Genomic DNA, 72,089 nt, shown 5'->3' on the forward strand with positions numbered 1-72,089 from the left:
TCGCGAGCGGAAGTTGTTGTTGTGGAAGCACTTCCCCTCCCCCTTCCCCTCCCGCTTGTCCTGGTGCTTGACCCTCTGGGGGGTTGCGCTCACTTCCCCTCCCACTTACCCTCCCGCTTGTCCTGGTGCTTGACCCTCTGGGGAGTTGCGCTCACTAAACCCCCCTTCCCCTCCCGCTTGTCCTCGGACTCTCACTCTCGTTTGCGATAGCGCCCACTCCGCCCTCCCCTCCCACTTCCCCTTCCACTTGTCCTCTCACTCTCGTTTAAAAGTTATGTATGTATATTTTGTTATCGTGAAACATTGTTGTGTGTATATATATATAATGTTGTTATCGCTTACCACATGTATTTATTTTATTTAAATATACATAAGTATTTATCTCTCTTTCTTTTCAGATTTTTTTTTCGTCTCGAAAACTGGTATAAATATGAGATGTATAGTACTGGAGTAATTCAGAAAGCAGAAGTCAAATTCAGAGCAAGAACTCACTCACACTATTTGAAGAATCCTTCATCATCAGCATTATAAGCAGCAGCAACATGTCTGACTTTGGAGAACAGTTTAACGAGCTTGGGGCCGTCTCTCTACCCCCAATTGAGAGTGTTAAGGCTCTCCCGTTTGACACACCGATTGTGATACAGAACGCTGAAGTGAAGCGGACACGCTTCGGCGATAAAATTATGCTCACATTTGAAGATTTTGTGGTGTTCTTACCAGAACGCTTTAGTACTCTGACATCGAAAGCTGTGGAGCACATGGCGACGGAGGGCTACAAGCTAGTCAAACTTAAATCAGAAGGGGATAATTATATTTTAAATTTTTGTAACGAATAAGAAAAAAAATAAAATAAACTTTTTTAATTAATATTTAAAACAAAACAAAAACAAAAATGGCTGATGCTTTACATAACAATAACAATCCTGGGTCTAGTAACACAAATTCTGACGCTAGTGAAATACGATATTGTGATGTCAGTAATCTAAATGTTGCTAAAATTAGTTGGTCGCATCACTTACGCACCAACTTGCATAAACAATTATCTGGTGCGCAAATAAGTGATAACTTGCGGTGTAAAAGAAGTGCATTTCGGAATCGTATTGAAACTTATATAATCACAAATCCAAATAAAGAATGCTTGGATATCAATTTATTTCAACAATCAAACAAAGAACAAGTGATCACTCTACTCCAAGAAGCTCAAAAAAAACACATCAAAATCAAATTTAATTTTGAACAATTCTGTAATTATGTTTTGATTAAAGAGAGTAAAAATCAGTGTGAAATAAATCTAAAGTCATTTCAAACAAAAATGCAAGCCTTAAATCCAACAACGAGTCAGACTGAAAGTCTAAATGAAATAATCAATAATTTAAATTGTTGTTTAATTGTTGTTGAACGTTGATGCACTAAGAGCAGTACAAACAAGTGGCCCAAACGACACCAAGCACGTGCTTGTTACGCGCGGGCCCATTTTTATTTCGGGCAAATACGGTTCGCGAGGAAGGTACATAGAACAAATAAAGACAGGACAAAACATAGATCATCAAGATTAAAGCAAATGAGCTAAGATTTTAGTTTTTAGTACAGGGATAGAAGTTGAGGAACAAATTAAATGATACAGGTTGTTTTAATTATTAGAAAGAACGCGAAGGGGCTCATGCTGACTAAAATTAGGTGAACATCGTGGCAAGTTAATAGGATGGTAGTTTCGCATTAGTCTAACAGGAACATTGAAACTTAGGCGGCTTACCAAATCTACAGAATCAATATCGCCTCTGATAAGATTATTCATAAAAATAGTACCAAGCTTAATAAGCCGTAGATTACGAGAGTAGGCAAATTAATTAATAGCAATCTACTCGAGTAAGAAGGCAACCTGACATTTTGATCCCAGTTCAAACCACGTAAGGCAAAAATAAGAAATTGTTTCTGTACGGACTCTATACGGTCGATGTGCACTTGATACTGAGGACTCCAAACGGAAGAACAGTATTCTAAATAAGGACGGACAAGGGAGGTAAATAATAATTTTGTAGAGTATGGATCATCAAATTCTATAGAGAAACGCTTTATAAACCCAAGAACACAAATAGCTTTATTTACAGTAGAGGTTATGTGGGAGTCAATTTTAAGTTTATGATCTAGGAGAACACCTAAATCGTTTACTGAGTATATTCGGTCCAGAGACATGTTCTAAAGAGAGTAACTCAAGAACGTTGGCGTACCCCTATAAAAAGTCATAACGTTGCATTTAAGATTGTTTAAATTCAAAAGGTTGTGCTGACACCATTCCTGGAATCTATTAATGTCTGACTGCAAGCAGAAACCAGACTCAATATTATTATATGATAAACAAAGCTAAACATCATCAGAATACATTAGAACACGAGATTGAGTTACGATAGAGGGAAGATCATTTATAAACAGAGTAAACAACAAAGGGCCTAAATGACTGCCCTGAGGGACTCACTCAGACCAAAAAACAGAACTGTAAGTAGATTGGAAGAATTCAGCAAATAAATCTGCAATTTCGGGATCCGTAGATGCCTCAATAGAGTGTAATCGTACTGATGATGACAATGCTGAAGACTTTCACTTAGCATTAATAAACTTATAAAACTGCCTCGGATCCTTTGAAATTTCAAATTTACATCGATTCAAATACATGGTACACTAAAGTACATTAAAATTATTACAACCAATAGTCGGACAGGGAATTCCTTTGGGGCGATACGAATAGACTACAATATTGCCATAGTCGGAAGGGCTTAGAGGAGAATGTGAAAGCGCCATCTAACTCCCATACTAAACGGCCTGTTCTACCTAACAACCATTAGAGGCCCACCTTAAAAGATTATACTAGATTCGTCGGAAAGTATGTAACAGGCATAAGGAAGCGTTTCCGACCCCATAAAGTATATATATTCTTGATCACGATCACTAGCCGAGTCGATCTAGCCATGTCCATCGGTCAGTCTGTCCGTATGAACGCTGAGATCTCGGAAACTATAAAAGCTAGGCTATTGGGACTTGGCATGCAGATTCCTGAGCTTCTTGCGCAGCGCAAGTTTGTTTCAGCAAGGTGCCATGCTCACTGTTAGTCTTGTAAATACCTATCGATTGATCCAAAAAAAGTTTGCCACGCCCACTCTAAAGCCAAAAAACCGCCTAAGCCTGTAGCGCAAAAAAAAATTTTAACTGAAATTTTTTGGTCTCGTCTATATCTATCGATTGACCCAAAAAATGTTTGCCACGCCCACTCTTACGCCCAGATGGGCTATAAAATTGCAAGGGTTTTCGTTTCTTATAGCACATCACAGGGGGACGCAAATCGTTGTTGCAGAGTAAATGGACCCGAAGCTAACGAGTTTGACTCTTTAAGTCCGATAGTAGATTTAACTGCAAAGGAATTTTTACTCTTGCAGTTTACCGATCTTATTGAAAACATGAAGGACAAATTTGTTCACAAGAGAACCGAAAACTCAACAGGAGACTCAAAGCAAGAACAATAATCCTGGAAGCTATGGATTCCCAATGACTTGGTACAACAAATTCTATACCGAGCTCATGACGCACCAGATGTTGCCCATTGCGGCATAGGAAAGTTGGTAGAGAAACTAAGGTGTTACCTATTTTGGCGACGAATGTTTACCGATACTAGGGAATTTGTTAGAAAGTGCTGTGTGTGTCTCGCTACCAAAAGTTCCAACACAGTTATTCGACCTCCAATAGGAAAGCCAATGGAATTCCAGAGACCCTTTCAGAAGCTGTACATGGACTTATTGGGGCCATTTCCTAGATTTAAGCCGGTAAGATAGGCTTATTAATAATTGTAGACCATAATATGAAGTTCAATTTTCTCCATCTCTTAAAAAAGTTCACCCCCAATAAGATTTGCGACTTTTTGCAGAACCAGGTTTTCTTTGCCTTCGGAGTTCCCGAAGTAATCTTAACTGATAATGGTTCGCAGTTTCGTTTTAGCCTATTCCAAGCATTTTTGACTAGATTAGGAGTTTCCCATAAGTGCACCGCAATTTACTCTCCGCAAGCAAACGCAAGCAAAAGATTAAATAGCTTCTAGCGGCGAGTAGAGCGTATATGGGAGTCGATCACACAAGCTGTGATACAAAACTAAACGAATTAAATGGTGCGCTTCGTTCTGCAATACACCGAAGTACAGGCTATTCGCCATATTTTTTAGCTTTTGGTCAAAAAATGTTGCTCAACGGGAAAGATTACGAACTTCTGCGGAAATTAGATCTGTAAATTGACGACGCCTATTGACAATCAAGATGCCTTGAAAATTGCCAGAAACAAAGCTAAAGAATCGGTGGCGCGGTCGTATGACAATAATGCCAAAGTTTATAATTTGAGAAGCTGATTAGTTCAACTTAAAGGTAAAAGGTATTCATCAAAGCAAAAGTCTAACGGAAGCTCGGCTCTTCTTCTCTTGCGGATGAATCACGGAAAGAATTGGGAACATATCATTTAAAGGATGTGAAAATATAAAAACTTAATGAAAATATGAAGAAAAATAAAGAAAAAGGCTGACTTTTCAGTAAATAACATCTCAGATGGGTCATGCGCTGTATTAACAGTGGTGTAGTATCCAGCCTTTCAGCAAGCAGCTTTAAGCAAGCCGTCTTTCTTCTTAAGAGAAATATTTTTTTATCTTCCTCTTCTTGGCCTGTCCTCTTTGTCGTTCAGAAGATTCCGCCGACAAGAGATAGCATGGTTAAGAACATTCGAGAACTTGCTGCTAACACGCACGACGGTTCAAAGCTTGCAAACATACACACAAGCTGCGGTCACCGAATTTCGGCAACGTCCCATTAGGATTCTGCTACGCCGAAACCTCATGGCGACTCGAAAGATATGGTCAGAACCAAATTTTCTATCGAACGTTGCAGACGCGCGTTTATTGAAGTCACATTTTGTTGGTACAGTCCGCTTATTCTCAGCGACATAAGTACACCAAATCAAGAGAATTACTTATTTGTGCATCGAACAAGTTTAAATCATTGTGCCAAGAGGAAAAAAACAAAACATCTATGCCGACGGTTATTGATTACCAAAATTAAGTTCCTGCGAAGCCATGTGCCAGTTTTTGAAAAGTTCCCGGCCAGCCAGCAAGCCAGCTTTGCGCTGCTGATGCGCTGCACTGCCGCTGCTGTCGCCTGGAAATTTCCCTGCGTTCGGTGGTGAATTGTAACGGTTACCATTAGGTGGTGTTGCATAACCTGCGAACCACGAGGTTGGACCACATTGGTTGGTACAAAACTATCCCAAGTAGAGGTAACTCCCCCTGAAGTGATTAGAAGCTAATTAGTAGTTAAAAATCTTTTATAGTACAGGTGGTACCACTCACCAGCACTTATTTTATTGGGAGATATAAATCAAGCGAAATATCGTAGCCAGATAATTCCTGAGGACGGTGGCACTTACAAAACAACCACCTTCTGCCGATCGGTCCGACTTCAGGTTCAGCCTAGCGCGCCCCTCGGTGGCGCTTTCAACCCATCCACGTGCGATTTATAACCTCCCGCGAGTTTCTTTCTACATCGGAAGCTCCAGGAGATTTGCACTTTTGGTCGGACTGGACCCAATGAATGAGGATCAGGATAAGTTCTTAAAACTCATGATTACCACCTAGCTTAGTATTTACATACCATCGCCTTAAGCAATCCGGCCACTAGCCGCGCTTAATTTCCCCTTTTGGTCTAAGCCTAAAACAACAATGGAGACACGGTTCGTATAATTGATCCGCACACATTTGTCACGTAGTTCTCTGGCCGGGGTAAAAACCTTAGTCGGGGCCAAGGAACCTATACAAGAAATTTATATAGAAGGTACTTAGAGGGCCATCGCACCGCTTGGTGGTGAACTTGGATGACTCCGACTGGGAGGTGGCAGCACGAGGTACTGAGAGGGCGATCGCACTGCTTGGTGGGGAACTTGGGAGGTCCCGCTGAGAACGCTCTCTGGTGGCAGAGCGAGGTACTGAGAGGGCGATCGCACCGCTTGGTGGTGAACTTGGATGACTGCGACTGGAGTTGGCTACGGCGATTCCGCCGGGCGTAAACGGCGGGGTTTATCTGCTCCGGGTGAACTTGGAGTCTACGGGGATCTTACACTCTGGATATTCTTGGAATCTACTAGGTTTCTACACTCCGGATATTCTCGGAGTCTACGCGGTTTTCTACACTCCGGATATTCTCGGAATCTACTAGGTTTCTGCCTCCGGATATTCTCGGAGACTACGGGTATTTTGGTGCTTACGTGTATTTTGGTGCGCTGGTCGGTGTTGCGCAGATCGACAAGAGCCTAAAACACTAAACGAAAAAGGTGCGGCGTCGGGAGCGGGTTCGGAGACGCAAGACTAACTTGAGTCCCCGACGGATCAGCGCGTATCTTGTCACGTGTGTGTCGGTTGTGGCGTGCCGGAGAGATGCTGGGACACACGTCCACTCTCGGCGAAAAGTCAAAACGGAAGAGGCCGAGCTTAGCAATTAGAGATCGCACTTCAGTCGAGCGTCGCGCTCGCTGAACCAGTTTCCCGCTATCGGTGGTGCTATCGATTGCGGGCCTCACGAGTGCAATAACGCGTTAGGAGGCTTTGTCTAGGGTGCGTGTCTTGGCTCAAAATTAATACTAGTTTAATTAGTTTCCTTAGTTCCTATTTAATTCATAATGTTGAACTTCATGTCCGATCTTAAAGCTAATAGCGAAACTATGACTATGATTACAACAAACTAAATATGAAATAATAGGACTTGTGAGCCCTTGATATAGGGCGTAACACATTACGCTAATTTAAGTAATATTATTTTATATAATTCATAAGAACTATAAAAATAATGCTTAAGAACCCCCTTAAATCCAGACTGATCAGTGGGCCCAGTGAAAAGTAGCTAGGAAGAAAAATTAAATTTAGAACAGCAACAATGTGCTTCTAGAGGGATTCAACTGAATTTTAATGAATTACCATACTGGGAAGCTTCAGATCGGAAGACCCCATTATAATATGGAAGGTAAATAAAATGTAATCTGTAGAAGGTACAACATACCACAAATGTATTACATATTGTTGAACGTTGATGCACTAAGAGTAGTACAAACAAGTGGCCAAACGACACCAAGCACGTGCTTGTTACGCGCGGGCCCATTTTTATTTCGGGCATATACGGTTCGCGAGGAAGGTACATAGAACAAATAATGACAGGACGAAACATAGATCAACAAGATTGAAGCAAATGAGCTAAGATTTTAGTTTTTAATACAGGGGTAGAAGTTGATGAACAAACTATATTATATAGGTTGTTATAATTATTAGAAAGAACGCGAAAGTGCTTGTGCTGACTAAAATTAGATGAATATCGTGGCATGTTGATAGGATAGTAGTTTCGCATTGGTCTAACAGGAACATTGAATGTTAGGTGGCATACCAAATACAGAATCAATATGGCCTCTGATAAGATTATTCATAAAATAAAGACAGGACAAAACATAGATCAACAAGACTGAAGCAAATGAGCTAAGATTTTAGTTTTTAATACAGGGGTAGAAGTTGATGAACAAACTATATTATATAGGTTATAATTATTAGAAAGAACGCGAAAGGGCTCGTGCTGACTAAAATTAGATGAACATCGTGGCATGTTGATAGGATAGTAGTTTCGCATTAGTCTAACAGGAACATTGAAAGTTAGGCGGCATACCAAATACAGAATCAATATGGCCTTTGATAAGATTATTCATAAAAATAGTACCAAGCATAGTTCTACGGTTTACTAGACTAGGCAAATTAACCAACAGAAATCTACTCGAGTAAGAAGGCAACCTGACGTTTTGATCCCAGTTCAAACCACGTAAGGCAAAAATAAGAAATTGTTTCTGTACGGACTCTATACGGTCGATGTGCACTTGATACTGAGGACTCCAAACGGAAGAACAGTATTCTAAATTAGGTCGGACAAGTGAGGTAAATAATAATTTGGTAGTGTATGGATCATAAAATTCTTTAGACCAACGCTTTATAAACCCAAGAACACTCATAGCTTTATTTACAGTAGAGGTTATGTGGGAGTCAAATTTAAGTTTAGGATCTAGGAGAACACCTAAATCGTTTACTGAGTATATTCGGTCCAAGGACATGTTCTGAAGAGAGTAACTCATGAACGTTGGCGTACCCCTATAAAAAGTCATAACGTTGCATTTAAGATAGTTTAAATTCAAAAGGTTGTACTGACACCATTCCTGGAATCTATTTATGTCTGACTGCAAGCAGAAACCAGATTTAATATTATTATATGAACAACAAAGCTTAACATCATCAGCATACATTAGTACACGAGAGTGATTTACGATAGAAGGAAGATCATTTATAAACAGAGTAAACAGCAAAGGGCCTAAATGACTGCCCTGAGGCACTCCAGATGTCACGTTGATCATCTTGGAAACAGCGTTTTTGAATAAAACCCTCTGAGATCTACCATTCAAATAACTTGAAATCCAAGTTAACAGATTATTCGGAAACCCAAGCAGATCTAATTTGAACAAAAGAAGAGAGTGGTTAACAGAGTCAAAGGCTTTACTAAAATCTGTATATATAACGTCCGTCTGTAATTTATTGTTAAATCCATCTAGTACAAAAGATGTCAATTCGAGCAGGTTAGTAGTGGTCGATCTACGCTTAACAAAACCATGTTGACACGGCGATATTAAAGAGGAGCACAAATGTTGCAACTGAGAGGTAATAATGCGTTCAAATGTTTTAGGAATTGCAGACAATTTGGAGATTCCTCTATAGTTCTGAGCATTAACCTTCGCACCCTTTTTGTGGAGTGGAATAATAAAAAAATCTTTCCAGATAGTAAGAAAAACAGATGATGAGATAGACAAATTAAAAAGTTTCAGAATGGGTTTACAAATAGTTCGGGCACAAAACTTAAGAACACACCCAGGGAGTCCATCTGGCCCCGGAGAATAGGTTGGCGTTATAGTTTCTAAATCCCTTAAGAGAGAACTCTCGGTGATTACAGGAGAAAAAATACAATTTGCCCTGTTTAAGTGATTAGGGTAGCTAGAATTAGACCATGAAACAGAACTATAAGTAGATTGGAAGAATTCAGCAAATAAATCTGCAATTTCGGGATCCGTAGATGCCTCAATAGAGTTTAATCGTACGGATGATGGCAATGCTGAAGACTTTCGCTTAGCATTGACTATATAAAAAATGAGATGAGCGAGTTTCAAGAACGAGACAGTGGTTGGTCCCTAATTGAATTAGTTCATTTAGAAGTTAATATAAATAAATATCAACTCATAAAGGGCTCGAATTTCATTGATTTACCCAGAGAAACAGTAAGCAGAAAAGCCTGCATCAACGTGCAAAATAGAGACGAATATTGTTTTAAATGGGCATTAATATCGGCTTTTGTGAAACTTCCAGTTAATAAGAATCGACCTAATCAATATAAACGTAAAGGCATTTACAATATTAGGTCGGATATAATAAATATAAATAATAAATCGTTAAATTTAAGTGGGTTAATATTTCCCACACCGGTCGACAGCATAAAAATATTTGAAGAAAATAATCCTGAAATTAGTATAACTGTGTTGGGCCCATATTATTTAACTAATAATAAAACTAGCAAAGTCTTACACACTATATATCTACTACTTCTCGAGAAGGATGACAAATATCACTATGCTTGGATTAAAAATATTTCCAAGTAAGTATTAAATTAGAAAATTAAAAAATAAAAAAAATTATATATATTTCTTTGCTTCTCCATTAGATTACTTCGCAAACAAATAACGAAAAGTACGAGGAAGATTCATCTATGCAATGGCTGTTTTCAACATTTCGATGATAGCGACAAACTGGAACGACATATTATGGAGTGTAATAGAATTATAACTGAGATGCCCACAAATGAAACGGCGACTTTAAGATTTAAAAATTAAAAAAAATCAATTATATGTTCCTTTTGTAGCATATGCTGATTTTGAGTGTATTTTAGAAGGGATGAATCTGAAAACTTCGGATAATATAAATTTAATTCAAAAGCACATACCGTATGCATATCGTTATGATATAAAGTGTTCATTTGACAATAGTTTGGATAAACATATATCGAATATATTATGGTGAAGATTGTGAAACACATTTTGTTGAGAGCATATATAATGATTGTTTAGTGTTATATCAAAATCACTTAAATGTAACGATACCCTTTTATCCGCTATCAATGGAGCAACAAAAAATAATTGACTTAAAACAAAATTGTAGTATATGCGGTAATTTATTCACTGATCAATCTAAAAGAGTTCTAGACCATTGTCACTTAACAGGCAAATATAGAGGTGTAGCACATAATAATTGCAATTTAAACTATAAATTAGCAAAATTTTTCCCAATATTTTTCCATAATCTCTCGGCATACGATGCTCATTTATTTGTGAAAGAATTAATTAAAATTCCTGGTGATATTTCTATAATTCCGCTAAACAAAGAGTTTTATATTTCGATCTCAAAGAAAATTTATATAAGTCCCAATGAAACGTTAGAACTTCGATTTTTAGATTTATTTAGATTTATGCCTTCCAGCTTAGACAGCTTAGCCAGTTATTTAAAAGAAGAAAATCTAACCACAATAAAGTCATTTTTCACGGACCCGAACAAATTTCAAATGGCTAAACGTAAAGACATATTTCCGTATAGCTATTTAAATTCAGTTGAACGCTTGTCAGATACATAATTACCGTTGCGCGAAAATTTTTATAACCAATTAACTGATAGACACTGTTCTGAAGAGAGTTATCAGCACGCTCAAAACGTTCGGAATGCCTTCGAGTGCACAAATTTATTAGATTATTTATTATTATATTTGAAGGTAGATGTGCTGTTGCTATGCGATGTTTTTGAGAATTTTAGAACAGTATGTAAAAAAATCTATAATTTAGATCCTTGTCAATATTATACAACTCCTGGTCTATCATGGGATGCTATGTTGAAGACAACTAAAATTGAATTAGAACTACTATAACGAACTGATTTTGTATGTCTGTTCGTCCCACCAAATTTATATTACGTGATTGCCCGTAGATCAGTGAGAAAACAAAGTGTTCAAATGGTAACAGTGGGATTTATTCTCGTGGTATTGGTACAGCGGGTGTGTGGCTATGCTGGTTTCTGTATCTCCTTGTCCTGGTTCCGCCGGCTGCTGGTGCTCCTCCTTCTGGCTTCTCGACGCGTTGACTCGTCCTTCTCTGGATCCTGGGTCTCGGGACGCTCGTAGTGGCCGCTTCTGCTTGCTTGCCGACGCGTTGCCTCGGGGTCGCTTGTAGCGCCTTAGACCCGCAGAGAGTTCGGCCTTGTGGGCTTAGGGAAGCGTCACCGTTCTCAGACTAGGGTGAACAAGCTTTGCTCTCCAGGCTGACGCCTTTCGAGGCAATACCTGTCCCTTGCTCTGTCCCGGACGGTCCCGGAGGCTGTCTAGCGGTTCACTTCGCTTTACGCCTAGCGCAGACGAACGTTCCACCCGGCTTCACCCCAATGCGTGACGTCCGCGACGCTCCTGCGCTCCCCAATGAGCTCCGCGCGGCGATGGTAACGTGGCTGCCGGAAATGTCTGCTGGCGTTGCTGTCGATGTCCTCTGCGCTGTCTTCTGACCAGTATCTCGTCGTTCTGGCGCTCGGGGAGCTGGGCGGTCGCTGCTCGGGAACTTCGCCGGTAATCGCAGGGCTCTCCAGGCTGACGCCTTTCGAAACCACAAATCGATCTACCGCTCGTCCGTCACGCCAGGTCCTGCTTGGTCGGGCAAGGTACGCTGGGTCGCAGACAACTTTCCTCCCCAAGCTCACGGCTCTTCGTCGTAGGACTCTTTTGCTTGTCTCTGACAGACCCGCCGGGCGACTCGCCAGGGTGTGGTCGTGACAAAGTTAGAAAACAAACGCCTTGACTTAGCCGCGTGATGCCTTTCAGAACTCAGCCACCTGTGTCTCAATTCGGAGATTCCTGATGTCCTAATCCCGAACGTCTCGACGTGGCGATCTTGCTCCTTGTATGCTTCCCACGGCGCTGCTTCCGACGACTCGCTTGGTTGTAGCTCCCTCGTAGATTATTTGCTTGACTGACTGTTTATTTGGTACTTTAATTGATCGTGACGGTTTGACTCCTCGTGATCGACTGATCCAGCTGCCAGCGCTCTGCGGCCTTATATAGGGCCTCCAAGCACCGTTATTTCCCTTTTGCGCACGGCCCGCTGGATCTCTCCACCTTGGGTCCAAAGTTCGTGCCTCCTGGATGACCCACTTGTCCTTTATGTACCGCTTCCAATAGATGTTCCGCCCACTGCTGCCGTTCCGCTGATTCCCGTGCCGCTTGTGGCACGCCTGTGTGCCGCTCCACTGCCGAGATGTGGCGCTTCCTCTCCCGGTCCAAAGTTCAAGGGAGAGTCCAAAGTCCAGTGGAGTTCCGTTATACCCTTCCGCATACGGCACTCTTGCTCTGCCCGCGAAGTCTCCATTCTCTCTCGATCTCCATCCTTGGTCTCCAATCTCTCTCGCTCTCCTTCATTGGTCTCCAAACTCTCTCGATCTCCACCCTTGGTCTCCAAACTCTCTCGATCTCCACCCTTGGTCTCCAAACTCTCTCGTTCTCCTCGCCGCGCCGTTACTACGCGAATTTGCCGCGTATCTGGTAAGCGGCCGGCCATCTGCTGCTGCTTCTATTTGTGGGGAGTTATTCAACTCCTCACATTCCCCCCTTACTTCGGGAAACATTTAAGACTGGTTCCTACTCTCCGGCGTTTCCTTGCTTATCCTAGCCTTTGAGTCCTTGTGATTCCCGCGGCGCTCCCTCGTTGCTCCCTCGATGCTCCCTCGACGCTCTTAACTCCCTTGAGTTTCTACAGCGGGGGTCATCCTCCTCGTAGCAACTTTAAATCTCCCGCGCCGATATTTCCTGTGTTCCCACTGGGACATCGATACTCCTGGGCTATCGATCCCCAGCTCGCTGCTCATGGCTGCGTCTCACTCCTTTCCATGTTTCCTCCGCCTGGTCACACCATTCGTGCGTGATCGATATTTATTCGCATATCGATACCGACGGTGCGGCGTTGCCACCTGCTCGTTTGCGATATTTCCACCTTGGCCGATATTTCCATTGTCGTGTGCCCATCGATCGCACTATCGTCCAGTGCCAATCGATCGCCTATCGAGGCGCCCCCTTCCCTGGCTCGTGGTGATTTTGCAATTTTTCATGGGTAAGTTCCTTTTACATTTCCTCTACTCCTTCTCATCTTATCCTTCTCTCTCCTTTCGTCCTCTCTCGCCCTTCACTCGTCCTCTATCGGCTACATCGGACTCCATATTGGCAGCTCTCGAGAGCGGGTGCGGAGAGGACTTCGCATTCACTTTGCAACCGGGACAGCAGGTAAGTAATTGGCGTTCATTTCTTCTTCCTGGACTAAGACCATTCGACTTACAGGTTGCTGGAGTGGCCCATGCATGCCCCGTTCTTCTTCCAGCCACCCCAAACAAACTCTGGGCCCCGTACCCCTTCTCTTGTTGCTTTGGAAAACCCTTGTGTTGTTTTGTGATTTTTTTTTTCATTTATTGTGCGAAAACCCGGATGCCCGCGACTCCGAGCCTCACCCGGTATCTCCTCCCGCCATCGCAGACCAGGACGCACCGCCTGCCGCCCTTCCGCCGTGCCGTCGCGACCGCGGGTGCTTCCTCAATGCCTACCGGCCACTCGCTCCTGGCGACCTCGCGCCAACCGCCTTCCTCCGGCGCCGATACCTGCCGCATGAACTGCGGCCGCGGGCGCGTTGATCCGGGCGTCGAGTTTTGTCGCTGCAGCGGAGGCCTTTGGGTGGCCGGTGGCTCGGGCCACACCCATGGTCCTTTCTCCGGTGACTCCGCCTCCCCCGTCGTTGCCGTCGTCGCCGGTGTTGGCGGGCCCGTGCTTGGTGTCGGCGGGACCCATGCATCCTGTCGGCTCCTCGTCCGGGGGTCTCGAGGGTTCACCTTCGGTGCCCCCTCCTCCCATATCCTGGGCACCTCCTTCGTCGGTCCTGTCGCGGGCCCCTCGGGCCACGTCCACGTCACCGTCTGCTGCCGCCACCGCATACCCTCGGCCTCGAACGCCCGTGTGCTGTGGCTCACGTGCGCGGCCGGCACCTCCGTCCGCACCACCGACGGCTCGTCCGCCCTTGCCTGGTGGACGTCCTCCTCCTCCGGTTGCGGCATCGGCTGCGCGGTCGACTCCTCGCTCGGCGTCTGCTCCTCAGGTCGTCGTGGCTCCGTGTATCGCGGCGTGGGTGGCCGGGCCGGCCTCCAAGGCGTCGTGGCCAACGGTGCTCCATCGTCGCCGTCCGTGAGCCACTCCCCCTCGTAGCGGGGAGTGGGTGGCACCTCGGGTAACCACCGCGGAGAGATGGCGCGCGTGGTTCGTCCTCGTCCTCGTCCCTCGGGCTGCGTTCCTCGGCCGCGTATCTGGGGGTGAGTGGCACCTCCCACGCGTCCTCCACCTGTGCCTCCCACAGCCGTCGCTCTTCTTCTTCTGCCTCTCGCAAGCGGGCATGCCACCGCGCCGCCGCCGCCTCGTGGTCCTGCCGCAGCCGCGCCTGCCTTCTCGCCTCCTCCTCCGTCGACCGTTCCTGCTCCTCGTCCGACGGCTCCCGGTCTCGGAACCGCTTCCGAGACTCCTCGGTGGCCTGACAGACCGCCTCCGAGTGGCTCCTCGGGAGTTCCTCTCCACCGACGTCCGTCGTCCCGCGCGGTATCCGACCGCCCGCCGCCGCCTTCCGGAGTCGCCACTCTCTCTCCTCGACGGCGGGATCGCCGATCACCTCCACGTCGCTGTCGTCGCTCACCGCGGGTTCCGGTGCGGAGTCCTCGCCTCGAGTCCGCTCCAGGGCCCGCCGCGGAGCTCGGGTAGGCCGGGTCTCCGACCATCCTTGCCCCGGGCGAGGTTCCTGGAGGGCCGCCATCCTCCTGCGTGTTTCGGCTCTGGTGACGCGTGTGCTCATGATGATGTTCTGAATTTTAGTGCTCGACCGTCGCCAGGCTCCCCATACATGAAACCTCGGTTGCGCGCCTTCCTTTTGCCCGATACCGTTATGTCCTTTCTTTGGGCGCTCGCTCTCTTACGGTACAGCTCTCTTTGCTGTACCGTCTTCCCCCTTTCTTCGTAAACCACATGTTGTATTCCCTCAGATCACCGTGGCCCTCTGGATGCTGCGGTGCGTTGTACCTCCCGGTTCCGTAATTAACTTGATCACCTTTGGTGAGTATTCTTGGAAGTTGTCCTTGGGCCTACACCTTGCTTCGGGGCGTTCCTGGTTGGTATCCTTGGTGTCCTTGGGTTATTATTGGGGTATCCTTGCGGTGTCTTTCGAGTCCTATTGGGGTATCCTTAGGTATCCTTGGGGATCGTTGGGCTCACTTAGGGTATCCTTCGGGTGTCCTTTGGGTATCCTTTAGAGGTGTTGTTGGGGTGTCCTTCGGGTATATTTCGGTCACACTTAGGGTATCCTTCGGGGTCCTTTGGGTACGTGATGTGCTTTCGCTACTGTTTTGTCGACCTTGTCCGTTTCCTTCCCGCTTGGCCTAAACCCGGATGACTCTGGCAACTGCCCGACGCTGAATCCTGATGCCTTGCGGTTGGATCCCTACATGTTACCCGTGTCTTTGTGTCGTCCTCGTAAGTGTCCCTTCTGCCTGGCGTAAACGCGGATGACTCTGGCCACTGCCCGACGCTGAATCCTGATGCCTTGCGGTTGGATCCCCATCCATCCTTATCCACGTCCTTGTGACCTATCCTTGTAATTATCCTTTCTGCGTGGCGTGTGGATGACTCTCGCTTAGGCCTGACGCTGAATCCTGATGCCTTGCGGTTGGATCCCCATCCATCCTTATCCACGTCCTTGTGACCTATCCTTGTAATTGTCCTTTCTGCGTGGCGTGTGGATGACTCTCGCTTAGGCCTGACGCTGAATCCTGATGCCTTGCGGTTGGATCCCCATCCATCCTTATCCACGTCCTTGTGACCTATCCTTGTAATTGTCCTTTCTGCGTGGCGTGTGGATGACTCTCGCTTAGGCCTGACGCTGAATCCTGATGCCTTGCAGACTGGATCAACGTGAAATCCTTATCCATGTCCTTGCGACCTATCCTTATGGTTGATCTTTCTGCGTGGCTTGTGGATGACTCTCGCTTAGGCCTGACGCATAATCCTGTAGCCTCGCAGTCTGGATCAACGTGAAATCCTTCTCCATGTCCTTGTGCTACGCTGATTGTCCTTTCCGTGTGGCGTATTGATGACTCTCGCTTCGGCCTGACGCCTAATCCTGTCGCCTCGTACCTGACGTTTCTGCTGTCTGCTCGTTTTGTTGTTGCTTGAGCTCGCCAACGTGAACTGTCCTTTCTTTCTTCGACTGTGTGTGGCGAATTTTGCAGATCACTGGAGAGACGAAATCTACCACCTGGTAAGGGCCATCGTACCTCGGGGCTAGTTTTGCAGCGAATCCTTCTGCCGCTTTGGACAGGTGATGTTCCTTGGCCCACACTATATCGCCCACCGCTGGTGACCACTGTCTCCTTCTCAGATTGTAGTGTCTGGCTTGGTCCTGGGACGCCTTTTCCATATTTCGCCGCACGATCTCGAATACCTCTCTTAGTTTGTTGGCATTTTCCTCAGGGGTCTCCGTAGCTCGTCCGGTTCCTAGGGTTTCCTTATCGTATAGGCTGCTGGGTAGACGTGGTTCGCTTCCCTGGGTAAGAAACGCCGGTGTATGGCCGGTGGATTCCGATGTGCTCGTGTTCACTGCTAGCATAATCTCCGGCCACTTCTCGTCCCAGTTTCTCTGGTCCTGCCCTGCGAACTGGGCAATCATGGTCTTGACCGTTCTGTTTGCTCGTTCGGTTGGATTCTCTTGTGGTGTGTATGGCGCGGTGAATTGTTGACTGATACCCATCTCAGCCAGGAAATTTTTAAATATGCGGCTTGCAAACTGTACTCCATTGTCCGTTATGACCACCTTCGGGACCCCGTACCTTGCGATTATGCGCTCCCTAAATGCCTTCTTGAGCGACTCTGCCGTCGCACTGCGTAGGGGCACCAGTTCCGTCCATTTCGAAAACCTATCTATCATGACCAGCAGCAGTTGGTTCCCGTGCTTAGATCTTGGTAGGGGTCCAACGAAGTCTGCACATACCGTGGCCCATGGTTCCTCCGGCACTTGGGTCAACATCTTCCCAGCCGCCTGCATCTGATTGGGCTTAAACCGCATGCAAATCTCGCATTTTCGTACGTGGGCTCGGGCGTCTCTATGCATGCCTGGCCAGTAGTATCGGGCTGCCAACCGTGCAATTGTCCTTCGGCTTCCTACGTGTCCCGCGGACGGTGCGTCGTGGTTTTCCCTCAACACTGTTTCTCGTAGCGACTTCGGGACGCACATCTTCCATGACGCGACGTCTTCACTGCCTGCTCGGTGAGGTATGTTTCTGTACAGTGTCTCACCATCCATAACATAGTCCGGGTACTTCTGCGGTTGGGTCCTTATCTTTTCGCCCATGTCCTTGATCCAGCTGCACCCTCCTGAAGCTGTAGTTGCTGATGCCTCCTTTAAACCTCGTAGTGTTTCCGGTAGTGGTTGTCTTGATAATGCGTCGGCCACCACGTTTAGCTGACCCTTTCTGTACGCTATCTCAAAGTCGTACTGTTGTAGCTCCAGGGCCCATCTGGCGATCCTTCCTGAAGGGCTTTCGATGCTGTTGAGCCACTTCAGGGCCATGTGGTCGGTTACTACCTTAAAGTGGTAACCTTCCAGATATGGCCTGAGCTTCCGGATCGCCCAGACGATCGCCAAGCATTCCTTCTCCGTTGTCGAGTAGTTCTTTTCCGCGCCGTTCAGTGTTCGGCTCGAGTAGGAGATTACTCTTTCGCCCTTTTCGGTGTCCTGGGTCAGTATCGCTCCGATGCCGTAGTCGCTGGCGTCTGTTTGCAGGATGAAAGTTCTACTGAAGTCCGGGCATGCTAGCACTGGATCTGCCACGAGTCTTGCCTTAACCTCCTCAAACGCCATCTGGTGCTCTGGTGTCCACTCCCACTTACTGCCTTTGCGTAGCAGGTCGTTCAGTGGTTTGACGATTCTGGAAAAATCTGGTACAAACCGGCGGTACCACGACGCTACTCCTAGGTATTGCCGGAGCTCTTTGACAGTCGATGGCGGTTCTGGTTCGGCGATGGCGGCTACTTTTTCTGGATCTGTTCCTATTCCCTCGCTAGTCACTCGATGACCCAGGTACAGCAGCTCCTTTTTGAAGAATTGACATTTTTCTGGATTCAGCCTCAGATTTGCCTCCTTTAGACGCCGGAACACTTCCTTCAGGTTTCTTTTGTGTTCTTCCAGCGTGCGACCGATCACTATTATGTCATCCTGGTAAGCGAATGCGTGAGGTGACATCTCGGGGCCGATTACTTGGTCCAAGACTCGCTGAAACGTTGCCGACGCCGAGTGAAGTCCGAACGGCATTACCCTCCACTGAAACAGACCTTTGCCTGGTACCGTAAATGCTGTATATTGCCTGCTACTTTCTTCTAGTGGGATCTGCCAGTATCCATCCTTCAGGTCCAAACTGCTGATGTACCACGCTTCTCTTAGTTGATCTAGGATGTAGTTTATGCGGGGCATTGGGTAGGCATCCTTCACTGACTTCGCGTTGATCTGCCTGAAGTCGACACACAGTATCCACTTGCCTGTCTTCTTTTTCACCATCACGATGGGGGAGCTGTATGGGCTCTTTGAATGCTCTATGAACCCCATTTGGAGAAGCTCGTCCACCTTTGCGTTGATTTCCCCTTGAATTTTTGGGTTCTTTGGGTAGTATCTCTGCTTGATTGGCTTGTCGTCCTTCATTTTGATCTGGTGTTCTGCCATATTCGATGTTCCCGACATTGTGCTGAAGTCTGCCAGCTCTGTTTCAAGGAACGCTGTAGTATCGTCGTTTACTTGTTGAACGACTGCTACTGATAGCTTCTCCTCGAGCCATCCATTGTGTCGGTTCCTGGCTGGTATTATTATTTCGTGTCCAGCACACCTTATCTCGGTTCCGACTTGTTTCAGGAAGTTCCATCCCAACACTAATGGATCCACTACCCCGGGTAAAATCAACAGGCTCATGGTCACTTGTTTGTTGCCGAATTTGACCTCCACCTCGAGCTGCGCATTAATTCCGCCGCACCTTCCATCTGCCAACCTAACTTGCCGTCTCGTCCTGGTAATCTTTCCTAGAGCAGCAATATTGTCCGCCAATTCTTCGCTAACGAAGCTTGCCGTTGCTCCGGTGTCGATTGTGGCTTTGTAGCTTTTCCCACCAATCATCACAGCTGCGGACAACTGCTGCTCCACCTCGATTAGCTCGCCCGTTAGTTTGGAGAGGTGGCATTGTGCGATCCCCGCTCGCCTCTCTGCGGCTGAGATCGCTGGCCATTTCCCGATCGTTGGCAGCAATCGACGCTCCTAACACCCACCTTGCCGCATATCCAGCAAAACAGCAGCCGCTGGTTACGACATCCTCTAGCCCAGTGTCCGTTCCCACCGCATTTCCGACAGGCCTCCTGCGGGTCTGTGATATGGGTGGCATCTTGTGGCCTCTGTGTGTTGCTTGGCGGCCTCCACAAGGTATTGTTTGGCTGTCTCTGTTGCTGTGGGGGTGGTGCCCAATGGCCTCCGCGTGGTGCGTCTGTTGCCTGCTGTCGTCTGGCTTGGTGTGGTGGTGACCATTGGTCGTTTCCTCGTGTGTCCTGGTAATCTTCCTCCTCACATCTCCTGCATGTCACCTGTGTTGGTGACGCCGACTTTGTCTTTGAGAACTTGTTCTCCTGTGCGAAGACTTCCCGTTCCTTTTCAAGTTCTTCGTACTCATCGGCTAGGATCATTAGCGTGTCCAGGTCCGACACTTTGTATGCTCTTAAGAACATTCGTAGGCTTGGGGTGCAGTTCTCTTTAATGACCCTTAACGTCTCTTTCGTAGAATAGTTAAGTGGCCTCACCATCGTCTGCATGTCGATCATGTAGTCCTTGAACGACTCGCTGAAGCCTTGCTTTCCTTCCTGGTCCGCCAGCCTGGTGAAGAAGTCTCTTGGCAGGAAATATGTGTGGAAGCTTTCAATGAATTCTGCCCATGTTCTCCATTGCTTATTGTTGGCGATGAACCATTTCAAGGCCCTTCCTTTTAGCAACTCCGGCATCGCTCGAGGGATCATATCAAGCTCCAAACCGTACGTGTTGGCGGACCATTCTACCTGCTCCAGGAACTCGAATGGTTTTTCCGCCCCGTCGAACCTGAACGACCATTCGCGGACCTGCTTAGCGACCTTTGCATAGTCCGACTGGCTTGGTCTCGGGATCAGCGCTGCTGCTTTCTTTTCTTGGCTTGACTCTCTCCTGTGGGCCTCTTTCTGTATGTTGTCAACGCTCAGGCTTGCCACCAGGTTGTCCCCTTCAGCGTTCGTTAACGTAATGCTTGGGCCAGCTCTGTCGTAGTATGTTGCCTCTAGCTCGGCCCAGATGTCGACGAGTTGTGGATCGTTCTCTGTTTCGGAGTAGTATTCCGATAGTGCCTTCCTCATGTCGTCTAGCCTGCCCTCCAGGGCGACGTTGAGCCTCTGTGCGACATGGGCGAAGTCTTCCTTCTTGAGACGGTAAATCCACTTCTTTCCCATTTTTACTGTGCTGTTCTCACTGTTGGGACAATCACGTTGGGCGCCAGATGTAACGAACTGATTTTGTATGTCTGCTCGCTACGAGATTCGTGCGGCTAGCTCAGAAGATTGTGTGTTCGTCCCACCAAAATTTATATGACGTGATTGCCCGTAGATCAGTGAGAAAACAAAGTGTTCGAATGGTAACAGTGGGATTTATTCTCGTGGTATTGGTACAGCGGGTGTGTGGCTATGCTGGTTTCTGTATCTCCTTGTCCTGTTTCCGCCGGCTGCTGGTGCTCCTCCTTCTGGCTTCTCGACGCGTTGACTCGTCCTTCTCTGGATCCTGGGTCTCGGGACGCTCGTAGTGGCCGCTTCTGCTTGCTTGCCGACGCGTTGCCTCGGGGTCGCTTGTAGCGCCTTAGACCCGCAGAGAGTTCCGCCTTGTGGGCTTAGGGAAGCGTCACCGTTCTCAGACTAGGGTGAACAAGCTTTGCTCTCCAGGCTGACGCCTTTCGAGGCAATACCTGTCCCTTGCTCTGTCCCGGACGGTCCCGCTAGGTTCTTGCTCAGTTCGCGCTGACAGTCACTTCGCTTTACGCCTAGCGCAGACGAACGTTCCACCCGGCTTCACCCTAATGCGTGACGTCCGCGACGCTCCTGCGCTCCCCAATGAGCTCCGCGCGGCGATGGTAACGTGGCTGCCGGAAATGTCTGCTGGCGTTGCTGTCGATGTCCTCTGCGCTGTCTTCTGACCAGTATCTCGTCGTTCTGGCGCTCGGGGAGCTGGGCGGTCGCTGCTCGGGAACTTCGCCGGTAATCGCAGGGCTCTCCAGGCTGACGCCTTTCGAAACCACAAATCGATCTACCGCTCGTCCGTCACGCCAGGTCCTGCTTGGTCGGGCAAGGTACGCTGGGTCGCAGACAACTTTCCTCCCCAAGCTCACGGCTCTTCGTCGTAGGACTCTTTTGCTTGTCTCTGACAGACCCGCCGGGCGACTCGCCAGGGTGTGGTCGTGACAAAGTTAGAAAACAAACGCCTTGACTTAGCCGCGTGATGCCTTTCAGAACTCAACCACCTGTGTCTCAATTCGGAGGTTCCTGATGTCCTAATCCCGAACGTCTCGACGTGGCGATCTTGCTCCTTGTATGCTTCCCACGGCGCTGCTTCCGACGACTCGCTTGGTTGTAGCTCCCTCGTAGATTATTTGCTTGACTGACTGTTTATTTGGTACTTTAATTGATCGTGACGGTTTGACTCCTCGTGATCGACTGATCCAGCTGCCAGCGCTCTGCGGCCTTATATAGGGCCTCCAAGCACCGTTATTTCCCTTTTGCGCACGGCCCGCTGGATCTCTCCACTTTGGGTCCAAAGTTCGTGCCTCCTGGATGACCCACTTGTCCTTTATGTACCGCTTCCAATAGATGTTCCGCCCACTACTGCCGTTCCGCTGATTCCCGTGCCGCTTGTGGCACGCCTGTGTGCCGCTCCACTGCCGAGATGTGGCGCTTCCTCTCCCGGTCCAAAGTTCACGGGAGAGTCCAAAGTCCAGTGGAGTTCCGTTATCCCCTTCCGCATACGGCACTCTTGCTCTGCCCGCGAAGTCTCCATTCTCTCTCGATCTCCATCCTTGGTCTCCAATCTCTCTCGCTCTCCTTCATTGGTCTCCAAACTCTCTCGATCTCCACCCTTGGTCTCCAAACTCTCTCGATCTCCACCCTTGGTCTCCAAACTCTCTCGTTCTCCTCGCCGCGCCGTTACTACGCGAATTCGCCGCGTATCTGGTAAGCGGCCGGCCATCTGCTGCTGCTTCTATTTGTGGGGAGTTATTCAACTCCTCACACTACTCACAGATATTGATATGTATAATTTTATAATGAAAGGTATTAGAGGTGGTCTTGTTCAATGTAGTAAACGTCATTCTATTGCAAATAACAAATATCTAAATAACGATTACGACTGTGAGAAAGAATCAAATTATATTGTATACTTAGATGTTAATAATTTATGTGGGTATGCTATGTCACAAGCTATTCCGTATAAAAATTTTAAATGGCTAGAAGAAACAGAAGAGGGAAATTTTGAAAATTTTGATTTAAACACGTGCGTAGATGATCAACCAATTGGTTATATTTTAGAGGTAGATTTGGAATATACTGAAAACTTACACAGCCAGCACAATGATTTACCATTTTGTTCGCAGAACAAGAAAAATGAAAATATGCAACAATCAAAATTGATTGCAGACTTGACAAACAAATATAATTATATAATTCACTATAGAAATTTGCAGCAATGTCTTCGACATGGACTGATTTTAAAAAAAATTCATCGAATATTACAATTTGATCAATCTGATTGGCTTAAAAAATATATTGATTGGAACAATCATCACAGAACATTGGCTGTTAATGATTTTGAAAAGAATTTTTTCAAACTGCTAAACAATGCAGTCTATGGCAAGACAATGGAGAATGTCGACAAGAGAAAATCAATTAAATTAGTGTCCAGGTGGGAGAGTGATGGTAAAAAATTGGGAGCTAGAGCACTTATCTAAAAATTTAATTTTAAGAATATATTGCAATTAGCCGATGATTTCTTTGCAAATCAAATGAAAAAAGTACTTACTGTCTATGATAAGCCTGTCTACATTGGCTTCACCGTTCTAGAATTATCAAAATTTAAAATGTACAATTTTCACTATGACTATATGAAGCCGATATATTAAGAAAATATAAATTTAATGTATATGGATACTGATTCTTTTATCTATGATATTAAGACTATAGATTTTTATGATGACATTCGTTTTGAAATTGATCAGCATTTCGATACTTCAGAATATGATAAGGATAATGTTTTTAAATTACCATTGATAAACAAAAAAAAACAAGGAAGAACGCTATAGTCGAGTACCTCGACTATCAGATACCCGTTACTCAGCTAAATAGAGATATGCAAGCAGCAAATCGAGATTTAAATACGCCACCTACCGGCGGTAGACAGATTTAAGCGTTATGGGCGTTAGAGTGGGCGTGGCAAAATTTTTTTTGAATCAATCGATAGGTATTGACGAGACCAATACATTTCAGTTAAAATTTTTTATCTAGCATGAAAACTGTGGCCGTCACAGGTTTGGGCGGTTTGTGGGCGTTAGAGTGGGGTCACTCGATAGGTATTGATGAGAGGAATACACTTATGTTAAAATTTTTATTCTAGCATAAAAACTGTAGGAGCCACAGTTTTGGGCGGTTTGTGGGCGTAAGAGTGGGCGTGGCACATTGCTGAAACAAACTTGCGCTGCGTAAGAAGCTCAGGAATCTGCACGCCGAATCTCAATAGCCTAGCTTCCATAGTTTCCGAGATCTCAGCGTTCATCCGGACGGACAGACAGACGGACAGACGGACAGTCGGACAGACGGACATGGCTAGATCGACTCGGCTAGTGATCCTGATCAAGAATATATATACTTTATGGGGTCGGAAACGCTTCCTTCTGCCTTTTACATACTTTCCGACGAATCTAGTATACCCTTTTACTCTACGAGTAACGGGTATAATTAGGTATGATGAAAGATGAGTGCAGGGGGGATATAATAAAAGAATTTATTGGACTCAGAGCTAAAATGTATTCAATACAAGTCTCTAATATAAATAATGCTGAAACAACGGAGATCAAAAAAATTAAAGGAGTAAAGGCGAGTGTGACCTCAAAATTAACTATTAACGATTTTCGAGATTGCTTGTATAAAAAAAATAAGCAAGTTGGAACAATGTACTTATTTAAATTGAAATTACATCAAATTTACACGCAAGAGTATACAAAAGTCACCCTAAACTATTTAGATGATAAGCGCTATATAAAAGAGAATAATATAGACACACTTGCATGGGGTTACAAAGATATAGCCTACTAAGTTAAGCTAAAAATAAAAAAACATTTCCTTTTTTTTATACAAATATATTACATTTTATTTTTTCGAAGTAAAAATTTTAAACATAAATGACCACAGTTATATGTATTGAATTTTTGTTCATTTCTATAGTTATATTCAATGGGTGGTTCTAAATATTTCACAATTTCAATGGGCGGTTGCAAATCACCAAAACTATCATAGTATTCTTTATAATTTCTATTCTTGAAATATGCTACCCAATGCGTGCCACTACCGCTTTCGTTATCTAAATTAATTATCCCACATTCGTTGGTCCATGGTTTCTTGAGGAGACGATCACGCATAAAAACACCACGAAAGTGTCTAAAATGCTGTTTACCAAAATCAATTAAATCAATATCGGTAAGTGCTTGTTTGGGTAGCATATTTATTAGTTTTTTGGTGAATATGGCTTATAAAATAGTCCATATCCTTTCTTATAAGGTTGCAGGAAAAGTCCTTTTCCCATCGCAATTGATTCCATATAGCGGTTATGACGTGTCGCTTCGGCTAATTGTTCTTTACCATTTTTGACAGCGTTTATTGCTTTAGCAACAGTAGATCCACCACTAACAAGACCACCAACTGCACCAAGTACAGTCAATATTGGTATCAACGGTAGGAATCCCCCAATTTTTGGTAATGGTATCACCCTCGGAATATTGGAGATATTATTCGCTAGACCTCGTCTTCGTCCTCGTTGTCCTCGTTGTCTTCGATGAAAACTAGGTGGGATTGATTGTTGAGATATCTGAATTGCTTCATCGATACTCGTAGGATTTCTTCGTTTCAAAATTCGCTTCGTCTGACTCACAATGCTTGCGAATGATTTTTTTCTTGTTTGTCGATGACGTCGACGTTGTTTTTTTTTATTACTAGCTGGTTTCCTCTTACGTTGACGTCGACGAGATTTGTTTTTAGACATACCTAGACCGAATTTAACTTTTGTTTTCATAGCGTTAGTCACAAACCAAGCAGCAGAACGTTCTTTTAGACCGCTATCTTTTGATTTAAAACGTTCCCACGCTCTATAACCTAATATATCATCGGCCTGATGACGATATTTCAGGTCTTTGAATTGTGAATATGCAATATCGTGCTCTCGACACGCTGCATCTAGCGGATTAATCCCTTTGTCTCCACGTTTCAAACGCTCTGCAAGTTTTGTGCAAAATTGATATCCTGGCAAATGAAGTTCAATTGGTAGTTTGTTAATCAAGTTGTTAACGAGTCCACTACCAATTCGATACTGATATGAATTTAATTTATGTTTATAATTTATACGCATTATTGCATTTCCTTTTTTTTTTGTTTTTTTGTTTATGACTATTCTGTTTCAATGACAATCGTATATTAAACAAAAACGAAATATATACTCAAATATTTATAGTATTTTAATTAGTAGTTGTAAAAATTTGTCCAATAAAACAACCACAACAACAACAATAGCAACAACAACAAAATGAGATTTATAAAACAAACCAGACAAATTAAAGTTCGAAATGTCGATCAAATTTGTGGTGAGGGGGAGCGGAAAAATTACACATAGCCCATTGTTACCGAATTCGACACGCGCTCTAATTGTGGGGCCATGTAATTGTGGAAAGACAAACGTAATGATAAGTTTGATCGAAAGTCCCAATGGACTTAAATTTCAAAATATATACATTTATTCAAAATCGTTGTATCAGCCAAAGTATTAATATTTAATGAAATTGATTAAACCAATTAAGGGGATACGCATGTTCACGTTTTCAGACAAGGAAAAGTCGTCAGTCCAGAAAGGGCTAAACCACACTCAATAATGATATTTGATGACGTAATCTGTGATAAGCAAAAAGCAATATGAGATTATTTCTGTATGGGTCGACACAAACACATAGACTCCTTCTATCTATGCCAAACTTATACAAAAATACCAAAATATTTAATACGTGACAACGCTAATTTGATTATAATTTTTAAACAAGATGAAATGAATATTAAACATATTTACAATGATCATGTTATAGGCGATATGACTTTTAAGCAATTTATAAAAATTTGTGAGGAATGCTGGAAGCAAAAATATGAATTTGTTCTCATAAGTAAAGATAATGATATTGATAAAGGACGATATAGAAAAGGACTCGATAGTTTTATACATCTATAATCATCATCATCTCTCGATCAGCTCTGGATCAGCTCGGCATCAGCTTTGGATCAGCTCTGGATCAGCTTCGGATCAGCTTTGGATCAGCTTTGGATCAGCTATATATATATATATATATAATATCATATATTTTACTAGTAAATAATTGGTTTTTAAACAAACAACAACAACAACAGCAGCAATGGTGAAATCAAAAAATAAGACTAAAGTGTTGGATGATCTGATTCAAACCAGATTGTTGTTGACACAGAAATTGAAGAGCATAAAGTCGAATGAAATGGATCGAATTAATATGCTGGAAAATACCTTTAAACCAATTACAAAACCTTTGAAAGTGATTGCGGAAAATTTTCTAAAAAAGAACAAGAAGGCAAATAAATACAACGTTGAGAATCCGACTAACCCGAACAACAACAACAATAATAAGCGTGAACTGATAAAATTTGATGATCATCAGCATCGAGGTCGTCGAGAAGGAGAACAACAGCAGCACCAGCAGCAGCAACAACAACAACAACAACAACATGTTGAAATGCTTAAACACAAAAGACGATACTCTCCAAAGAGGGTTATGCGAATAAGACTAGACAACACCGACAACACAAACAACGATTTGGAGATAAAAGTGAGAAAATTTAAATCCTATAATGCAAACAGAAGGAAAAGAAGACCTTATCAACGAAGAAACATCCAGCATGAGGATGCTGCTGCTGCTGCTAATGATGATGATGATGCTAATGTGTTTGATATGGAATTTAATCGTCCGCAAATATCGAGTTTTCCAATAACCAACAACAACAACAACAACAACAACAACCCACCCGACTTAATAGATACTTCCAACGATATCCTATCAGACTATACTTGATTTTTGGATAGTCAAAGAGCAAAATACTCTAATTTATTAGAAAAAAACAGTCCTGCACACACACAAAAAACGGGGAACGATGACCACAATGCAGTAGTTAGTAGTAGTACATCTGCTGCTCTCCCTCTCCCTCTCCCTCCTGCTCCCCCTGCCCCCCCAGCTCTCCCTGCTGCTGTTGATGTTGATGACGATGATGATGATGATTATGATTTAAAACTAAGTCTTTTTAAAAATCTCAAACGTAATGCTAACATTGAGAATTTATCTTTAGCAGCAGTCCAGCCTAATAACAAGAGATACAAATTACCTTTTAATCTGCTACAAAGAGATTCTATGCTTGAAAAAGTCGTAAGGTCAATGGTCCCAAATTTTATAGATTTAAAAAAATAGCACAGGCTTCGTCATCGAACATTATAAATTTTATGCCGAGATCATACACACACACAAAAAAACGAAGTGCTCACACAGAAAATTTACCTCTGCCTCAGTCTTCTTCTTCTTCTTCTTCCTCTAATAAAAGGTTAAAATTAATCGAAAAAAGAGATTCTATGCTTGAGAAAAGTTTTTTGATAAATGGACCCAGATATCCAAAATATAACAAGACAAAACAACAACCACAACAACAGCAAAAAAACAACAACAATGTGATCAAAAAGGAAAAACAAATTGCAATCAAGAGAAAACTTTCGATCAAGAAATCACCGTTTTTGCATAATATTCAGCTCTTAAAAAGTCAACAACAATTGGACATGTTGTATGGTCTGAATATAAAAGAAAATGGTGAATGGTATTTAGCCAATAGTAAATTGAAATATAATAATAATACAATTATTATTGATAAGGAAAAATGGAAATTGACTCCTGGTCTATTTCAATTGTTATTTCACACGAAGCCCGCGCATTATTCAAATCTGGACTTGAAAAATTATCGAGATATTCTGTTGAGAACAAACGCACACAAACGAAAATATCAGAATAGTTCACAAGTTAAGGGGTCTAAATCATTTAAGTATCAGCATATTATAAAAAATCTATTCAAACCGAAAACACAACTTATTGGTAAAGGCTTGCTTACAACACAAACAGCAGCAGCAGCAACAACAAAATCTTACTCCAAGGAGGATAGAGGATACAAGTATTGGGCTGATCCGAATGAATTAATCGAGAGATTACGATTATTATTAGCACCCGAGAGTGCTGGAAATACCAATCACAAAAAAGAAATTATATCCACTATTGAAGAGCTTAGAGAGGCAAATATAATAAAATGAATCAGATTAATAAATTTGGTAAAAGCTTGTCGTCCGGAGGAGTAGGAGGAGGAGGAGGAGGAGGAGGAGGAGGAGCAAGTCTAAAAAAATATATTTTAAATCGACAAGAGAAAACGGATATTGATTTAAACAGCTTGAGACAGAGCATAAATATTTTAAAAAGCAAAATAATTACATTGGAAACAAACCTTCAATCAGATGTCGCTGAAAGTGCGAATCTTATAAAATTATCCTTAGAGGACTACTCACAAGTTATTTATACTAAGTATATAGAGCGATTAGAAGAAAATATTCAACGGCTTTAGGACGTTCTCTTTAAATTACTCTCTACGCAGCTACCTACGGATGAGGTGAAAAAAATTAAAGTACAGTTCCCCATTGTTGTTAAATATATTGACAATAAAATAAAACAAAATGAGTGACAACAACAACAACAACAACAGCAACTTGAATGCGGATAAAAGGCAACTCACCGAAGAGTTGCATAGACAAGGACGAAAAAATTTTATCAGACGACGTGTGATAATGAAGGGGATAGATGATTTATGGCAAGCCGATTTAGTTGAAATGATACCCTATCAATTATATAATAAGGGATATCGTTATCTTTTAACTGTTATTGATACGTTTTCGAAGTCAGCATGGGCTGTTGCTATTAAAAACAAAACAGGAGACAGCGTCACAAAGAGTATGAAAAGCATTTTCGATGATGCACAAAGAAAACCGAAAAACTTACAAACAGATGATGGTAAAGAATTTTTCAATAAGACATTTCAATATCTGATGAAATTAAATCATATTAATCATTATTCAACGTATAGTATTTTAAAAGCCAGCATTGTTGAACGATTTAATAGAACCATCAAAATTATGATGTGGAAAGAGTTCAGCTATCAAGGTAGCTACAAATAGATTAAATATAATAACACATACAATAAAACAATTCTGATGGCGCCAAACGATGTAAGTTTTCTAAATGAAGAATTACTCCTCCAAACCGTTTACAATCATCTGAAAATCACTCATAAACCAAAATTCAAAGTTGACGATTATGTGCGAATTAGTAAATACAAACATGTGTTCGAAAAAGGTTATACTCCAAACTGGACAACTGAGATATTCCAAATCAAACGGATACAAAATACCAATCCCATTACGTATATATTGAAAGATTATCAGGGAAATGATATTAAGGGAGGATTTTACGAATATGAGCTGATGAAAACTAAATTTCCCGATACATATCTAGTGGAGAAGGTTATTAGACGTCGAAATGGTAGAGCATTCGTTAAATGGTTAGGATTCTCATCAGAGCATAATTCCTGGATTGATTTGAAAGCACACACACACACGCAGCATACTATATATGTGTATGAGTAAAGCCTATAAACATTTCATTTCCTCCCGAACCGTTAAGATGTCGATAACATTAACACTAACAGGCAATACGTCAGTACTTGTTGCAGATTATTTTCCTCCAATTGAACTTGAACAGAACTATCAGTGTGCGTTAATCAGTCTGGACACTTATAATTCGATTCCAAACGTTGACGTAGACAATAATTTATTTCATATTGGTAAGCATTTGATAAAAATCCCCGTAGGTTCCTATGAAATCAGCGATATTAATGATCTATTGACACGAAAATATAGAAAGTTAACACAGAATGAGACCGACGGAAGTCCCAAATTTTATCTAGTTCCAAACTATAACACTTTGCAACCAGAAATTTTCTCTGCAACTGATGAAATATATTTCAATAAATAAAGTCAATCGGCTCTTTATTGGGATTCACTTAGAATATATTAAGCCCTAATATATTACATACTTCTGATAAGGCAATTGATATCATAAAAATTAATACCATTTGTGTACAATGCAATATTATAAATGGTACATATATAAACAACGAAACAATACACACACTACATCAGTTTGCGCTTGTCGTTAGTCCTGGATATAAAATAACTGAGGTACCACAAAATGTTATATATCTACCAGTAAACACAAAAGAAATACATTCGATAACTTTAAAAATCTGTGATCAAGACGGTAATCTGATTAATTTTCGCGGTGAAAGAATTACATTAAGATTACATTTAAAACCAATATAAAGAAAATGATTATATACAACAACAACAACAACGTCTATAAAAAGGCATTATCACTCAATTTTCCCTCACTCGCTTCACCAACGCTGACCAGATTAGCTACTCGACAACAAAAACAACGACGGCGACGACAACAAAAACAAATCCCATTAACGGAGTGCAATAAAAAATTTTTATTGAGTTTAGGATTCAACTTAAAAAAAAAATGTCACATATAATTAACGTGCTCGAGAAACCGACTATTGATAATTCAATAATAAAGAAAGATTATCATAGTTATGCACCCTATTTGCGATCGTATGAGAACAATGACGAAATTCGGATTGCCATACAAAATCAAGATTTGTATGTGTTGCCGTGCGAAAGTTTTCTTCACATTCAAGGGCATATCACAAAAGTTGATGATCAAATCGAAACCACAATAGCTTTATTGAATATTTGTATGGCGTATCTATTTAGTGAAATACGATATGAATTGAATGGTATTGAAATTGATCGAACACGACATTTGGGTGTAACAAGCGATTTAAAAAATTATTTATCAATAAAACGAAATCAAGAACACTTGCTCAAAAATTGTGGATGGTCCATCACAGACAATTTAAAACTTGAAAGAGGAAACTTTAATTTTTGCGTGCCGTTGAATCTGTTACTTGGATTTGCTGAGGACAACAATAAAATACTGCTGAATGGGAAACACGAGCTAGTTCTATTAAGAGGAAAAGATAACGATGATGTTTATAAGAGCACTGCTGTAGCTTTAACAATGAGTCAATTGAAAATGACGATTTCGAGCATTGTTTGGAAAATGCCACATGTCCAATTGTCTGATGCTTATAAATTGTACATGTTTAATGTGATAAACAAACAAACGCCATTATTGATTCCCTTCAAGAGTTGGGATATATACTATAACCCAGTAGTTCCACAGACTACTACATTTATTTGGAGTGTTAAATTAGCTGTTGAAACTGAACGCTCTCGCTATGTTATTATCGCATTTAAAAACAATAAGAAATATGTTCATTGCGATTTAGTCGATGTGAAAGTATATCTTAATTCTGAAGTATATCCGTATGACGGATTAAATCAAAATTTTTCTTATAATAGATATGCACTATTATACGATATGTATATCAATTTTCAAAAAAGTTACTACGGCTGTGAGTCACAACCGTTATTATCGCTAGAGACTTATAAAAATAAGGCTCCCATTATTGTCTTAGATGTAAAGCACCAAAATGAAGCAGTAAAAAGCGGACCGATTGATATACGAATTGAGATTAAAACACAAAGTAATATCCCTCCAAAAACATCTGCATACTGTCTCATAATTCATGATAAATTATTCGAATATACACCGCTATCAAACGAGGTTAGAAAAATATTATAAATATATATATATATATATATATATACAATGTACGTATATGTGAATATTTTTTCTATTGCGTTCTCTGTGAGAATGCAAGCAAGCAACCAAGCAAGCAAGCAAGCATTAGTAGCAAGTCGAACTGCAAGCTAGAAACTACAATCAAAACGAGAATAAAAACCAAAAAAATATAAAAAATAAAAAAAAAAAATGTTGCGAATAATAATCATTGTAATTATTTTACTATTCGGTTGCAATTTCGGGGAGGGAAACTGTAATCCTATTCCGAATCCTGAATTTGCTTATATTCTGAATATCACCAATAGTATCAATACAAATACAAAAAGTGTAGAATTTAATATAACATTATCGAACAAGGAGGTGTTAAAAGTAAACCTCTCATTAGAATTTATGAGACAACCATCATCAACACCACCACCACCACCAACCACAACAATAAAACCCAGTGAGTGGGTGGAATTGATAACTGAATCGTCAACACCAACACCACCAGCAGCACCACCAACATCAACAGCTAACGATGAGGACAATGCCGAGGATAATATTAAAGTTACGGTTGATCAAGTAATCGAATTGTTTCAAGCAAACCTAATAGAAAAGGAGAAAAATATTGGAGGAATACTGAATGCAACAGTACCATTCTATAGGCACTTTAATCTCCAATATAAAGAGTCGGCTATATCAATTCGTTGTTTGTATAAAAGCAATTATGAGAAGAGAACACTAAATATAAAATGCAATCAATATATTGAGACAATCATTATTGAACGTTTATTAGCAAACGGTGAGGTAGAACAAACATTTGTCGAAAAAAACCCCAACACCCTGAAGAACATTATCCTCAACGAAGACATCAACAACTATATACAAACTGAGACGATGACAATCACTTGAGAGAGAGAGAGAGGGAGAGGGGCACGCGCTAGAAGTCGATTACAACACAAACAAACAGTCGCAGCCAATAAACGATAATCAGTGGAGAGCCGGAGCCCCGAGAGAAAGAGAGCAGACAAAAAAAAACTTTTTTAATCTTTTTTTATACTTATACCTATATATATATATGTATTTATATACACATACTTTATTCATGCATTTACTTACTAGTGTTGTTACTAAGCTATCAGCCCAAAACAAATGCAGCTAATACTCAATAATCAGTAGAGAGCCAAAGCCAGAGCCCGAGAGAGAGACGTCAAAAAAAAATTATATTCTTTATACCTATATACTATACATGCATTCATGCATTTTTTTTACTTTAATCACAATTCTGTTAAACTAGTCTCTAAGCATTCACCCACAGGGAAAGTATATAATCGCGTAATAAAAATTAATAATAAATACACAAAATGAAAATAATTATGGTTTTGATATTATTATTTGTACTTGGAATCCTCGTTGAAATAGCGCCAGTAAAAAGCGAATATGATATCAAAAAAAATTCCCTACCAAATGGAAATTAAATACTCTAGTTTTGATCTCGTTGTAAACGAAACATTGACTGTCAAAGTAAATTTAATTTTTGAACTTAATACCGCATTTGTGGAAGTGATTCGAGAAAGCAGCAGCAGCAGCAGCAACAACAAAAATCAACATGATATTAGATTTAAACGAGATTTGGTACTATTTGAACATATGCCTCATACATTCCCTACGATCGATAAGGTAGTTGAAAATTTCCGCCGAGAGTTAATTAGAAAAGAAGAGGATATTGGTGGAATAATTGACGCACCCGCTGTAATTTGTAGATATTTCAAATTAAGATACTTGAGAAGTATTGTCAATATTCGATGCAATTATCATAGCGATTTCACAAATAAAACATTACGAATTTTTTGTCATCACTATAATACTGTAGGCAATACCAATGAGCGAAACCTGATAGAGAAAAATTATTTTTTTGAACGAGACTTTACCAACGATGAGGGAGATGATTATTACGATGAAGCCAACCCCACCAACCTTCAGTTAGAGAGACACATCGGAACGTATAACATCAATGATTATCAACAGGTTTTGCATATGAATATTCAATAATAACAACACAAAAAAAAATAATGACATTTACAAAAAAAATTATTGATTTTATTCAAAATTATCTACACATTCTGTCGCCCGAGGATAAAGAAACTCTCCAAATTATACATATGCGATTAGAACATATTAAAAATTTAAATATTACCTTTAATCAAATGGAAACGAATAAAGAGATGAGTACAACTTATGCTGCTGCTGCTGCTGATGATGTAGTAGATTGTGAAAAAGAACAACATTTCAAGTACATACAACAAAAATTGGTTGATGAACATGACGCATTACAAATTATGACTTCCTATCAAATTTTGTAAGTATACTACTTATAAATATATTTATATACAAGGGTGGTCAAAAGTATTTTCACAAAAAAAAAGTTAAATATATTCATAATTTGAACTTACATCTTGTTAACTTTGGCATCAATGGAAAGGTAATTTAAATGCCGTTTGAATGATACAATACATTTCTTAACACATTCAGTACTTATTGAAAAGGACGAATTTGTGTGAAAATGTCCTTTTTGAACTTTTTTCCTCGACTTGAAAACTTAAATTTTTTGATGCAAAAAGTTTCTTCAAACAAAAATAATAGTAACTGCAAAAAGAATTTTTCAAAAATCATTAATAATTTTTTTTTGGATGCAGTTATCGCTCATCCGGTGTTCAAAAGGGATTTCAAACAAAAAACACTTACTTTGTATTTGCAAGTGATTGCGAGAAAATGTAGCGTCCACATACACACACTCAATCAGCGAAAAATTCCCAATAAATAGCGATGAGACAGTCAAATTCAAAGGCAGTTCATAATTGACTTAAGTACGTGAACAATATATAACCAAAACTAAGCAAGCAAGCAGAAGTTAACATGGAGTCACAAACGATCAAATTCAAGAAAGTGGTAGTAGGAGCAGAAGAAGCATCCGATTCAAATTGGTTAAGCAAATTGAGTAGACCACCGAAAGCGCTTCGATGCTCCAATTGCAAATGTGTGGTGTGTACCCACAGACAACCCGGTTACGCAACCTCAGAAGAAGACGAAGAAGAAGAAGACTATACCGTCCACGATTACAAGATCTTAAATCAAATTCCTAAGGACACCATTGAGGATAATAACGTAGGTCTCCACCATAACCATACCTGCTGCGCCTAGACAAAACAAAAAAAAAAAAACATAAAAAAAGAATGTAAAATTATAATTTATTCTTCATCTCTTTTTTATTTATATTTTTTTAATCAAAAAAAAATAAAGGGTTCCAAAACACAAGTTTCTAAATCTATCATTGATGGTGATGGTGATGCTGCTAGTACTGATGATGGTACTACTGCTGATGCTGCTGCTGCTGGTGTTGCTGATGCTGATGCTGCTGCTGGTGTTGCTGCTGCTGCTGCTGGTGTTGCTGAAAAGGAAGATCCTCGACCCAATAAGTTGGTTAAATCCACCACTGTTAACTCTCTTGCTAAACGAAGATCTATCAACAGTGAAGACGCTGTTGGTGTTGCTGATCGAAAAATTCGAGAGCTAAAGGATGAAATTGAAGAGTTTCGTACGTTATACGATGATGTAATATCTAGCGCCGAGTAAGAACAGTACTTACGCCAGGGGACTACAGAGCCTTACGCCCAATCAGCGGGCAATTCATGTGGGGAGCCTTTAATTTAATGCAACGCTATCGCTTTTTGCGTGAAAACTTATCAAAAAAAAATCCTAAAATTATTATTGAAGATGATGATGACGTTTTCGGTGCGGGATACAGAAATAGGAAAGATTTAAGCAGTTATGAGATTGAAGCATTCGTTAATACAGGCGAAGTTGATGAGCTAAAAAAAGAAATAGATGAATTTTGCATTCAGTATGAAGATATTCTACCTGATTTTAAACTACAGACCTTACGTAATATGAGGAAATTGATGACGATAGGGGCACACATATCAGACACCGAATTGAAGATTTCACGTAACATTAGAAAACGTTTCAAAATAGGAGTTTATATTATAATTCAACGCTACCAGGATTTGGCTGAGAGAATTTAAAGGCAATATTAATTATACACACATATATAACAATAACCTATATACATATATATATATATATATATTAACCTATCAACATTAATAAAAAACTTATTTACTCCTGAAAATAAAATCTCTTAATATACAACGTTCTCATTTCAGCTTACAGTCGCAAAAACCAAAAAAAAAAACAATATTATGTGAGGCTTGTGAGAAAAAAACAAAACAAAAAAAAAATATTGTTTCTGTTCAACGACCTATTGATTATATTAATATTCACAAAATATGGCACTAGAACGTTGGACAGAAACAATATCAAAATCAACGATCGTGTGTGTGTGTGTGTGTGTAACGTAAGTTGAACAGTATATTTTTTCTGTATCGATGAGGAAGATCTGCTATATTTAATAGATCTTTTTACGCGATCAGAAAAAAAATATATTTTTAAAGCCTTCAAAAAAAAAAAAAACAGAAATGCAGAGAAAGTGATGTGAGATAAAGAGTATTTTTTGTTTGTGTCGCGGAAAAAGACTTGCTGTTTATTTAATAGAAGAACTCTTTCCGCGATATCAAAAAAAAGATATATCTAAAGCCTTCAATAATGTGCGTGTGTGTGTGTGTAGAAATTAAAAAAAGTGAAGTGTGTGATAAAAGAGTATATTATTTGTTGTCATCATGGGAAAAATATCTGATATATTTAATAGATATAGCACCACGGTGACATCCAAAATATATTTAAAGCCTTCAAAAATGCGGAGAAAGTTAAATGAAAGAGTATATTGTTTTGATGTTATTGTGTGGAAAAATCTATTATATTTAATAGATATTGCACCACGATTAAATCAAAAAATATATTTAAAGCCTTCAAAAACGCGGAAAAAGTGAAGTGAGATAAAAAGTATATTGTTTTAACGTTATGGTGTGGAAAAATCTAACATATTTAAAAGATCTTTAAACACGATAACTTCAAAAATATATTTAAAGCCTTCAAAATGCAAAGAAAGTGAAGTAAGATAAAGGGTATCTTCCTTTTATTGTTATTGTGTGGAAAATCTAATATATTTAATAGATCTTTCGTCATGATGACATTAAAAATATATATTTTAAGCCTTCAAATATGTAGAGAAAGTGAAGTGAGATAAAAAAGAGAGTTTATTGTTTTCTATGGGGCTACATACTCTTTGTACTATATTAATATTCACATAATACGGAGATTTGTAGTCCGAAGAAAATAATATACATACATATATAATTTTTAAACGAGTAACGACAAAAAAAAAAAATATTTTTAAATTAAAAAGAGATAAAAAGAGTATATTGTTTTCTATGGTTTCAAATTGTTTGTACTATATTAATATTCACATAATGCAAGAGTTTGTAAACCGAAGAAAATAATATATATATATACATACATACATAACTTTTAAACGAGAGTGAAAGGACAAGTGGGAGGGGAAGTGGGAGGGGAGGGCGGAGTGGGCGCTATCGCAAACGAGAGCGCTATACGATCCCCTATTGTCAGGGTTGTCCGTTGAAAGTTATGTCATTGTTCTTGACCTACTCCACTCCTCCCGTCAGCACACCCCCTTTGTTAGAGTTCTAGCACACCATGGTTTCGAATTCTTTTTCACATTATAAATTTATTAAATAATATTTAGGTCGGCGTGCGCCGGTGTTGAATAACATAATATTGGCTACTTCATATAGGAATTAAATTAATTGACAATTATTGTTTTAGCGGAGAGTATCGTTTTTACCACCTGTGAAGGTGCACACATCAGCAAAATGCTGACCATTCACGACTACAAACGTCGCTCAGAGGGCTCTTGCAATTGTACATACAATTACAAGACTGATACCCGCCGCTGAAAAAGTTTATAGTAGTCTATAAAACTGTAGGATACTGCACGAACATTTACATATGTATGTTTATAAGAAAGGAACCGTGTACCGACAAACTTACCCCCTCTTTAAATCCTGGGCGATGAGATCTCGACGCTCCGGATCCTGGGCTTTGGGAAAATATTATATTGGATATACGTGCACCAAAATACGGCTGTTCTTAAGTATACCAATTCACTTAAACACAAAATATATATATATATTATGCCAGAGGCATGCGACTTCTTCAACGGCTGGTGGAGAGACTCGTCATCTCTAAGTGTTTATCATGATTCGCACTTTGTCTATTGATTCGGTTGGTTTAAATATATTTCAATCCATGTTTGAATGCTTCTTTTTCACTTTTTATCCAATTGTATTATTTGAGGATATTGGTCCTTGGTTATGCATGAGTTCACTTTAGCTTTGGTTGGCTCGATTAACACATTTATATTGCATCACTATTTTCTCCGATGCATGCTATTGGTCGCTACGCTCTGAACGAACGGTTCGTACAGCTGAACAAATTTCAGGAGCATGGAGATCACGGATACTGCGTCCACAATCATCGCAGTATGTTGGATGTCGTCCTTATTGTTGATCTTCTCCACGTTCTTTGATGACAATAGCGGTGCTGGTTCGACACAAGATTATTTCGAGCTGCAATTGTGTTCTCTATCCTCAGAACCAACTGCAGATGCCTGTTTAACAGAGCAAAAGCGGGAAATGAGGACACCAATTGGCTGAACTACAAGTTTGAACTAGCCTCTTACAAAAAGGCCATTAGAAGAGCAAAACGAACGGCATGGCAGACTTTCTGCTCTGACATAGAAAAAACAACTGATGCCGCAAGGCTCAGGAAAATACTTTCTAAGACAGCCGCGCCTTTGGGCTATCTTCAAAAAGCAGATGGATCATGGTCAGACTCCAGTAAAGAGTCCTTGGACCTGCTCCTAGACGCTCACTTCCCGGGGAGCCAACAAGCAGGTCATCCACCTGAAAGAGGAACAGGAGAGGGAATCGAAATAGATCCACTCCTATCAGACCGCAACATGAAATGGTCCATTCATAGTTTCAAACCATACAAATCGCCGGGACCGGACGGGATAACACCGGCTCACATCCAGCAAGCAGGACAAATAGCCATAAACTGGTTGAAAAAAATCTTCCAATCCATCCTGGCGGTAGGAGAACTACCAACAGCATGGCAAGAAACAAAGGTGGTTTTCATTCCCAAGGCAGGGAAGGCCACTCACACCACAGCAAAGGATTTTAGGCCAATAAGCCTAACATCATTCCTGCTTAAGAGCTTTGAAAGAATGATAAGTCTACACATAAGGGCCACCGTAGACCCGACACAAATATCAGAAGCACAACACGCTTACACCAAAGGTAAGTCAACCGAATCGGCGCTACACTTGGTGGTAAACAGCATCGAGAAATCACTCAACATCAAGGAATACACACTGATCGCCTTCCTGGATATAGAGGGAGCCTTCAATAACGTGCTTCCCACCGCTATAACAGAATCTCTCACAGAACTAGGGTGAGACTAATCCATAAATTGCTGATAAGCAGAATGGTCACAGCCACACTAGGGACCTCAACCCAGACTAGACTAGTGAACAGAGGCACCCCGCAAGGAGGTGTACTATCACTGCTCTTGTGGAATATCGCAGTAAATAAACTACTGCGGATTCTGGAGGGAGGAGGCTATAAGGTCGTGGCATACGCAGACGACGTCGCCATTATCTTTAATGGAAAATATCCACAAACACTTTGCGATCTTATGACCGCTAAACTTAAAATGCTATCGGAATGGACGATAGCGAACGGACTCGGGGTAAATCCCTCGAAAACAGAACTTGTTCTATTTACGAATAGGTACAAAATTCCTCAACTTAACCCACCCATTTTAAACATTTGTAATCTCTCCTTTAGCGATCACGCCATGTACTTGGGGTTAGTACTAGATAAACGCCTCAAATGGGGCTTAAACAACCAAGAGAGAACCAAAAAAGCGACCATTGCACTTTACTCCTGTAAAAAAGCAATCGGGCTAGGATGGGGCATGTCCCCAAGAATTGTTAACTGGATATACACAGCGGTAGTCAAGCCAATCCTACTGTACGGAGTGGCTCTGTGGTGGACCGCCTTACACAAACAATGCATACTGACTCCTCTAAACAAAGTACAGCGAATGGCGGCTTTGTGTATTAGTGGAGCCCTTCGAACCACCCCGAATGAAGTGCTGAATGCGATCTTGAACCTCCCTAGCCTGGACTTAGCAGGCATGGAAAGGGCCAAATCGGCAGCTATTCGACTGAGGGACACAGGGGAGTGGAAAGCCCAATTATATGGCCATGCTAAAATTCTCCAGCATGATAAATCGATTCCGAAAATCACGGATCTATGCAGATCTATTGAATATAGTCACACACCCTTTGAGGACCTGATTCCTGATAGAGAGGAATGGGAACAGGGCCGACCGGGCACGACGGACGCAATCTGTTTCTATACAGATGGCTCCAAATTAGAAGGACAAGTCGGCGGAGGTGTATACTCCGAACAATTAGATATCAGGAAGTCATTCAGGCTCCCGAACCACTGTAGCGTCTTTCAGGCGGAGGTCCACGCTATAAAAGAAGCATTAACCTGTTTTGGGAACCTTAGCCTCCAGAGAGGACATCTAAACATGTATAGTGACAGCCAAGCGGCTATTAAGTCGATCTACTCGACAAACACCAACTCTCGTACAATAGCAGACTGTCGCAGATCTCTCCACGAGATGGCAAATCAGTTTACTATCAGCCTAATATGGGTTCTGGGTCACCGGGACATCGTAGGCAACTGCATAGCGGACGAATTAGCCAGGCAGGGCACCACCAAGCCTCTCCTACCAGGAGAGGAAAATGTCGGTATGCCCATGGCTACTTGCAAGCTAAACATAAAAAACCACTTCAACACACTAGCCAACACCCATTGGCAAAACGCAACACAGTGTCGCATCTCTCATTAGACATGGCCTGTGATAAACAACAAGAAAACCTCGGAGTTACTCAAGCTCAGCCGCACAGAGTGTGGCATGTTGATCCGAGCTCTTACAGGCCACTGGCTTGTTGGCGCGCATGCCGGCAGGCTACAAGCCCCGCAAAATGATTTCTGCAGAAGCTGTAGGGATGAGGAAGAAGTGGAAACGGTAGAACACCTTCTCTGCTTCTGCCCAGCCCTATGCAGACTCAGACTGAAACACTTAGGAAGCCCCTTCATCGACGATCTTACCGAAATATCGGAGATTAATCTCAAAAGCATAAGTGCCTTTATTAAATCTTCCGGGTGGAAGACATGCTGATCAGCTTAACACAAGCTGAAACTACTAGAAACGGGACCCTAGAGAAGGAAGAAACCAGATCATGCGGTATCACAACGGACCCACTGAGGTCTAAGTGTGTCGGACTATAGTCCTAACCTAACCTACTAACCTACCTAACCTTGTGTTTTCGTCAAGGACTCTCGTATATGGGGGCTGGTCCTGGTAGCAGAAGACTCCATGGACGACTGCCCCAGGGAAAGTCGCCTTCCCTCGAAGCTGCCGGCTTCCGTCAGCAAGACACCCAAATGGATTCTCTCTCTGTCTCTATTTGTCTAAGGTCTTTTATACCAGACTAGAGCTTTTACTTGGCTGCGGGTATGGGTCGGATAAACTAGGTGCTCCCACCTAGAATTACTGTTTCTTGATATCTACTATCTTGGGAGTCAACGGCCGGCTGTTGCCCTTTGCCAGCTACTGGAGTATGGTTACCAATAGGTTGATAGTGGCCGTTGTTCTGGCCACGCGACACCCGAGAATTGCCGAATTGCTTTTTCTTCTGCCTTTACCAGTATGAGTCTGGTTAGTCACATGCAAGATTCGTCGTTGTTTCTCTATGTGAATCTTTCTATGTGGATTAATGTTCAAGGCTTCTTTGATAATAACAATAATTTTATTTTAAAGGAAATTGGAAATGTAATCGAAAAAGATCTAAGCTTGATTAAAAATTTTTTAATAGAACGACCATATGATTTTACTTTGCTAACAATAAAATAACTTTTATACATAATTTAAAAGTTGAGACTAGATGTGTAAGGAACTACATGAAATTAAAATAAATGAGGAAATTGACCAATTTATTGAACAATTTAAAGGGCAGATTATTGGTCAGCATTTTCAATACCTTCTAAACACAAAAACTATGTTCATGAATCGAGGTGGACATGATCTCAAAACTACGAATTATGGTGAACACTTTACACTTTGTAATCGGAATTGACATCGGAAACGTGCGCCTGCCACTTCTATGCATGTCGATATATAACAAAACATGTTCGCAACAAAATAAACTTCTGACCTTTTTTTCGAGCTAAAATTATACGTACGGAGAATTGAAAATATTTCCTTGACTGAGATATGTCAGCTACTTGCGAGTAGTTGCGTGGTCGTGATTTCAATCGCTATTATGGGACGTGTTAGAGCTATCAGCCATCCGTGAGGTCGTTGGCGTGAGGTATTGGGCTCAGGTAATGGACTGGTGCGCATATTCGGGTGGCTCTGGCTTGAATCCCTTTTATGTCAAGTTAATGACCCATTTATGGAAAGGAGAGAATCATAGACAATGTACCAGTTAAACGTTCTGAGGCGGAAACAAAAATGTATGTTTGAAAATATTCCGATATCTGAGAATCACCCCAACAGGGGGGTGTGGGGGTGGGGTCAATTAAGTATACTCTTTATGGACATGATCGTGTCATTTTCATGACAACTAAACCCATTAATACCAGTTAATTTATGGATTATGCTAATTGTTCTAGGACCCGCATATATTAACGAGGGAAGCGGAATCCCAGAATCTGTCTTTCCCATATACTGATCTAGCCATGTCCGCCTGTCCCTATGAACGCTGAGATCTCGCAAACTATTAAGCTAGTTGGGAATTGGTATGCAATCTCTTGGCCTTTCTGCACAGCGCAAGTTTTTTTGGCAGTGTACCAAGCCCACTCTTACGCACACAATTCAATAATATTAACACTAATAACTCAAGAATTATTAAAAAAAATATATCAGCTCGCTTGAGATTCAGCATTCTTGCTTTCTTTACAATTCTAGTTAGATGTTGGAGCCGTGAAAATATTAGTTTAGACAAAGGAAAGCAATTTAAATTTGAGAATAACATCATTATTGTGTAATTATACCCGTTACTCGTAGAGTAAAGGGTATACTAGATTCGTCGGAAATTATGTAACAGGCAGAAGGAAGCGTTTCCGACCCCATAAAGTACATATATTCTTGATCAGGATCACTAGCCGAGTCGATCTTGCCATGTCCGTCTGTCCGTATGAACGCTGAGATATTGGAAACAATAAGAGCTACAATACTGGAATTAGGCATACAGATTCCTGAGATTCCTGCGCAGCGCAAGTTTGTTTCAACAATGTGCCACGCCCACTCTAACGCCCACAATCCGCCCAAGCCTTTGGCTCCTACACTTTTGATTCTAGAAATAGAATGGAAACAGAAATTTTAACTGAAATGTATTATTCTCATCAATACCTATCGATTGACCAAAAAAAAAATTTGGCACGCCCACTTTAACGCCCACAAACTTCAAAAAATCGTAAATTTGAACGCGGATATCTCGAAAACTATCAAAGATAGAGAAATGGGATCTCAGATTTAAATTCCGTTGCCGTGTACGCACAAACCGCCCAAACCTGTGGCGCCCACAATTTTCATGCTGGATCAAAAATGTTAACCGAAATATAATTGTCTCCTCAGTACCTATCGCGCATAACGCTTAAATCTGTCTACCGCCCGCATAACCATATATTGAGATCACTGGTAGGTGGCGCATTTCAATCTCCCTTTGCTGCTTGCAAATCTCCATTTCCCTTTGGACCCATTAGCTGAGTAACGGGTATCTGATAGTCGAGGTACTCGACTATAGCGTTCTTCCTTATTTTTTGATTAAAAAAACAGATCATTAATCATTATTTATAGTCCCTGCTTTGCAGGAAACTTGTTAAATCTTTTTAAGATATGAAATATTTTTTAGAAAAGGATACCAGGGGGTACTATAAGGAATTTGTACTTAAACGTATCTCGTTTCTTCCGTCAGCTAAAATTTCATTATATTCACACACAGACGCACGCATATCCTTTTCTCAGTATTCATATTTTCATTTTAATTCTGAATTTTAAATCTTAATTGGTTTTCTTGTTTGCCTATACGATTCAAATAATTTTAATTCTGCATCTTAAATCTAAATTATTCCTTTGTGTGAACCATCTCAATAAAGGCATTTACAATTTTAATTTGCAGTTTATTTTTGTAATTCTTTGATTTCTATTGCTTTCCATTGTGCGCTGTCCGACGAAGCTGCAGTGATGTTTTGTGTTGCTGTTTCTGCGAACGCGTTAACTGCATTATTTTTTTTTCCTAATCGAAAGCTAAACGTGCAAAGTTTGTGCTCCTCCCTCACTTTTAACTGCTCGTTTGCAATTTTCGATCCTTACATTTCCCTTAGTACAGTGGTCAGAATAAAAAAAAATTATGGATACTTTTGTCTTATCCATTGAAAAAATTCCATCAATTAATCAAAGATGACTAGTGAAAACTGACGTGCTGACTTTGTGAAAAAATGTCTCATACCAAGTGTGCCGGTTACACAGTTTGAAGTGATGTCCTATCTACGGCTGAAGTGTAATTAACAGCTTTCGCTTAGCTAGAGATAGTTTTCGCCGATCGGATGAGTTGCTCTCAGCGCTGCACTCCCAATTTAATAACCTTAAGCTTTTAGATAAGTCTCCAAAGCGTAAAAAATCCACTGGTGATAGGAAGCCTAGAAAGAAAATTCCGCAACCCCTTGAAAATAATCATCAGAGAGCCATCACGGAGCAGCGGTCGACCTCAACAAATCCTCAAGTGTTGTTAAAATCAGCTGCTAAATAGATATGGATCAATTGCAATCTGGATCGTCTTCCTTACTTAATACCCTGGAACTTCAGTGAATACTGAGCCCATTCTACCGGAACAAGTTGGCTATGCAGAAACACATCTGCCTTACCAAGACCCCTATCAGTGGTTCTGCCAAAAAAACAACTATTGGTTTCTCGGCTTTCCCCTGACCAAACGGTCTCCGAGGGGTTGGACTATATACATAAAAAAAGTTGTAAAATATTACAGTGGAAAAGTGTAATTTTACCTATGCTATGGGCACTTCGTCTTTTAAGATCTCTGTTCAAAATGTTTCATTAAGTTGACTTAAAAAGATACCAACTTGTAGTTCTAGGAGGTTTTCTTACACCTGGAACTTCGTGATGCACAGATGAAAAATCGAATGTCTGACTTCCGTTAGCTCGTCATGAATTCTCTGATGATTTGCTTGACATATCCTTGGTTCAAGGTAACTATGTTAGACATTCACTAGGCCGTTTGCTGGATCTGTGCTTTGTATCTAATCCGGACTGTGTGATTCTGTCTAAGGTACCACCTCTTACTCAACTCGAAGATCTATATCATCCTGCTTTTGAGCTCTCAATCGACACTGGTGCTGTTAGTAGAAAAATCGGATAAGTTAACTAAGCGATTACGTTGTCTTCGCAAGGCTGACTTTTGGAGACTAAACTTTTATATATCAGGGTTTGATTGGTCCGATCTCTTCACATTCCAAAATATGGATGTAGGATTGGCAGCCCTATTAATAACAGATCAGTTGTTTTGTTCCGACAAATTTTCGGTAGTGTTAAAAAGCGTGAAAAAAGGGGCAAGAGGAGTAGAAATTGAGAATCAGCAGAGGAAGGTCAAGTGTGTCTTAGTATTAATTAATGTGTCAACTTAAGTATAAAAACTGTGTACTCGTGAAGTGTACTCGTATTCATCGAAGAATAAACTCTTAATAATCTATAAATATATTTACGGAAACCAATGGAAGCCTTTCTCTTCAATTTTGGGGCCTCGACCGAGAACAATCGACAAACGAAAAATTGAGTTTGATACGCGGCCAAACAACCATCTAGTTCTTGTGCTAAGAATCCATCGATCGCAGATTAATAACCAAAACGAAACGGAGAAACTAGAAAGTTATAAAACTGAAGTGATTAGAAAAAAGAGAGACTAAAAAACCATCCAGAAGAGCTGAGAATGTTGCGCAATTCCACCAAGTTTTGCAAAATATTGTGAAATTCTGAAACTACAAAACTACAAAATTTAATGCGCAGTTGGCCGATTTGAGTACAAAATTGGTTCTTTGGCGACAAGTAAATTCCTAACGGAAGACGACGAAAGGCGTTTATACAATGCGTTGTCGCAGAGAGCGACAATAATGGCTAAAGCGACAACTTGACCATTAGTAAAACTTGGAAAGGTAAAAGCTGGAGGAGATCACGACGGAGGAGAGATCCAGATGAGGTGATTGACACGAGGCGGCAAAGTGACGCCAATGAAGTTGAAAGCGATTGAAGGCGCTATTGAAGGCGTGGTTGAAGGCGATATTGAAGGCGCGAGTGAAGAGGGAGTTGAAAAGCAGTTCGAAAAGTAGCCATCAGAGCAGACAACGGTTGCAGCTTTTATTTCAACGATTTACCAGAGACAAATTTAAAAAGCAGTGGCAAATATCAGAAATGAGTGACAAAAGACTAGATACAGCAGGCGATTCGCAAGTATAAATCCATACATGCATTCATTATATCAAATTGAAATACCGAGTTTGAAGTTAAACAAAGCGTTTTTATGCAACTTACTAACGTCGTAGAGTCAGATTCTTCTAATTCTCAATCCTTAGCCACGACTTTCACTCTGAGAGATATTGAAGATTCGCTCTCTGCATTCATCGGAAGTGGATCTCCGGATATTGATAAGTATTACAGTTCAGTGGACTGATCATGAAAAATTCATTTACGGCGACAGTTACCCTTCAGTTCCAAAAAAAAAAGTTTCACTTGTGAATCACCTTGGGAATCACCTGGGACATGTCCTCGTGCACAAGTGAAGAACAAGTGACGCTCCATATAGAAAATTGTATGGGATGTCCGCATTTTCACAAGTGAAAATTCAAATGAAAATTTTTCGAAGTCCTACGGGATTTCACTTGTTCCTTATACTCATTTTTCGTATGGCCTGTCACGTGCCGGACTCGTCCCAAGTGAATCACTTGGGAAAATCAGAATTTTTCTTTGAGTTTTCACTTGTGAAATCACTTGCAAGGGACACGTCCCAAGTGAAACACTTGGGAAAATCAGAATTTTTCCTTGAGTTTTCACTTGTGAAATCACTTGCAAGGGACACGTCCCAAGTGAATCACTTGTGAAAATCAGAATTTTTCCTTGAGTTTTCAATTAAAAAAATATAGAATTTAATTCATTTCATTTTAATTCATTTTAATTATATGGTACTATTTAGATTTTCAAAAATTGTACAATTATTGTTTCTGATTTTTTGCTTCGTAAACTTATTTTTAACGTTAGACATCGCCGTTCTTAAACCTTTGTCCGGATCCTCTGAATCCAACGCTCCTGAAAAAACATATGTTTAAAAAATGCGTTTTATTTGTTTAATTGTATATTTACCTTTTATAGCTTGTTGCAGAATTTTTATTGGCACAAAACATTTCGTCATCCACTTTCGGCTAACGGAACCCATTGAATACCTTCAAAATTTACGTACTTTAAACTAAGATCAATGCACAACATCTTAAACTTAATGTAGCACTTACCTGACTTTATTGTATTAACTAAACGATTAAAGTAACTCTGCTGCGCACCATTAAAATGGATGCTTCCCTTTCAATCACTCAAACAGAATGCACCAAGTCTTCTCACCCCTTTACTAGATTTCTTTTGTTTTCTCTTCGCTGTTGGCGCGTGCCACTGCACCTATACCCTTTCTAAAGTGAATTATATATCCGACTATATAGTTTTTACTTCTTAAGTAAAAAATACAATACGATTTTTTTTTTAAATGTTAATACTTAAACTTAACTAAAAAATTATATTGTAATAAAAATGTATAATAAGTAAATATAACATTATAAGTAAATTCAATATACTAAATTTTACTATAATCAAATAGTTTACTTTTATAAAACAATATTAGTTGTTTTTTTCGATACACAATAATGCTCCTAAAATATTAGGGCATTCACATGTCGCTGCTCCACGAAAATTTTTCCGCCGAAATATTAGTCGCTAGCCGAACATAACGGAGAGACGCAAAAAAAAATAACGGACCAGCCGAAATTTGTCTCTGCGAGCGCGGAGTGCAGGCAGATTATAAGACAAGAAAGAGAGGGATATATCCGAATATCTGCCTCTCTTTGTTGCACGATCGTTTTCGTGGGCAGTCTTCTACGCTGCGCCGACTGCTCTGCTGACGTCAACAGCGGCACAGCGTTTTAGGCACAAAAAAAAACAAAAAAAGCTTTTTGCCTTGAGCCATGTCACCGCGTCCCTACTGCAGAACTGAAGGGTAGTCAAGGGAGCTGCAAAATTGTTCTTGGGCAGCCAACCGGAAATAAGTGATTGGGAAGAAGCTTTAAAAAATGAATTTGGAGAAAACCTTACAGAAAAACAGATGCACAAGATGCTTGAAAACAGAAAGAAAATAGAATAATTCTACAGTATGACCGCATTGGCAAATCAGTCGAAGTTGGACGAAGAAAGTATTATAGAACACATAGTGGAGGGTATACCAGACTCGAAGCAAAATAAAAGTTGTTCGTACCAGGCGTCCAATCTTAAGGAGTTTCGTGAGAAACTTAAGGTTTACGAGAAGATTTGCGCGAGTCAGGGGCTTAAACCAAAGCCGAAGTTTGACAGTTCTTTAGTTAAAACTTACCAAGAAGGCAAACGTTGCTTTAAGTGTGGTGGCAGCCACCATATTGCAAAGAATTGTAAGGAAGTAGGTATAAAATGTTTCAAAAATGCAATCAGTTTGGTCACAAAGCAAATCAATGCGGTATCAAAGAAGCTCGTAAGGAAGTGAAAAATGAAAACTCAAGCAGTTGTCACAATTAACTTTCAACAGAGCGTTTACAAACATAAACATTGGTAGCGACCAGATTACGGCGTTATTCAATTCTGGCAGCCATATTTGTACCATTTGCGAGACGGCTTACACTCGCATCCACCCCGACATTCTCAAACCTGATATAAAAGAGCTAATTGGAATAGGTGGCAAGAAGATATACACTCTAGGTTCGTTCACAGTTGCGACGAAGTTAGATGACGCTGACGTTGATATGTGCTTTCATGTAGTGCGAGACAAGGATACCCTTTATGAAGGTGTGATTGGTAGCGTTGTCCTTAACACAGTAACGGCAACAATTAGAGCAAACGGTGTCGTTTTCACGCAGTATATCCAGTAGATCTTGGACATTTGTCTGACCCCACCTTAGGTAGAGATGAAAATAGTCCAAACCATGACATAAATCTCACTCATTATAGTGACAATCAAAATTTGACTGTAGATGTGTCTTCCACTGGCATTTCAGACTTGAAAGAAACTTTTCATCAGTTGATGGCATCTAATTTCATTGAAGAGAATTTCATTCCACATTTAGATCTGCATCACTTGAGCAACGACATAAGATCGGTAGTGGTTGGGTTAGTTCAAAATTACAAGCCATTAAAGCCAGAGTCAAGTCCAGTAGAAATGGAAGTACTCCTAACCGATAAAGACCCAGTCTATCAGAGACCTAGGCGCTTACCGCACGAGGAAACTGAGAAAGCCGACAAGCAGATCAGGGATTGGCTTAAGGAAGGAATCACTAGTCAACGTGTTTCCGAATACGCCTCACCCGTAGTGTTGGTTGCTAAAAAAGATGGCACTAAAAGACTCTGTTGCGCAAATTGAATCGGAAGATTATGCGCGACGACTTCCCTATGGCCTTGATCGACGATGATTTACATAAGCTTCAGAAGGGGAAAGTACTTACAACGCTGGACTTATCAAACGGATTTTTCCATGTCCCCGAGCAAGAAAGCTCTCGCAAATACACCGCGTTCGTCACCCAAAGTGGTCAATACGAATTCTGCTTCGTACCATTCGGAATTTCCAATTCTCCTGCAGTGTTTATGCGATACATTTTTGCAGTGCTCAGACCATCAATTGAAGACGGTACTCTTGTCCTGTATATGGATGATTTGATTATCAACTCAAACGACGAACAGGAAGGATTAGAGAAATCAAAGATGCAGATGTCGCAATGTGTTCAGGTCTGCGTATAAAGTGGGAAAAAGTGTCAGGTCCTACAGAAGAGGGTCCAATTCCTTGGCTATATAGTTGAAAACGCGACTATCCAACCAACAGCAGAAAAGACTTGTGCAGTCGAAAACTTCCCAGTCCCGCGAGATAAAAAAGGAGTTCAACGGTATCTTGGCCTAACATCCTATTTCCGAAGGTTTGTAAAAGACTTCGCTTTTATTGCCTTTGTCGAACTTGCTTAGGAAGAACACATCCTTTAAGATGGGCGAGGAAGAGTTGGCATCGTTTAATCAATTAAAAGTATCTTTGTCTAGTTCGCCTGTTCTGAAGTTATTCGATCAAAAGAGTGCTACGGAAGTCCATTGTGATGCAAGCATGTACGGATATGGAGCAGTCCTTCTTCAAAAGGATTCAGATGATCATGAATTTCACCCAGTAGAGTACATGAGCCGCAAGACAACAGATGCCGAGGAGAAATATACTTCTTATGAGCTAGAGGTACTCGCTATAGTACACGCTCTGAAGAAGTGGAGAGTCTACTTGCTGGGACGAAAGATTAAGATCGTCACCGACTGCAATGCGTCCCAGTGAAAGTATCTCGTTTGGCCATGTTTTTACAAGATTTTGAGTACATAATAGAGCATCGTGCAGGCACAAGGATGAAACATGTCGACGCCTTAAGCCGCGTACATACTGTTTACGTCAAAAGGGCGTTTAATTTCAGGAGGCAGTGTCGAGCGGCAGTTTTATCCAGATGTCTACATCTGGCGCGCTTGCACTGCCGTCTGCTCTCCCTCTCTCCCCTAAGTCTCCGCTCTGCTGTGGAGCGCTTAAGTTAAGTTAGGCTTAAACAGTTCATGTTTCAAAGTGTACTAATAAGCACCTACGCACGTCGCGTAAAAACCCCAAAGTACTCCCGTGGGTTTTGGGTACCATTCGATCTTGGGGCTTCAACTATTTTCAACGATCAAGCCACCCCGCCCCAACATTTTGGTCCAGTCGAAACCGGATTTCAAAATCTTTGGATTTTCCTCTCCTGGAGCTTTCTTTGATTTTGTCCCAGCAGGCTTGAACCGCTCCAGATAAGTTCCCCTTACTTTAATTGCCGGTCATACAGCCAGTTTTTCGAACCCTATTTCGACTAGCTTTCTGTATGATATATTGTCTAAATCCAATTCCGTTACTTGTGCCCGACAATATTCCAGTTTCCTTTGCCCACAGTTGCACACTTGAAACAATTCCAGAAGATATTTCAGTGCTACTATTCAAGTAAAATATTTCTCAAATATATTTTCAATTCCAATTGTGTGTAAAATATAACTCAGCCACAGTAAAAAATTCCCGATCATAACATTTTTCCTTAAGATTTGCACTCTTTATTTTTTACTGTGTTCCAGCTGCGTGTGTATATTTACATAAATATTCTAATACAGTCCACTCCAACTACTTTTCTCGACCTACAAATACGGCTAAACTATTTCTAAAATTAAAAACAAAGTTACAAATTCCACAAATTTACTCCAGCAAATCGTTTGCAATTTAGTTGTGCAGGTGACAAACAAACGCACCGACATACAAACATAAGCGAAGTCTTTCCAATTCCCGCAACGTTATTCTGCTATTCGCACCCCACTTATGTACATATGTACAGTGTACATACATACGTATATCGATATTTTCACCAGTGCACAGTGGGTCAAGAGCTCACAATAAATGTGCCTTCCAATACAATATTAAAGTCCGTAATTCTTTACATAAGTCCGACCATCCGATATAATAAATATTTATTGACTCAGCCTATCCGACAGTGTGACCGTATATATTTACAATCTTGATTGGTTCCTAAATTTCAATTGGATTAAAGCCCGTTTCCTTACTGAACTAAAATTCTAAATTATATTACGTCATGGCAACATCAGTAAAATCCGCTTTAACCCGATTTATGGCCACAGTTGACTGTCTGAACCACTTTGAAGCCACTGTGAATGCTCCAGGTGCTCCTACCCCAACAACAAAATTCGTCGCGACCACCTCAATTCCTTGTGGCAAACGGTAAAGGCAGCATACGACATATGCTCCGACTGCATTATAGCTGCAGGCGAGAGCACTGCAGACACAAAATCCATACTAAAGTCCAAGTATTACCAAACGTACTCCACTTATGAAATATTTGCCGCGCAGCTGATGGAAAAAATCCTAAAAGGCTCCTCCCAAATATTTCAAGCTCCAGAAACTCCGTCACAAAATTCCCTCCTATCGACACAGATGTTTTCTCTGGCGATTATCTTCGCTGGCCGACTTTCCGGGACCTTTTCACGTCAATATACATAGACAATCCGAGTCTAACGCCCGTTGAAAAATTATTCCATTTAAATTCAAAAACAAGTGGCGAAGCTCATTCAATAGTTTCAAGATCCCCACTCACCAATGACGGCTTTCGCTCAGCCTGGAATAACCTAACTGAGCGTTTCGAAAATAAGCGATTGCAGGTGAACAGTCACCTGAAAACACTTTTCAATGTGCAATCCATAGCACAGGAGTCGGGAGCAGACTTAAAGGAACTTCAACGCACTTTTCATGGTTGCTTAACTTCCTTAAAATTTTCCGGTGTTAATATTGAGAATTGGGACCCTATCCTGGTTTATATGTGCTCGACAAAACTACCAAAGCTCACTCTCTCGTTATGGGACCAATCCATCCGAAATAAAGCCGAAATTCCTACGTGGCTTGAGCTTGATTCCTATTTGACGGAGCGCCATCGAACTCATGAGGCCGTCGATAGCTTCCGATCTGCTATTTTCCACCACGTCCAGTCCAAAGACACAAATCGAGTGGCAGAATTACCAAGAATAAGTTCCTTCAACACAAGGCTAGTTCCGATACCCAAAAGCTGTGATCTGTGTTCGAAGAAGAACCACCCCGTGCGTATATGTCCACGCTTCCTACAAATGACGGTAGACGATCGCCTAGCCTATATTCAAAGGAAGCAGTTGTGCTCCAATTGCTTTGCAGGCAGCCATCAATTCCGGGATAGCACAAGAGCTCACAACTGTCTCACTTGCCAGGATCGGCATCACACATTGCTGCATCGAAACAGCGGTCCAACTACTCCGCCGATTCCATCCGACCCTCCAAGGCCAGTATCCGCCTCAGTTCCGCACATCATTTCGTCCTATTCAGCGCACGTTTCCCTACAAAAATTCCCTCCTAAGAATACTCCATCCGAGTATTGGGTTCCATACCCATCCTTGGATGGCAGACGTACTCGAGGTATTAAATCCTACCAATGCCGAGTCTTCCAAAAGATCCAACCTCTACGGAAGTGCCACCACTTTCTACGACTAGGCCCCCAGAATCGGCTTCAGGAAGTACATATCCAGAAGTACTGCTCCAATTGCTTGGCTCACAATCATTCCAAGGACTCCTGCCGCAGTGGTCATCACTGCCACAAGTGTGGAAAGGCCCACCACACTCTTCTACATACGGACGACCGATCTACACTTTCAACATATTCCTGAGCCTACTATCCTGAGTTTCTTGCTACGGGAGTCCTCGCAAGGGGGGGAGAATGTTTACGTCAAAAGGGCGTTTAATTTCAGGAGGCAGTGTCGAGCGGCAGTTTTATCCAGATGTCTACATCTCGCGCGCTCGCACTGCCGTCCGCTCTCCCTCTCCATTTCTCCCCTAAGTCTCCGCTCTGCTCTGGAGCGCTTAAGTTAAGTTATGTTTAAGCAGTTTATGTTTCAAAGTGTACTAATAAACACCTACGCACGTCGGGTAAAAACCTCAAAATACTCCCGTGGTTTTTGGGTACCATTCGATCTTGGGGCTTCACCTATTTCAACGATCAAGCCACCACGCCCCAACACATACCTTGTTGCTCCAAGAGTCAGTCAGACATATTATTCAACAGGCTCAACGGCAGGATGAATGGACAAAAGCCATTTGTAAGGTCCTGGAAACACATACCTACGACGACTTTTATCTGAAGCAAGAAGTTCTTCACAAGAAACCTATAAAAGAGCTCATAGTAATCCCATCAGCCATGGATAACAAAATAATCAACACAGCTCACCGACAAGGACATTTTGGCATCAAAAGGACAATTGACGTGGTTCAGCGCGACTTTTACATTCCAGGTTTAGAGAGGAAGGCTCAAATTATCGTGAAGTCCTGTGTGGAGTGCATAGTTGGCGAGGCTAAGTATGGGAAAAAAGAGGGTTTCTTAAACCCGATAAACAAGGCAGACGAACCGTTACAGACCTATCATATTGACCACATTGGCCCCATGGATATGACAAAAAAACAATACAATCATGTTTTGGTAGTGGTCGACGCTTTCTCTAATTTTGTGTGGCTTTATCCCACTAAGAGCACTGGCGCTGACGAGGTAGTGGATAAAATGGAAAGGCAGTCTGATGTTTTCGGTACGGATTACGGATCGTGGAACGGCATTCACAGCCAATGTTTTTCAGGAGTACTGTAAAGTTAATAACATCCAGGATTTGTTGGTAGCCACAGGAGTGCCACGTGGCAACGGTCAAGTGGAGCGTATCAACAGGATTGTCATCACTATATTGACGAAACTTTGTGCGGAAGACCCGAAAACTTCTTATAAGCATGTAGGCAGGGTTCAACAGTTTATAAATTCCCCTACTCCTAGAAGTACAAAGATAGCTCCATTCAAGATCCTTACTGGGATCAATATGAAGACCAAGTACGATAAGGAGTTAGTCAGGAGAATATTCGAGTGGAAGCTTAAGAGAACATCGCAAAGATTCAGGACGAGAATCGCAAGTCATTCAAAAAATCAAGGAAGCCAGAGTCTGAGTACAAGCTCGGAGATTAAGTAGCTATTTAAAGAACACAGTTTGGTGCAACATTGAAGTTGAAAAATAAGTTCTTAGGGCCTTACGCCGTTACTCTGTAGTAGACAGCTAGGGTTTTTAGGCCTGCGTTCACTAGGCTATGGATAACCTAGTGTATAGGAAGATTCGGGTTCGTGCACTTCTAGCATTGCTCGGTGCTAAGCTCGTCGGATTGTCGTGGGATCTTCCTAGTCTTCTCTATAACACGCACCGTACTACGCGAAAAAAGTTTTAAGTGCACTAAGCGGTAATCTAAAAGGATCGAACAACAAAATAATGGGTGTAAACGGACTCAAGGCACGCGGACGGACGTTGAAGGCACAAGCGAATCAGGAAACATTAAGAGTTAGGGTGGCTCGATGATATTGCCGCCCCTTTCTGTACCCTCCCTACCATGATAACTCGTGTGAAATTGTTTGCGGTTATCCCTTATTCAATGTTTATTCATTATTCACATTTTTACTTCATATAGCAGCGGCATAGCAAGATCAATCACGATTGCGCGTTACAAATTTATTCAACCATTGTTGAACTATCAACTTCAATTAACAAAAGAAAATTAGAAACTACAATCATGATTTCAATACAACTTAAATTCTTTCATATTCAAAAATCAAATTTAACTCAAAATATAACAAGACTCAATCTGACCGAATAACCGTCCGTTTGCTTTGGCACGCATAATCATAATATCATTTATATATATAGGTCAAATGTCAGAAAATCAATATGGTGGTAACAATATTTCACTTACGCAAAACTCCGGCGATGCAGGTTCGGTGGGCCCATCGAAGACGCTGTGCAAGGAGGCTTTTAAGACAAGTTATCATATTAATTTCTGACAAGATCAGTTATGTGGAATGTACGGATGGTCATTGTCAGAACTTAAAGAAAAATTACTACTAAGTCAATACAAAGGTACGCTACATGAGCTAGTACCGAGAAATTACTCTACATAGATCGAAAGTTAAACTACACAAGAGTTAGCGCCTCCGACAGCTCACTACATACGAAGGGATCTGCGTCTTCGCATGCCAGACAGCGGGTCTGATCAATCGATGCTTTCCTCCAAATACATTCGCCTATGGCGAGACTCTTCCCATCGGCAAGCCGCACGTGGCGAATACGGGCGAAGTGCCGGGTCTGTTGCTCTCCTTCGAATACATTCGCCTATGGCGAGGCTCTTCCCATCGGCAAGCCGCACGTGGCGAATACGGGCGAAGTGCCGGGTCTGCTGCGCTTACAACACGCCTTCCGAGATACTGCTCACTGGACTAGCCAGAGCTGAGACTTCCTTTGCCGCGCGTGGCGCGTGTTGGTGAGGCGATGTGGGTGTAGCAGCAAAAGTCACATCCGGTATCCGTTCACTTCCTCATCCAAGTATGACCACGGCTTCGATCAGTGGTCCAAAAATGACTGATGTACTGGTACCATAACCCTCCAAAATGTCGCTCTATGGCTTAGCCAGAGCTGGGGCGGTGGATGCCGCGCGTGGCGCGTGTGGGTGAGGTTATGCACTAGCCACAGTGGTCACTCAGGTAGACTTCCTTCGATTAGGGCGGTTCCTACAAGGCCGCACGTGGCATGCGGTTGGTGGGATGCCGGGCCAGAGATTTACGCCATTCGCGGCAATCTGTAGCCTAGGTCACCTTCCAGAATGTTCGCGCCTTTGCTGATCGCAGGGGGCACCTAGCGCGACACGTGTCCGCAGGTGGCAACCCTGCCGTGGCAGGTTGGCTTGAACTGTCTCCCAGAAAACAAAGTCTCGTCTTGTCCGACCGGTTGCGAAATTAAAAACGGCGCAATCACGCCACGCTGGCGCTGATGTTGCCGGCCGGCTTCGACAGAACCTCTTCTCCTTTCCTATTACAAAAAAAATACATAGAAATACACGCCACTTAATAGCCTGCCTATGCGGTTAAATTTGTGTGTTCTTATTTACCAGTAGTTGGGTGTAAAAATATATATGATCCTCCTGTTAGCTTAGACTTGGCTGGTGCACACACACTTAGACAGAATTCGAACCGCGTGGGTTGTAATTTTCCGTTTGTATTCTACTTACGGCAGCAGCCTTGCGTCCGTTTTCATTCAAAGTTTTAAACGAAGTGAACGAGAACTCTTGACGCGAGAAGCTGGCTGTACGCTGCGGCGTTGCTAAGCACACCTAACGGGATCATTCCAGATTCTGTTCTCCTTCCTGCCTTCACACGTTTTCGGTGCGCGCGAGAAAGAGAGGCTGTTATGCTGACAGACTATACGTGTAAGCTGGTCAGCTAGACGATATTCGCTGCTCTCTGCTATACTCTACGTTTAGCTGTTAGACATATGCGAATTTACATGCAAAATGACTTTACTCTAATTTCTCTCAAAAGTTTATACTTCCATTTCGACTGGCCCCCACACCACAGTTAACTCGGCAAGAGATTGAACTCACAGAGGAGTTAACTGAAAGAAACAAAGGGTCAGTCAGCTCCATGATATGCACATTTTAGGTTCTGATATCTTTCAAATGGTATACTCTTAAGGACTTATTTGCTTCGTTCGTTAACTCGTAATATGTCGGACTGATCTTTTTCGTCACCGATGCCTTGATAAAGACAGGCGCGAGTTTGCTACTAAACTTTTTCGCTGCGTTACTCTGGGCGAAACTGCGAGCGAATACCGTGTCTCCAACGTGCAATTGAACGGTTCGGCTACGCAAATTATATACCCTAGCATTTGCGGCATGTGATTCTGAAATCTTCTTTTTAGCTTGCTGGCGTGCTACTTGCAACATGTCAGGTGTTTTCAGTGCCACATCGTCGGTCAACAAATCCAGATTCCTAAGCAATTCGTAATCCTGTCCGTTGGCTACCATGTTCTGACCGAAACAGAGAAAATACGGTGAAAATCTTGTACTGCGGTGTACACTAGATCTTAAAGACGCGCTTATCGCATCGATATTTAGATCCCAGTTAGTGTGGTCAGCGCTGATATACGCTCTAATTGCGGCTAATATCGATCTATTTACTCGCTCACTTGCGTTAGCTTGTGGCGAATAAATTGCTGTGCAAATATGCCTGACTCCGAATTTCGTTAAGAACGCTCTAAAATAACCTGATTTGAACTGCGACCCGTTGTCCGTGAGTATGGACTCTGGTGTACCGAAGGTGTAAAACACGTGCTTCTCCAGAAATTCGCAAATCCTTTCGGACGTGAATTTTCGCAATGGCTGTAGGAAGTGAAACTTTGTACAGTGGTCAACTATTATCAAAAGTCCTATATTTCCTTTCTTGGACCGTGGGTATGGGCCAAGAAGATCCATATACAGTCTCTGAAATGGGCGGTCTGAAGTTGTGGGTCTCCCCATGGGTGGTCTAAGAACCTTGTTTGGGCTCTTTGTCGACTTGCAAATGGAACACTGTGAAACAAAGCTGCGAATCTGCGTTACCATTCCTGGCCAGAATAGATGCCGCCTGAGTTTCTCAATCATTTTGTTCATTCCAATGTGTGCAGCATCGGGGGAATTGTGCGCCCGTATTAAAACCTGGTGGACGAGGTTGATTGGAACCCAAAGTTTCCATGATTCCTCTTCCTGCAACAAGTCTCCTTTCGCTGGTTCATTTCTCTTATACACAAAATTATCCACGACCCTGAGATCGGGTAGCTTTGACTGGTTGTCATGAATCCGTTTTCTCAGTTCGAGGTACTGTTCTGAATTAAACTTCTTTGAACTTAAGTCAATAATGGGTCCTCCGTCGGAAATGCAAGACACTACTTCTTCTTCGCGACGCGAAAGTGCATCGGCCACAACATTTTCTGATCCACGGCGATGTTTGATCGTGAATGAGAACCCTTGCAGACGAATGGACCATCTAGCCAAACGGCCGGACAAGTCCTTTTGTCGCATTAGCCATTGAAGTGAAGCGTGGTCAGTTATGACACAAAAATCTTGACCTTCAACGTAGGCTCTGAACTTATTGATGCCCTTAATGACTGCTAAGCACTCTAATTCGGTGACCGAATAATTTCGCTGCGCTTTAGACAGCTTTTCAGACATATACGCTATGGGTAGTTCGACTCCATCCTCATTTTCTTGAGCTAATACACAGCCGAGCCCGTACAGGCTTGCATCGCAAAGCAGAATGAAAGGTTTCTTAAAATTTGGTGTCCTCAAGATTGGAGATGAGACTAATTTGGTTTTTAGCTGGTTAAAAGCGTCCTCTGCCGCTTGAGTCCACGACAGAACTTTATTTTTCTTAAGCAGATCAGTTAGCGGAACGGCAATCGTGGCATAGTTATCCACAAAGCGCCGGTACCAACCTGCTAGACCGAGAAATCTGCGCAATTGTTTGACGGTTGTAGGTGCAGGGAACTTTTCGATTGCACTTACTTTGTCCGGGTCAACTTTCAGCTCACCGTGACCAATGACAAAACCTAGGTACTTAATTTCAGTCATACAGAACTTTGATTTGGCTATGTTTATTGTCAGGTTCGCCTCACGAAGATAGCCTGCGATTTCTTCTAACAGCTTCATGTGCGACTCGAAATCGTCAGACAAAACCAAGAGGTCGTCCAAATAAACGAATACTCTCGTCCTCAATTTCGCTGGAATAACCAAATCCATTAGTCTACACAGAGTTTGAGCAGCGTTACATAGACCAAAAGGCATAACCTTATATTGATACAAGGGCCTGTTAGGTATTGTAAATGCCGTATACTGCCTGGACTTTTCCTCGAGCGGTATTTGCCAGAAAGCGTGTTTCATATCAAGGCCTGTGATATAGCGCGCGGGAGGCAATCGGCTAAGTATCCCGTCTATGTGCGGTAGTGGATAAGCGTCCTTTATAGTTAACTTATTCACTTCTCTAGAATCGAGACACAAGCGAACTTTCTGTCCTTTCCTCACGAGAACACAGTTACTGCTCCATGGGCTTTTGGATTCTTCAATCACGCCTAACGCTAACATATTCTCCAACTCGGAAAACATAAGATCCTCTTTGGCCGGAGAGATTGGCCAATGACGTTGCTTTACTGGTTTCGCGTCCGCTACATCAATAATATGCTCCATCAAATGTGTTCGACCTAGACCGTTCTTTTCATAAGATGGTAATTTATTTATGACTAAGTCTTCTCGACCTACGTCTAACTCTGAAACTGAGACTTTGCTATCCAGAATCTTACTGAGTAATCCAAAATCACGCCAGAAATCTATTCCAAGATAAACATCTTGCTTATGGTCTGGTATAACAAAAAACTGTACCGGCTTGGTAATTTCACGATAGGTAATTTAACACTCAAGTCTTCCGACAACTGAACACTCGTCATTGTTGGCTGTTCGAATCTTGCCAGAACACTTGCGCATTTTGGGATGCTGTCCCAATACTTTTGCTGCTGTACCACCGATGCAACTTATGGAAGCACCTGAGTCCAGTAGAGCCACATAGTGATGACCAGCTACGTTTATGTCGGTATACAATCGGCTGTCTGAGTTCATAAAGAGTGCGGAGATCAGCTTTTGGCGACTTCCTTGAACTCTCTTCCAAAAACTTCGCATTCGCTTGGTTGAACGCTTGGTTCTACGCACGCGAATGCAAGAACTGACGTCTCCGAAGATCCGTTGTCTAGCAGCTGCATAACGTGCTGCTCTAATATGATATGGCTGTGGGTATTTGACACTAGTTGATACGGATTCGTCCGGTTGGTTGATTGACTTGTCTGAGACTAATTCTACTAATTTATCTGTTTGGGTACCACTATCGGATTTTACTGCCTCGGATGCGACGTGTGGTTCTTGACCGACGCATCCATAGTGTAGTTTCCCGAAGGGTTGCACTTTTGGCATTTGGGCTTGTACGTGTTCTTCGCTCCACATCCGTAACAAAAGATGGTCCGAGCTTCGAAACACTCATCAAAACGATGACCTAGCATATCGCAGTTCCAACACTTCAATTGCTTGCGTTGAATCGCTGCCACTTCAGCTGATTCGCTGTCGTCAAAATCTTGTTCTATCTGAGAAACAAAAGCGCGTTGATGAAAACTACTCTTCATTGTTTGTGCTTTCATCTGTCTACAAAATTGTTCATGAGTTCTGACTTCTTCCCTGAGCTGAGCTAACGTAACTATACGTAAATGCATAAGTTCGTACCGCAGAGATGGCTTTGAATGTCGTATGAGAAGCCTCACTAACGATTCTTCTGAGATCTGTGTACTCAAACGAGAAACGAGTCTTTCCACCTGAAATTGGTAATCCTCAAAAGACTCTTTTTCAGCTTGACGCTTGCTGTTTATAAACTCCCAAATGTCCATATCGTTGTCGCTCTCCTTGAACTTATTTCGGAACTCTCTACAAAACTCTATCCAATTCAATTGATGGCATGAACGATGGAACTTCCAGTACCATTCGCTGGCCTTCCCCACGAAAAATAAATGTAAATGGTCACACAAAAGCTGACGATCTCCATTTAAATTTTGCTGAGCTAATGCTTGTACACGATACAGGAATTCTTCGGTCTGTAACCCGTCTTTGGATCCATCAAACTTGATGTGCCAGCTCTGAATGATGTTCGGCACTTTCTCTGGCTGCACTGCGGAATTTGACCTGCTGACGCGTTGAGCGTTTGGGTGAATGTCGTGATAAACTGTTCCTGCAGAATGAGCTTCCCCTGATTGACCCTGCCGTTCATCCAACCTCCTATTTGGGGTTTGAGCGGAACTAGCAATCTGCATATTTGCTACCTGTGCCCTAATGAAATCAGATAGTTCTTGTCTGAGGTTCAGTTGTTGCACCTGCATGGCTGTTTGTACTACTCGCTCTATTTCCTCTAAATTCTCTGCCCTAGAAGTATCTATTATCGAGTCTGTGTCCAGACTACGTTCGTGGTGACTCGCTGGGTTATTGCGATTTGATCTCAGTGTCATTCCTGTTCGCGGTCCAGCGCCTCTGCGTTGACCTGTATTTCTTCCTCTTCTTCCACCTGTCCTTCCTCTGTTCACATCATTGCTCGCGATACTGCCGTTAGCAGTGTTAGCTTCTCCTGTCCTTCTATCAGCAGCTGACAACTCTGCTGACAAGTTGTTGTTTGGCATGGACAACTGTTGTATAGTACACTCCCTGTTACACACCGGACATCCGTGAAAATCAAGTATATAATCCCTGATGCACTGTTGGTGGAATGTATGACCGCATGGGGTAGATGCTGTTATATCGTTCGCGATCAATGGCTGCGTACAAATCGTACACGATGTAATCTCACCGCCTATTGCGGCTGGTAGATCGAGATTGCTGTGACGCAATGACATCTTTACTAACACTAGTTTCTTGAGTTTGTTGTGTAAAACATTAACTGGATCGTGATTGATATTACTACAAGTTCCTGCTCGCTATATAAATTAAACTCTATAATGTTCCTTGATTGCTTGGCAAAAAAAAATAAAATAACACTAACTAAAATTGTTTTGAATGCTTACTCCCCGAGTTACATGTTCTGAACCGGTCAAAGATCGAAGTTCCTCCGATACTTTGCAATTCCATTGCTCAGACGATCGTGATCTAAGAGTAAGTCTAAAGAAATTTCATTGAAATGAGATCTCAAGTAACCTGTTGGTTCTGGTCGACTATTCCGTAATAACTCGAAATACAATCGCAATTCCTAGAGACCTGGTTTACCGACATCCATATTCACAAATACTTTCTTATTCTCGTTAACCTCCAATTCTACATGTTTACATGACCCCCTTGATCTGAGTGGTCGACCCGATCCGCAGATTCTCGAATCGTCGTCGCTGTTCCGGCCTCAAGATACAAGTGATCATTGAATAAACCGAGAAGAGAAAACTAAACTTCAGCAGACTCTAACAAAGACTTAATTGAAAACTGGTAAAGCAATACGTGAAGTTAAACCTCCTCCTAGTAGCCTGCGCTTAGAAATCAACTAGAATCTAGGCGGTTTCGGTTTTTAGGGACGTAAATATTGATTGGTTGGCCCCACGTTGGGCGCCATTTTTTCTTTTTATGTAGTAGACAGCTAGGGTTTTTAGGCCTGCGTTCACTAGGCTATGGATAACCTAGTGTATAGGAAGATTCGGGTTCGTGCACTTCTAGCATTGCTCGGTGCTAAGCTCGTCGGATTGTCGTGGGATCTTCCTAGTCTTCTCTATAACACGCACCGTACTACGCGAAAAAAGTTTTAAGTGCACTAAGCGGTAATCTAAAAGGATCGAACAACAAAATAATGGGTGTAAACGGACTCAAGGCACGCGGACGGACGTTGAAGGCAGAAGCGAATCAGGAAACATTAAGAGTTAGGGTGGCTCGATGATATTGCCGCCCCTTTCTGTACCCTCCCTACCATGATAACTCGTGTGAAATTGTTTGCGGTTATCCCTTATTCAATGTTTATTCATTATTCACATTTTTACTTCATATAGCAGCGGCATAGCAAGATCAATCACGATTCCGCGTTACAAATTTATTCAACCATTGTTGAACTATCAACTTCAATTAACAAAAGAAAATTAGAAACTACAATCATGATTTCAATACAACTTAAATTCTTTCATCTTCAAAAATCAAATTTAACTCAAAATATAACAAGACTCAATCTGACCGAATAACCGTCCGTTTGCTTTGGCACGCATAATCATAATATCATTTATATATATAGGTCAAATGTCAGAAAATCAATATGGTGGTAACAATATTTCACTTACGCAAAACTCCGGCGATGCAGGTTCGGTGGGCCCATCGAAGACGCTGTGCAAGGAGGCTTTTAAGACAAGTTATCATATTAATTTCTGACAAGATCAGTTATGTGGAATGTACGGATGGTCATTGTCAGAACTTAAAGAAAAATTACTACTAAGTCAATACAAAGGTACGCTACATGAGCTAGTACCGAGAAATTACTCTACATAGATCGAAAGTTAAACTACACAAGAGTTAGCGCCTCCGACAGCTCACTACATACGAAGGGATCTGCGTCTTCGCATGCCAGACAGCGGGTCTGATCAATCGATGCTTTCCTCCAAATACATTCGCCTATGGCGAGACTCTTCCCATCGGCAAGCCGCACGTGGCGAATACGGGCGAAGTGCCGGGTCTGTTGCTCTCCTTCGAATACATTCGCCTATGGCGAGGCTCTTCCCATCGGCAAGCCGCACGTGGCGAATACGGGCGAAGTGCCGGGTCTGCTGCGCTTACAACACGCCTTCCGAGATACTGCTCACTGGACTAGCCAGAGCTGAGACTTCCTTTGCCGCGCGTGGCGCGTGTTGGTGAGGCGATGTGGGTGTAGCAGCAAAAGTCACATCCGGTATCCGTTCACTTCCTCATCCAAGTATGACCACGGCTTCGATCAGTGGTCCAAAAATGACTGATGTACTGGTACCATAACCCTCCAAAATGTCGCTCTATGGCTTAGCCAGAGCTGGGGCGGTGGATGCCGCGCGTGGCGCGTGTGGGTGAGGTTATGCACTAGCCACAGTGGTCACTCAGGTAGACTTCCTTCGATTAGGGCGGTTCCTACAAGGCCGCACGTGGCATGCGGTTGGTGGGATGCCGGGCCAGAGATTTACGCCATTCGCGGCAATCTGTAGCCTAGGTCACCTTCCAGAATGTTCGCGCCTTTGCTGATCGCAGGGGGCACCTAGCGCGACACGTGTCCGCAGGTGGCAACCCTGCCGTGGCAGGTTGGCTTGAACTGTCACCCAGAAAACAAAGTCTCGTCTTGGCCGACCGGTTGCGAAATTAAAAACGGCGCAATCACGCCACGCTGGCGCTGATGTTGCCGGCCGGCTTCGACAGAACCTCTTCTCCTTTCCTATTACAAAAAAAATACATAGAAATACACGCCACTTAATAGCCTGCCTATGCGGTTAAATTTGTGTGTTCTTATTTACCAGTAGTTGGGTGTAAAAATATATATGATCCTCCTGTTAGCTTAGACTTGGCTGGTGCACACACACTTAGACAGAATTCGAACCGCGTGGGTTGTAATTTTCCGTTTGTATTCTACTTACGGCAGCAGCCTTGCGTCCGTTTTCATTCAAAGTTTTAAACGAAGTGAACGAGAACTCTTGACGCGAGAAGCTGGCTGTACGCTGCGGCGTTGCTAAGCACACCTAACGGGATCATTCCAGATTCTGTTCTCCTTCCTGCCTTCACACGTTTTCGGTGCGCGCGAGAAAGAGAGGCTGTTATGCTGACAGACTATACGTGTAAGCTGGTCAGCTAGACGATATTCGCTGCTCTCTGCTATACTCTACGTTTAGCTGTTAGACATATGCGAATTTACATGCAAAATTACTTTACTCTAATTTCTCTCAAAAGTTTATACTTCCATTTCGACTGGCCCCCACAACTCGTAAGTTGAGACATGGTCGATACCTTGTCGAAAAAGTAGGAGATGATGAAGGTCCAAATAAAACGAACACTTTCGCTGAATATATGAAGTTGTGGTCATCCTTGTTCGGGTCGAATTGGCAGCCCTGTTAATAACATTCCTTAACATTTTTCGGTAGTGTTAAAGAGCGTGAAAAATGCGCAACAGGAGTAGAGATTAGCAGAGGAAGGTCGCGTGTGTCTCAGTAATAATTAATGTGTCAACTTAAGTATAAAAACTGTATCAATGAAGTGTATTAATCAAAGAAGAAACTATTAATAATCTATAAATACATTTACGGATTTTCAATTCTTGTGTTCCTTTATACTATCCGACCGTCAGCTTTAGTAATGAGCTTACACACCTAAGAAATAAGAAGTCCACGTTTTATAGGAAAAACTATTGTAATCGTTGTAAAGTTCAATTCTCTCAGAATACGAGAAAGTTTTATAATTTTGTTAGCACTAAGCGTAAATCCACCAATTATCCTTTCTCGTTATCTTTTGGAAAATAAGGAGTTGACATACCAGAAATAAGAAGTGAAGACTTTATAGGAAAGATACCGGTTCTCAATCTATTTATTCTAGATACTTAAGTGCTCGGTCTAGTTTTACCGTGCTTAACTCTCTGTGTTACAAAAACTATTCAAATCGTTGTAAAGTTCAATTCTCTCAGAAATCGAAAAAGTTTTAATTAGCGTTAATTATTATTATCCTTGCTCGCTATCTGGTGAAAATATTACTGCAACAACTGATAAGGCAACAGCGGATCTTTTTGCCTAGCTTTTTCAAACGACATATTCTGCTTTACCTCATTCTGCACAGCTTTACTCTTACACTGTATCCAAGACAAGTTCAATATTCTGTCCCACCTTAAACGAAAGCTCTCTACTTGTTGATCCTCAACGTGTCACCTGGTCAAGACGGAATTTCTGGCTGAGTGCTTGGACATTGCGCGGAGAACTTATACAAGCCCCATATGAGGAAGTCATCGTTTGTAATTCCTCTCCACAAGAAAAGAAGCAAGGTGGAAGCAAATAATTATAGAGGTATCTCTAAATTGTCAGCGATCCCAAATCTTTTCGAAAATATTATTTTTCCCCATTTATATTACCTCTGTGTTTCCGTGTCAACAAATGTTTATAAAACGTAGATCAACAACCACTAACCTTTTTGAACTTACTTCATGTGTGATCAGGGGACTAACAAAATATTTTCAAACACAAGTCATTAACACTGACTTTAGTAAAGTATTTGATTCTGTAAGTCCAGTTTTTCTGGTTAGAAAACTCGATTTTTTAGGGTTCCCTGCTGATCGTTTAAGATAGATCTTAAGTTATCTGAATAGCAGAACACGAAGCGTACTTTTTAAAAATGCTCTCTCTCCACGTTACCTCCAGTGTTACACAAGGGAGCCACCAGTGGTCGCTACGTATTTATGATCGACCTTCCCTCAGATATAACTCATTCTCGTGTACTAATGTACACAGATGATGTTAAATTATGCCTGGAGTACAAGGATACTGGGACGCAAACTTCATATTACCTTCTAATTTCCGCCTGCATTAGATTTATTCCCACATTTTCATTGTTCATTACACGCCTTTTTAATAGTATATATGATATTATATTAGTATGGGTCACACTTAACGACTTGGTAATTTCCATATAACAGAGAGCGACACAGCAAGACTTGGAGGACATGACGTTACAATGGACAAAGCTGATTTTGAAAAAATTGGGAACTTGGTTGAAGAGGCTTAATTTAAAAAAATAAACAAGAAAAGAAGTTAGCTTCGGCAAGCCGAAGTTTGAATACCCTAGCAGTTATAATTATTAAACTTAATTTGAATTTCTGAAAAATACAAAAAATTATACACTCAATAGTATAAGAAAATATGTCAAAAAACGCCGAAGCTATAATGTGTTTTATATTATTTTCCCACCAATTTTCCGATCGTTCCTATGGCAGCTATGCCAAAGCTATGATATAGTCGTCCGATTTTGATAAAACTAAATTCGAAAATTAGAACTAATTAAAAAAAATGTTACGAGAGAAATAATTTTTAACATTTTTTTTTCCGATTATTTTTATGGGGGCTATAAGATATAGTGGTCCGATCTAGCGGGTTCCGAATTATATACTGCCTGCAAGAGAAAGAAAGTTTTAGCCCGATAGCTTTACAACTGAAAGACAAGTTTGCGTAGAAACGGACGGTCCTTTACTAAATGCAAGGGTATCAAAATTATTTAATTATTTATCTGACCGTCTTTGACAGCTATATGTTAGAGTCGTCCAATCTTTATTCAATTTAATTCGATATTCTTAAAATTACACAAATGTTGTTCCGAATAGTATAAGATAATATGTCAAAAACACCGAAGCTATGATTTGTTTTATATTATTTTCCCACCAGTTTTCCGATCGTTCCTATGACATACAGTCGCCCGATATTGATAAAACAAAATTTGAAATTCAGAACTAATTAAAAAATGTTATTTCCAAGCGTAGGACGTTATATGTTAAAAAACACCTAAGATAAAATTTTTTTAAAGTTTTTTTTAAGTTTTTTTCTCCGATTATTCCTGTAGGAGCTATAAGATATAGTTGTCCGATCCGGCTGGTTCCGACTTATATACCACCTGCAAAAGAAATACGACTTTTGGAAAAGTGTCAGCCCGATAGCTTTAAAACTGAGAGACTAGTTTGCGTAGAAACGGACGGACAGACGGACATTGCCAGATTGACTCGTCTAGTCATGCTGATCAAGAATATATATACTTTATGGTGCCGGAAACGTCTCCATCACTGCGTTGCAAACTTCTGACTGAAATCATTATACCCTCTGCAAGGGTATAAAAACACCATAGATACTTTTTTTTAGTTTTTTTCCGATTATTCCAATGGGAGCTATAAGATATAGTTCTCCGTTCCGGCTGGTTCCGACTTATATACTACCTGCAAAAAAAAAAAATAAGACTTTTGGGAAAGTTTCAGCCCGGTTGCTTTAAAACTGAGAGACTAGTTTGCGTAGAAACGGATGGACAGACGGGCAGACGGACATGGCTAGATTGATTCGTCTAGTGATGCTGATCAAGAATATATAACCTTTATGGGGTCGGAAACGTCTCCTTCACTACTTTGCATGCTTCTGACTGAAATCTTAATACCCTCTGCTATTGAGATTTGGCGTGCAGATTCCTGAGCTTCTTACGCAGCGCAAGTTTGTTTCAGCAGAGTGCCACGCCCACTCTAACGCCCACAAACCGCCTAAAACTGTGGCTCCTACAGTTTTGATGCTAAAATAAAAATTTTAACTGAAATGTATTGTTCTCATCAATACCTATCGATTGACCCAAAAAAGTTGGCCACGCCCACTTTAACGCCCACAAGCCGCCCAAACATGTGACGCCCACAATTTTTATGCTAGATAAAAATTTTTAACAGAAATGTATTGGTCTCGTCAATACCTATCGATTGATCCACGCCCACTCTAACGCCCATTACGCTTAAATCTGTCTACCGCCGGTAGGTGGCGCATTTTAATCTCGTTTTGCTGCTTGCATATCTCCATTTTCCTTTGGTTCCTTTAGCTGAGTAACGGGTATCTCATAGTCGAGATACTCGACTATAGCGTTCTTCCTTGTTTTTAACATATAGCCGCCTATGCTTGGAAATAACATTTTTTAATACGTTTTGAATTTCGAATTAAATTACACCATATAGCTGCCATACGAACAATCGGAAAATTGGTGGGAAAATAATATGACAGAAATCATAGCATCGGTATTTTTTGACTTTGGGAATAACATTTTGAATAGTTTTAAGAATTTTGTATTTAATTTAATAAGAATCGGACGACTCTAACATATAGCTGTCAAAGAAATGGTCAGAGAAATATTGAAATAATTGTTATTATACCCTTGCATTTAGTATAGGGCCGTTGGTTTCTACGCAAACTAATCTCTCATTTTTAAAGCTATTGGGCTGAAATTTTCCCAAAGGTCTTATTTCCTTGCAGGTAGTATATAAGTCGGAACAAGCCGGATCGGACAACTATATCTTATAGCTCTCATTGGAATAATGAAAAAAAAAATGAAAAAAAAATATATCTCTGGTGTTTTTTAACACATATCCTCCTAAGCTTGGAAATAACATTTTTTAATTAGTTCTTAATTTTGAATTTAATTTTATCAAAATCGGACGACTATATCATATAGCTGCCACAGGAACAGTCGAAAAATTGGTGGAAAAATAATATGAAACAAATCATAGCTTCGGTGTTTTTTGACATATTATCTTATACTATTGGGAATATCATTTTTTGTATTTTTAAATTTAATAATTACAACTGCAAGGGTATACAAGCTTCGGCTTGCCGAAGTTATCTTCCTTTCTTGTTATTAAATCAAACAAAAACACCTCTTAACGAGGTAAAAAGAAGTGGCAAACGTGCCTTTAACAAAAATTTCTAATATCAACAATTGTGACGAAAAATGATTTTACATTCGATAAAGTAAATAAACTATATTAAATTTATGATTTCGGCCCGCAACAGTAAATATTTATTTACCTACACAATACCCCATTGGATTGGACACCAATCTCAAAATACCTAACATGGCATTTTGTAGACAATCGTGATTAAAGGACTTTCGAAAATCAATTTTATGCTCTTCATCAAGGTAGCAGCACTACAGTTGAATTTTATGAAGCCATTTATCAACAGCTATCTGTAATCTTAAATCAAACTAGCAAACAATAATGTCTCGCAAGAGAAGCACTGGAAATTTCTAACAGAGTCCAGGATGGCAACCTACAGCAAATACTGGAGATTAAAAAGCCGCAGGACGTGGGGAGCGCCCTACTTCTATGTAGTCTGCTCGAGGACTAAAATACTAGGAATAATCAGACACCTAAGATTTCGTATTATTGAAGAGCACCTATGTTACCACCCAAACCTTTACAACCCTATCGAATGGTACGCGTCAAGCAAAACTTCCTTCCAAAACTATTCCACATTCCAAATCATACGCAGGTAACAACGCGATTGGAAAACCCTAATCACTCATAGTAATCAATTCAAGCCCTATCGCCAAGTTTATACAAACCAAACAGGGGCAGTTGCATTTTACAGCGCACTAAGGCCTCCCCAACGACCACAACCGAAACCCGTATCTATAAAAGTGGATCTGTCAATTCGATCGAAAATGATAAGAATAAGCAAATAACGATTATACAGGGAAAATTCCTCCTAACGTTTCTAGTGTACGAAATAATAATAAGATGTCAGGCCCATTTTATATTCAGCCAGAGACAGAAAGCGATGAAAAAATCCTACATTCTTTGATTGATGCCGGCTTGATTTAAAACTATATTCAAAATCAATTAGCACCAAATCCAAAACTAAACGAAAAAGTTATTTTCCGTTTGTTCAGTTGGAGGCCGCTCTAAAATAACCCAATACTCAAACTCCCTTACACATCAGTTATACCCACGAAATTTTTTTACTAGATGCTCTTAAAACTTTTTACGGTATATTAGGCGTATATGTCAGACCTTCAAGATCACAGTACAACGCACTAGCCTGGGTATTTCCAAAAAAGTTTGGTAAGACCGAGGTAAAAGGTAGAGACTTGCAATCGATTATAGGAATCTTAACGAAAATACTATATCCGACCGGTATCCTATTTCCGAAATTGACGAAATTATTACACAGCTTGGAGACAACATATATTTTTCGTTAGTCGACCCTAAGAGTGGTTTCCACCAAATACCACTGATAGATAAAATAAAAGCGATTACAAAATTTCCAACTGTAGTATGTTCACTTATAGAATGCACACTGTACTTAGTGTTATGCATTAGTATTATTACAAACACATTGTAGCACTTGGCCACAAAATGTATACACAAATCCAAGTCCCAAACAGTTTTTCAAGTGCCCGGTAATATGATCGCCGTTGAGTGCACTGGGACTGGGCAGTACTGAGTCTGCATAATTGACATGCGCGACGGCTCTGTAACGATGTGAACATAAGACCTCTCCTTTGCAGCGGCGACTCTTCGCTAGCCGCTACTAATACATAGGGGAGAGTGGGGATAGGTGAAGCACTTTTTTTTATTAACATTATTATGTCTGAACAATTCGACGTAAGGGTCTGCTGTATATAGAAATCTAAAAGAGCCCACATTCCTTAAAATATTAAGTATTATGCAAAAATATTATCTTTTGTTTTGTA

At 41.5% G+C, this 72,089-nt stretch overlaps 3 protein-coding genes and 1 long non-coding RNA gene across 4 annotated transcripts; 2 read left to right on the plus strand and 2 right to left on the minus strand.

Moving 5' to 3' along the window:
- Positions 1–13,627: 13,627 nt before the first annotated feature.
- On the minus strand, positions 13,628–15,009 carry LOC139354756 (uncharacterized). Its single transcript, XM_070999006.1, has 2 exons — positions 14,548–15,009; positions 13,628–14,491 (listed from the first exon to the last, which is right to left on the minus strand). The coding sequence occupies exons 1-2, from the start codon at positions 15,007–15,009 to the stop codon at positions 13,628–13,630; spliced, it is 1,326 nt and encodes a 441-aa protein (XP_070855107.1).
- Positions 15,010–47,840: 32,831 nt separating this feature from the next.
- Positions 47,841–48,382, minus strand: LOC139354769 (uncharacterized). The gene is made up of 3 exons (XR_011605622.1): positions 48,130–48,382; positions 47,984–48,063; positions 47,841–47,929 (listed from the first exon to the last, which is right to left on the minus strand). It is a non-coding gene; the product is annotated as an uncharacterized lncRNA (long non-coding RNA).
- Positions 48,383–49,034: 652 nt separating this feature from the next.
- Positions 49,035–51,209, plus strand: LOC139354757 (uncharacterized). The gene is made up of 3 exons (XM_070999007.1): positions 49,035–49,197; positions 49,975–50,218; positions 50,861–51,209. Exons 1-3 carry the CDS (start codon positions 49,035–49,037, stop codon positions 51,207–51,209), a joined length of 756 nt encoding a protein of 251 aa, XP_070855108.1.
- A 3,827-nt stretch (positions 51,210–55,036) lies between these two features.
- LOC139354758 (uncharacterized) lies at positions 55,037–55,471 on the plus strand. Its single transcript, XM_070999008.1, has one exon. It carries the CDS (start codon positions 55,037–55,039, stop codon positions 55,469–55,471), a length of 435 nt encoding a protein of 144 aa, XP_070855109.1.
- Positions 55,472–72,089: the final 16,618 nt, after the last annotated feature.

This window comes from Drosophila suzukii, unplaced genomic scaffold (assembly GCF_043229965.1).
Source record: "Drosophila suzukii unplaced genomic scaffold, CBGP_Dsuzu_IsoJpt1.0 scf_21, whole genome shotgun sequence".
In the NCBI taxonomy this organism is placed as follows: domain Eukaryota; kingdom Metazoa; phylum Arthropoda; class Insecta; order Diptera; family Drosophilidae; genus Drosophila; species Drosophila suzukii.

What these genes read in the sequence shown, in the direction of transcription:
- LOC139354756 (XM_070999006.1), bottom strand. Translation starts at nt 15,009, where the DNA reads ATGGCGGCCCTCCAGGAACCTCGCCCGGGGCAAGGATGGTCGGAGACC. An exon ending in GACGGCTGTGGGAGGCACAG is followed by an intron (nt 14,492 to 14,547) that starts GTGGAGGACGCG and finishes CGAGGAACGCAG; the next exon opens with CCCGAGGGACGAGGACGAGG.
- LOC139354757 (XM_070999007.1), top strand. Translation starts at nt 49,035, where the DNA reads ATGACCGCATTGGCAAATCAGTCGAAGTTGGACGAAGAAAGTATTATA. An exon ending in TTACGAGAAGATTTGCGCGA is followed by an intron (nt 49,198 to 49,974) that starts GTCAGGGGCTTA and finishes TTCCACATTTAG; the next exon opens with ATCTGCATCACTTGAGCAAC. An exon ending in GAATACGCCTCACCCGTAGT is followed by an intron (nt 50,219 to 50,860) that starts GTTGGTTGCTAA and finishes GAACTTGCTTAG; the next exon opens with GAAGAACACATCCTTTAAGA.
- LOC139354758 (XM_070999008.1), top strand. Translation starts at nt 55,037, where the DNA reads ATGTTTTCGGTACGGATTACGGATCGTGGAACGGCATTCACAGCCAAT.